This window comes from Pelobates fuscus, chromosome 10 (genome assembly GCF_036172605.1).
Source record: "Pelobates fuscus isolate aPelFus1 chromosome 10, aPelFus1.pri, whole genome shotgun sequence".
In the NCBI taxonomy this organism is placed as follows: Eukaryota; Metazoa; Chordata; class Amphibia; order Anura; family Pelobatidae; genus Pelobates; species Pelobates fuscus.
This window is the reverse complement of record NC_086326.1, coordinates 105,042,713-105,114,801: the sequence shown is the minus strand read 5'-3', so window position 1 is coordinate 105,114,801 and position 72,089 is coordinate 105,042,713. Positions and strand designations below refer to the sequence as shown.

Here is a 72,089-nt window from a genome sequence, read left to right as displayed (position 1 = left end):
GCATATTTATATGTATGTATCATACAATTATATTTAATTTGTTTATATGGTTTACGTTCTATTTATAAAAAATTGTTGTTTTGAATGTTGTATTTATTATGGCTTTATTTAATTAACTGGTTTCCTACTGTTTACAAAAAAAAGAAACCTTTTCGATCCGTTTCTATTATGGCACGTTAATGGTAATTAAAAATTTTCATTTGTCTTAATACAAATGCTTTGCGTTTTGATTTTATATATTATGTATATATTTCCATAAAAAGGCCCAGCAAAATCATCAGCACCAGGCCCATGATGCTCTTAATCCGGCCCTGCTGAAGGCATATGTATGATACCCGTGTGGAATCCTTCTGATAGACCAGAGATTATGAAATCTACTAAATGTGTAGATGGATGCTGTGACAGAAATGTCGCAAGTAGGGATATGTTTATAGACGTTAGGTATTGTTTAGGATACATTTTATTGGGACACATGATTTTAGCATGTGCCCTAAAACATTTTGAGCATATATGCAATAAACGACAACCGCTGTAATTACATGTTCCAACATTAAAGTTATTACATATCTGGGATTTGCCCAGAAACTTGATAGGCCTTCCCAGTTTGTCTTTAGATATTTTCTCCATAGGACCAGCGGAGCTAGGTACTTGCAAGTGGGTATGCTCGTTAGCAGTGGTGGGACAAAAATTTGCGGAACGAGACATGGAGGAGCAGTATGCACAAGCCGGCGTCCTTAGACCTGCAAAGTGTCTGCAGAAAATCACTGTGTCAATCTTGCTCCAGTTGGACCTTGTCCCGTACTGTGAGAAGGCGCCTGACACTTTCGCAGAAAAAGATCTATGGTAATCATAGAATGCCGATCCACCATATTTATTGCCCAGGTCCACCAGCCTGTGCATATACATGTCAAATTCCTCACGCCTGTGTGGGTAAACGGCACATATGACATCCCGGTAGATGCCAAAGGCCAACACAAATTCCGGGATGGTGAGTTTCCTATTTAGGCGTGCATCCCTGGACTTGACCACCACAGAAATATCCTCATACGCATAAGTTTTATGCTCCACTACATCCTGGGAGGCAATAAGTAGTGAAGCTAAGTTGACATCTTTACCTTCCAGGATGTCTTTCTTAAGGTGCTCAGGTATCATATGGGCAGGGTTAACCTCCTGCTCGTCAGAGGTGGTGGCTGGAGAAACTAGTGGCAACTCGACCAGTGGCGGAGGGGTCGCGGTGGCTGACCCAGCCAAGGTAAGGGCTGTGGTGACCGATTCCAGTTTCTCCAGCCTGGAGTTGACCTTGCCCATGGATGACATGAGGGATGTTAGCATGCCGTGTATATCTGTCGGGTTGGATTGGCTAGTCCCTTCCCCTGCATCAGTGTTATCGGTTGAGGCGTGCAACAATTTGTATAGTTCAGCTTTCCTGGCCGTAGCGGGGAAAGGAATATGTCGCCTCCTGAGTTCGCTGGTTATGCGAGGGATTGTCCAGGACCTGAATGATGCAGGACTAGCCATGTCCTCTTCCGGTGATGGGGTGTTTGGTCTAGCCGGAGAGCTCGGGATGGAGAAATCCTCTACCCCTTCTTGAGACATACTAGATGAGAAAATATACCGTTAGTGTTGAACCCCAGGGGATGTACTGGCGGGCTAATTATGCCGTGTAAGGCGAAAAAATTAATCTTGTTCTTTGGTGACAGGTGAGGCCCTGCTAGTTGCCAAGTGGCTATGAGAGGCTCTATCTATGCGTTGGCGCGAGGGGATATTGAGGCCACCCATCGTAGTGGCAGGAATTCGTAGGCCTCTCGGTGACAATAAAAGAAAAACAGGGGAAGGGAGTGACAGGTGACGCCCTCTCTATACTTTGCGAGGCGGCTAACTAACGTGTGGCTCGAGGGGTGTTTGCCTCCGAAACGTTGAGGCGGGGTGTTGGCCTCGCGGACCTCTAAACTATAGGCGGTATGCCAAGAGGGGAGATACCTATTTGGGCCTATACCCCTAACTTGCCAGTACTCTATGTCCTATTTAGGGAGAACGTATGTGACACGTGAGCAGGCTTACGTACCTGATAGTATGTATACGTATATGATGCGTAAGGTATAGAAAACCTGGATAAACCTAAATGGGTAGAAATAGATATGATAGTATGAGAAATGGATCCTGTGATACTAACGTAGACTAGATATGCTGTAGTTGATTTTATTAACCGTATGTGTTGAAGGGGGAAAATTTAGAATATGGTAGTACCCAGCCTGATTTGTTATGGAGTAAAAACCGTAACGCAGGGATTAGCTTGCAGTGGCTACGTATAATGTGTATACATGGTGACCAATTTAAAAATATATATATGGCCGTGCTACTGTAGTAATCATAGTGCAGGGAATATTACGTGATTTATCCGGTATGGATTATATAAGTCTGGATGCAAAACGACAGATGGTTTGGGTGAGTTATAAAATATGAAAATTGACCATATGCAGAAAAAAAAATTGACGTATGAGAGGTTAAACCAAAAATGATTCAACCCGAAAGTGTGTGATGTTGGGACCGTGTTCTTGTATACTCGATATATCGTTTGAGTACATGCAGAAAGGTCAGAAATTGTACGTGCCATGTAATCGGGTGTACATGGTTGTGACAATGTAATATACACAAATAACTTAGAGAAACCTTATCACATATATATACTATACCTATTTTCTGATTAATTATCTGAGTTCTTGTGTATGTAATTTTGAGTACATAAAGAAAAAGTCAGCATATGAAACGTGCCATGTAATGAAAGTGTACATGGTGTGTTGAAACAGGACAAAACCCGTTGTTTAAAACAAAATTCTCTAAGTGCTGGTGGGAGGTACACAAAAATAATGTAAAGTTTAATCAAGCAAGACTATGTATATGTATACCAGGATTAATATATCAAGATCTAATAATACAGAGAGCCCTAACCTAAGTATAATTAATGTGAAAGCACAAATTAGGAAGTATATGCTATGATCATTATGTGTATATAAAATACAGTCTGTGGTACTTAATGAACTATAATCTGCATATTAAAAACGGATAATCCTAATATCAGATACTAAAATCTTATAATATTGTTAATAGCAAAAAACTGAAGTGAAGGAGGGAGAAAAGCAAAGCATCCGAATGCTACATACTCAGTACATTGGTTTCCGGAAACCAGAGGGTTAAATTCACCTGAGACTTGGCCGTAAAGCGTGTGGCCGTAAAGTAAGGCTGAATAATGATTGCAACGCCGTGGGAATTGATCCGGGCGACGGACTTACGTTTTAGAAGTCCTGAGGCCTCAATCAGCGAAGAAGACCGGGTTTTTTGTGCGTGGCTGGCCGTGGAAAGACCTGTAAGGAGTTCCTGGACACAGCTAACACTGAAGAAAAACGCGGAGTTTCCGAAAGCAAGATGGCGCCGTCCGTGAACCGGAAGTGGATTCAGGATGCAACGCTGACCTCGAAGGTAAGGAGCCAGGTAAGGGGTGTCCCTTAAGTAGGGAAGGGGTGTGTCATACGCCCCTCCCACAAACAAAGGCCAAAAGGCCTTACTACATATATATATATATATATATATATATAATTTATTTTTAGACCATCTTTATTTTGTGTTTTTCAAGTTAACCGCAACATATCCAACTTTGCAAGAGAACAAACATCACACAGTCAAATACATGGTAATAGATAAGTAAGTTCAACAGATTGCATAGCCGATATTTAGTCAATTAGCTTATAGCAAACAGTATCTCAGATAGCAGAGTGCAAGGCCAAGTGTAACAAGGGTTTGTATATCCAACCTTCTCAGATTTAATCAAGGTCTAGACCAAGTGCTAAGCAGGTATATTTAATTGTAAATTCTGAAATCTGCCAAGAGTTAAGGATAGAAAAGAGGGGGAGAGAAGAAAGAGTTTTTCATATCTTCTTGACTAATTTTTCACTTGGCTGCTCAACCCATTGATTACCAATAAAAAAATATGTCAAACTTAAAACTCAAAATAAAACTCTAGGTTAATAAGTTTGTTGTGAAGCTGGAGGATGGGGAATTCAGCTGTGGTATGCAAAAGTAGTATGTGTTGCCTGGAATTGCCATCCAGTGGAGATGGGAGAATCAAAACTAGTGATGTAACAAAAACTGTAACTCTGGAGATTCATATATTTGGTTTAAATTAAGTTGACTACCATATGGTATTGTAATATATTTCTTGATAAATATAAATTAGACATTATTAGGGATGCATGCTTGCTGTATTTAACCGCGTAAGAACTGTAAACAGCTTAGGGCAAAATCAGAAGTAAACCAGAATGAGTATTTCAGATAATATCTTCTAAGGAGTCACTCTGTCCTCTGCTAAGTATTATCTGTTGCTGGTGACATCAAAATATAACTAGGCTACAGAAGGGTGTGAACCAACTATCTGTCAAGATCGTATTCTGCTCTTTCTGTATTTGCAGTTCCTGCTCCTTCCCACTCCCATGTCTGATATAGCAAGGGACCTTGTGTTACTGCTTACGGGAGATGGGATTTAAAGGAAGGAGGGGCAATTTCCCTGCCACGTGTATAATATGAAACTGTACTGCATAGATCTAGCAGCATAAATCCTAGCAACATTCCCGAGTAAACTGGAAACACAAATTATGTTAATCAAAGATGTACAAAATCATCAACATAGAATACTTTAAATGCTGTTTGATCATTTTAATGGAAATTAGAACTGGACTGAAAGATGAAAAAATGTGAATACAGCTATTGTTGAGATTTAATGATATGAATAAGTTTAACCCATTAAGGACAGAGGCAATTATACAAAGTAAAACCCGGAATTTGACTTATTGTTCAACCATGATATACCTCTTTAATATTAAGTGCACCCACACTTATTATATATCATTTTGTTCAGGAGAAATAGGGCTTTCATTTCCCATCAAATATTTATATATGAAATATAATTTAATATGAATAAAATCTAAAGACGTTAAAAAATGAAGACATTTTGTTATTTTCTTAGTTCCTCATGGCATTTTAACTGTGATTGTCATAATACTGTTAGCTGTTACTGAAATAAAGTACACATATTTGTATTCAGCAATATCTCATGAGTACAACAGTGCCCCCCATGTACAGGTTTTATGGGGTTTTGGAAAGTTACAGGGTCAAACACAGGGAAATATATTTCCCGTTTTCAGTTTATACACATTGAAATTTACCAGATTAGTTATGTAGCCAACAAATAATTTAAAAAAAAAAAATCATGAAATAGCATTTTTAAAAGTAAACAACCCAGGGTATTTAAAATGGTGTATGCCCAGTCTTTTTTATAAGTCCCTTAGTTACAAATCCTGGCTAATGTTAGCGTTCATTTTAATGTTTTGCATTTTTCCCCCAAAAACTGTCCTTTCACCAAAGATATCATCAGCATTATAGATGTTACTGCTCTATAAGCCTCACATTTGTGTTCAGCGAGTACAATAGTAATCCCCGTGTCCAGGTTTTATAGTGTTTTGAAAAGTTACAGGATCAAATAAGGTTTGCCCATCTACACATTGAAATTTGGCAGATTGATTATGTTGCCTTTGAGACCGTATGGCAGCCCAGGCATGAGTATTACCTAAATAATGGCATATCATTTGCAAAAGTAGACAATCCAGGGTATTCAAAATGGGGTATGTCCAGTCTTTTTTTACTCACCACTTAACAAACAACCATGGCCAAATTTAGCATTCATATTTGTTTTTTGCATTTTTCATACACAAACTGCACTTTCATGGATGATATCATCGTTGTGATACTTTTTACTGTTTTGAATTGCCCATATTTGTATGCAGCAAAGTCTCCCAAATACAACAGTATCCCTCTGTACAGGTGTTTTTGGAAAGTTACAGGGTTAAGTATAAGGCTTGCAAATTAAATTCTCTGAACTTTGTGCATGGATTGTCAGGCAGACCCTGAGAAGTCAGGCCTAAGGCTAGCCAGGAAAAGGGACATGTGTGAGTGAGGGGACTGTAGATTCAGGGCAGGGGAGATCTTGAGTGAGTATCAGGGGTGGCGCCCTGGGTATCATATATATAGGTGACCGTTTTCTTTAAGGGGTTCAGCCATTTTTTTTTTTGTAATTCTTTATTTTTGTAGTGCTAGGTAGAGACAAGATCGATTAATTCACAGTAACAGGAGAACGCGGTTACAAGATAAACGTCTGTGCAGGATAGATCGGTTCCACATGTCATTTTAACAGCACTGTATTTTTTATATTAAGACAAGTTAACTTACATGTAACAGTAACAAAAACCTGGGTCATAGACTGAGACTTGTATAAATGATCTAGATCAGGTTTGGGATGTATGGTATGCATGTTTAGAGTGTATGCGTGATTGTGCCTTGAGAAGCTTTAGTTAGTCAGGTGAGGGGGTGGTAGATTAGAGGTGTGTGGTGTCAGGTGTTTTTGCAAGGCGTGTGCCGTGAGGTGGCTCGGGAGTGGTGTTCCTGACCTTTGTGCCTGACTTTACCTCTCAGGATAAAAGGAGGCAAGATGTGCCCCTAACCAAGGGGGCTACGGGGGGTGGGATGGTAAATAAGTAATGTGGCTTGCCAGCGTTAAAGTAGGATGTGGTCTCTAGGCTCTTGTGGCCCTGTCAGTGTCAGTGGGGTCCCTTCTGCTCCACCACCCTTACGTGTTGGGTTGCATAGGGCGATTATCCAGCGGTTTGTGGGAGGTGTGCAATAGTAGAAGGCTGCTAGAGCCGAACACAAACTGTAACTATGTACAACTACACAAATTAATATCAGCAGTCTTAGTCAGGTGTTGAGGGAGTCCGTACCACCTGCTACCGGTACAAAGGGTGCTATGTTTGCCGGATCCCAGATGTGTTGCGACCCCTGGGGAGTTTCGTCAGGTTGAGATGCCAAAAGTCCCAATGTGGTGAGGAGTCTTGATACTTCCGATGTCGAGGTGATCTTGTGCTCAGTTCCATCGTGGGTCACTAGGAGGGATCGAGGTGTTCCCCACCTGTACTTCACACCTGCTGTGCGCAGCTGTAGTGTGGTGCTCCGGAGGGATCTGCGCCATTGCAGAGTGGCTCTCGTTAAGTCTTGGAATACTGAGAGCTGTGCGCCCTCAAAGGTGAGTGGCGTCTTACCCTGCATTGCGGCCATGAGGTGCCCCTTGTTTTGGGAGGATTTGCAGCGTATGATGACGTCCCGTGGGGTAGCCGTGGCAGACGCTGTTGTCTCAGGGAGTCGGTATAGTCCATCTGTGGTGAACTTTTTAGCTGCCTGTGGGGGTAGCACTGTTGCCACCAGCCGCCGTAGAAAGTGGGGCAATTCATCCGCTTGGATCCCTGCTGGGATGCCGCGGATTTTTATATTGTTGCGTCTCTGGCGATCTTCAAGAGCAGACAGCTGAGAGGTAAATATGAGCTGGGTAGATTGTACCTTGAGGAGTGTTTCCTTCATGCTAGTAACCTCTGCTCTGATGTCTGACGCTTCCTCCTCCGCAGCCCTCAAGCGGCCTGTCACCTGTTGTCAGGGCCGCCATCAGGGGGTGACAACCATGACGGTTGTCACGGGCCCGTCGGTCCTGGTGGGCCCGGAGTGCACAGGTAATCCTCTGCATGCCCGGGCCCCCAGCCCTTCAATCTGCATATATACATAGCGAATACCGCTATGTATATATGCCTCTGCGGGCCCTGCTGGGCTGGCTTCCAAGCAGGGCCCAGGATATACTTACCTTCCCCTCCAGCACTCTCGCGAGCCACAGCAGTAAAGCGTTGCCGCGGGTTGTCATGACAACGCTCCACGGCACGCAATGCATGCTGGGCTTGCATAGAGCAGTGGCTGGCAGGAGGGAGAACGTGGAGGGAGTCTGCTGGGCTCCTCCTTGCTGCCCCAACAAGCAGAGCCACCGGACCACCAGGGAATCCAGTGCCCCCCTCCCTGGCTACAGTTAAGAGGCAGGGAGGGGGGAATACATCTTGTTTAATTATACAAATTCTTCAACAACAAAAAAATCCCAGCAGCATTTGTCACACATCCAAAACCAACCAACACACACACACACATCAACCACTAAACAACCACACACATCATCCACTACATAAACACACAAACTGCATCCACTACACAACCACACACATCATCCACTACATAAACACACAAACTGCATCCACTACACAACCCTACACATCATCCACTACACAACCACACACATCATCCACCACATAAACACACAAACTGCATCCACTACACAACCATACACATCATCCACTACACAACCACACTAATTGCATCCACTACACAACCATACACATCATCCACTACACAACCATACACATCATCCACTACATAAACACACAAACTGCATCCACTACACAACCACACACATCATCCACTACATAAACACACAAACCGCATCCACTACACAACCACACACATCATCCACCACATAAACACACAAACTGCATCCACTACACAACCATACACATCATCCACCACATACACACACACACTGCATCCACTACACAACCACACACATCATCCACTACACAACCACACACATCATCCACTACATAAACACACAAACTGCATCCACTACACACATCATCCACTACACACACACACACACACACAGCATCCACTACACAAACACACACTGCATTCACTACACACATAATCCACTACACACACACAGCATCTACTACACAAACACACACTGCATTCACTATACACACACTACTTCCACTACACAAACACACACTCTGCATTAACTATACACACACACACACTACATCCACTATACCCACACTACTTCCACTACACAAACACACACTCTGCATTAACTATACACACACACACACACTACATCCACTATACACACACTACTTCCACTACACAAACACACACTCTGCATTAACTATACACACACACTACATCCACTACACAAACACACACTCTGCATTCACTATTCACATACTACATCCACTACACAAACACACTCTGCATTCACTATACACACACACTCTGTCCACTACACAAACATACAATCTGAATCCACTATAAACAGCGTATACACTTTACTCACGCACTTTATATCCACTACACACATTTTATAGCCACTATACACACAAAATAAAAATTCAGTACACACACACTTCATCCTTGTGGGTGGACTTAAGATGGGCCCTGTGGGTGCATTTGGGGGCGGGTCATGTGGGCGGACTTGGGGCGGGTCATGTGGACTGACTTGGGGGCGGGCCCTGGGTGGCCCAGACCGTAGGCTGTGTCAGGGGCCCCAAAATTTCTGGTGGCAGCCCTGCCTGTTGTACATCCGTTTTGATCACGGCTATGTTTGCAGCCCACAGTTTCCGTATGCAAAAGAGTAATAAGCGCTCTCTTCTCAAGGGTGAGCAGCAGTTCACCAACAAGGTGTTCCCTCTACCTTGTGATAAATGGACAGATAAAATAGAAAGGTGAACAGCGCTAAAGATCAGAAAATGTACATACGTTTAGTAGAAATACTGGCCAGCGGAGTAACTTAAAAAAAGAGAAACAAAAATACAAATAATGGTACAGTATGTATGAACGATATATTCACACTCACACTTTGAGGAGCTATATCAGCTCGGTGTTAAGAGCCTGGACGGAATAATCCCCGTCTATGGATTTCTTGAGGTTCAAGACCGTAGGTGTAACTATAGGTGTAAGTATTCGTTATATGAAAAACAAGAGTAAAATACGCCACATGGTATAGTACGTAAATAAAAATATTGTAGTAAAAGTAGATGATCCTACTTACATATACTAGAGCAACGACCTGCTCTAGTTAGGAGAAATTTAGGTGGAATAATCCCCACCTCGGGATATAGTGGACCCAGGTATAGCAGCAAAGCAGTATTAGATAGGAAGGAGGACAAGAGAAATGACTGGATAGTTTAAAAAATATATATACTTTAATACAATAAGTAAAAAGTGAATAATAAACTATAAAACCAGTCCTGTATAAAAGTCAAAAATTCTTCCTCACTTGACGCGTTTCGCTGAAGCTTTCTCAAAAGTGTCTTTCAGACGAAAATAGTTCCATGAGTTTTGGCCTTGCGGTCGGTCCTCGTTCGTGCGGTAAAAAGTCATGAAAAGCTTGCCATCCGTGGATATCTTGAGGTTCGCCAGAATTCCTATATGTTGCATAGTCTTTCTACCGAACGGCAGGGCGGTCGGTAGTTTTGGCACTAATTTACGGTGTTATGGAGGTCTCAGCGGTGTTCGCCTACTCGAGTGTCCGATTTTAGTTCCAGACACTCGACGGCAAAACACTGCTGTTCAGGAGTTAAGATGGCCGCAACCACGTGTAAAAGTCCCGAAATTGAGGCCACCCAGGAACTGAAACAAAGCGTTCGTGCGTTTCCCATAAGAGTTGGATGTACCGATCAGGGAGGTAAATTATCACATAATTAGGTAGCAGGGTGGTCCGGTGTTCGGTAGTTTGCATTCGTACGATGAATGCTGAGTCCATACCGTCTGGGTCGCATAAGTAAACCAATGCTTGAAAAGTCCCGAACTGTTATAAAGAATAATCCCCACGAAACAGGTAAGAGTAATGAAAATATACCGCAACACGCAGGATTCAACTCAACAGAAGACAACACAGAGGGGAGATACGTCTACCGGACCTTAGAACGGCCGGACTCGACGTATATGAGAGGAGTACAGAGTCAGGAGCGATCCGAGGTCAAGGGCACAAAGAGACAGCGTAAACTAGGACTAGCCGGGGTCTGGTAGACAGTAAACAGGAAGCCGGCAAACAGAACAGATAAGGATAAAGAGATAACGTAGTCAGAAACAAAGCCAAGGTCAAGTATGAAGGAACACAACTGAACACAACAAGCGCTAAAAGGAACTGTAACAGAAACCACGATAGGGCAAGGAACTAAGGGAATCAATCTATTTTGATTGGCCCCTGTCATATCCACGCCCCCAAAAGGTAAGTGTATGGGGAGTGTGGCATGACAGGGACCAATGGGAGGCCTTTGCCAATTTAGGCCTACACTGTCCCTTTAAGAGCGCGCCTGAGATCAGCGGGGCGCTCTTAGAGTCAGGCGGGACACGTGACCGCTGCAGCAGGACCGCGCGCGGCTTGAACGGAGGACCCCGGCCGGCCCCTGGAAAGGGTAAGTACCGCTACAGTAAGCATATTCAATTATATCCAGTTTGATGTGTTTTGCTGGATACACAATATGTCTTTATAATCCACGGTCTTTGTTCCTGTATATGTGCCCAGTTAGCTCTTAAAGGGCCGGTAGCAGTAAATATTCCCAGGCAAAAGGTAGGGGTTTGTTACAGTTAATTTTATTTTTATTTTTTGGTTGGCTTTGTGGATTCCCTTTATTTCGATATGTTTTACTCTGACATTCAGGCAAACATTAAATAGCCATTTACAAGATATGACACTTCTAACAACCCTCAAAAAATTTTGATACTGTTTTTTGTTCAGTATATTATGTTTCTAGTTTATACAGAAATTTGCTTCAGGCCATGCATAATACTGTTTATAGGTTTGAATGATACGTTTGCATTTGTATGTTACAGTTTATGTTCTTAATAGGGTCAAAACGTTTTGTGTACCTGGGTTCTACTTCACATTTATCTAACCTGTGCCTTTGCATGATTCAGGGCTATGCTTAAGTCTTCCCACTGCTCTGCCTTATTTCTCTTATTGTTTTAGCAATATTTAGTAAATCAGACTCTATTAAAGTGTGCAAATGAAATGGTTGCACATAACTGGTTTTTCATGCAATTAGTTATGCAAATGTATAAAAGTTTGTTGCATGATCACTTCCTGTTTTACACGCTATATAATTTGCTTTATGAAATGCAAAGCAGTATACACCTAAAGTGAATACACACTAAATATACTTATGTGTGTTGAAGCAACACACGTTCAATACATCTGAAAAGATACAGACAAATAAAAACATAGTGCTTTCTATATATAAACAGTATAAATAAAAACAAAGTGAGAGGAATCAAACTCACAAGGGTAGACCCGTACCAGGCTCTATATAATCAGCATGTAGGGTGCCTACACAGGCTAAAACGATGAGATGCCAGGACAAGATACTGGATCAGTAAAAAATATAACTATTTATTACATATAATTAAAAGGAATATAAGGACATGGATAAAAGAAAAATATAGAAGTAAGCAGTGTGTAAGAACAAAAGTCACCGCCAAAAATCCATATAAGTCCAAATTCCAAGGTGCAGTAGACAGCAGACGCGTTTCAGCTTTTGCTTTCCTCAGTGCTTGTCCATGGCTCTGCATATATATCCTGTCCCGGTTTCATTCACATTTTTCAGCTGGTGTTCATTTCCGTATTGCCGATATGACGTCATTTCCGGTATGTCACTACGTTGCGTGCAGTATTTTGCCGATATCTCATTTCCTCTATGGCACATATCTCCATTATGATTAAGGGCAAAGATGCCCTAATACGAAACATATATCAAATACATATAAAAAAGGAGGAAAAATATCAGCATATTAAAAAAACAACATTATGTGATAGAAAACCATATCAAATGTATCCTGTATTGATAAAAAGATCCTGCATTATAAAAAAGAAAATCCTGCAATATAAAACAAAGACCAGTAAAAGGATGGTGTCTCAGTATGATCAAAATAGAATTATATAATAAAAAGACAGTTCTTACATGCAAACGGTATGAATACCTACATATAAAACATAAAAATACATGGATAATACATACAAAATGCATAAAAAAAACTAAAATTCATACGTGGGGGAGAATAGGAATACTGTACTAGATACAAAAATAATTAAAGAAATGAATAAACTCAAAATCTACATTAGGTCCCCTACGGGACAGAGTATCCAGATTGAAAATTGATCGACTTTTAATTTTGTTAAGTTCCTTAAAATTATCCTCCCCCCTCCAATTGATATTCTTTTTAAAAAAGGCCACAAAACCCAAGAGAGAGGGGTCACTATTGTGTTTATCTAAAAATTGTGCTGACACACTATGTTTTGTGTACCCCCTCTGGATGTTTCCCATGTGCTCCAGTAGACAGGTTTTTAAACTCCTGGTAGTCATTCCCACATACTGGAGCCCACAGGGACACCAGAGAAGGTACACCACATTCTTAGAATGACAGGTTAAAGTGTTTTTAATATTAAAAATTTTGCCTGTTGCATATGATTTAAAAATTGTTAAAGTGTCCTTTTTACTGCTAGTTTTTTTTTTACATGCTGAACACATTTTACAGTAGTAAAAAACAGATTTCTGTTTTAAAAAGTTTTTAGCACTCGTACCTTTTTCTGGTCTAATGTAGCTATTTACCAGATTATCTTTTAAGGTCCTCAATCCTCTATATATAACATTTGGTTTGTCATCTATAATCCCTTCAAGATTGATATCTGTTTGTAGGATATACTAATGTTTATTTAAAACATGTTTTATTTGTTTAGCGTTTTCATTAAAATCTAGAGGGATATTCAAGTCGTTTTTAGGGTGTGAATTCTTAGCTGTAGTTTTATATTGTAACACATCCTTTCTATTCATAGATTTAACGTCATGCCTCTGTTGGTTTAAAATTTCCAAATCATATTTTTTATCTCTACAAAATTGGATTCAAATATTGGTCTGTGAGTCACTACTCACATGAATTGCCCTTTTGGAATATTACATAGCCAAGGTGCAAAATGACAACTAGTTGTGTCAATGTAGCTGTTTACATCAACTTAAAAAAAAAAAAAAAAAAAACATTTTCGTTTTGATGTTAAGATTTTCAATGTAAATTTGTAAATCCAAAAGATGTACCTTGGTCTAACTGTGTTCACATGGGAGAGATATGTTCCTCTCACTGTTATTTAAAAACTTAATAAATAGTTCGAGGGACCCCACATCACCCTTCCAAATGAAAAAAATGTCATTGATGTATCTGCGATTGAGGACCTAGTTCGCGTCCCAGCCATGGCCCCCCTGAAGGAAAGATTTTTCCCAGACCATAAAAAGGTTGGCATAGCTGGGTGCCAACTTCGTCCCCATCGCAATACCCACCAATTGTAGGTAGTAGGATTCCTCGAACCAAAAATAATTACTACGGTATATAAAATTAATTTGATACCCTCCAAGATAAAATCTCTTTGACTGTCGAGTATAGAGTATAGAGAGATACAAAATGTTCCACAGCCTCACAGACCAAATGGTAAGAGATGATCGTGTATAGGTGTCAGGGTACTCACCTGTGAGACAGACGGCCAGACGTGGCCGCTCCTGGAATTCCCAACAGGGGACTTGAACCGGGGAATTTATCTATCCTAGTCCTGCTCTCTGCCTCTGAGCCACAGCAGCTTTACCAGAGACTACTGATTCCGGTCTTGTTCATCCTGGCATGGCTACTACACCGGGGGCTGCACCTTGACTTGTCTGTGTCTCACCTGACTCTGATCTATCATCAGCAGGGTATTTAAACCCAGCCTCGCCCTGTACTCAGGGTCAAGTCTTTGATCTTGTGTTGCTGTGTCGTACCAGTGTTCCAGTTTATCTCCTTCGTTTATTTGACCTCGGCTTGTGACTACGTTTATTCTGACCTCTGGCATCCCTTGACTTCGGCTACTCCTTGTTGTTCCTGACCTCTGGCATCCTTTGACCTCGGCTATCCCTCGACTATCCTGCTGGTTCTGTCCTTGCCTGTCCTGCGTATTTGGTACTGCATCCTGCACAGCCCCCGTGCACAGACCCACAGGCCAGGTGAATTCTTACCTGACCACCTCGGCCTGTGGCTATCTGCAAGGGTGAGCGACATATCTGCGCTACAGACTCCCAACTCAGGTAAGACCCTGACAAAAGACTTGACCAATATGGAGTCCGCAGAAATGTGCTCACCCTCACTCCAGCAAGTGTCCAGCCTGGCCCAGACTGTTTCGGAGTTGCAGCAGGAAATTTTTTCTCTTAAAGGCGCAGTACATCCAGCTCCGGAACCCTTTGTCATCATGCCCGACAGATTTGATGGTAACTACACGTCCTTTCAGTCATTCAGGATGGATTGCGAGGTATTGTTTTCTTTAAAGCCTCGAACTTACGCCACGGATTTCATCAGGGTCAGAGCGGCTATCAACCTGTTGTCTGGACGCATTAAAGTTTGGTCTTACCAAATGTTGCAGAGGAAGAGTCCTGTCCTTGTCAGCTGGGAATCCTTTATTATTGCTTTGGACTCACAGTGCAGGACCACTAAGCCCAAGCCAGCTCCACCTACTAAAAAATCGCGGAGTCTACGTTACCAAGGAACCGAGTACTATCACCACACCCCAGTGATGCCCTCTTATGATCCAGTTCCCAGGAAAACTCCAGAGGTATCCTGTGTTCCACTTGATCCTGAGGAACCTATGCAAATTGGACGTGTCCACTGCAAAGTCACACCTAGGGAGAGGGACCGAAGGAGAAGCCATGGTCTGTGTTTTTACTGTGGAGAAGGAGGACACTTCATCACGCTTTGTCCTGTTCGCCCTCCTAGACCTCCAGCTCTCCGACTGGGTAATAATATTCTTCGTCCAGTGTACACCGCTTATCAGCCTAAAGAGCTACAAGGGAGCCGTTATTCCTGTCCAGGCTTGGCTTCCATGGAAAATGCTATACCCCCTGTTCCAGAGTCGTCTGCATCTACTACCAAAGTTGCTTCCTGTAGTACCACCACTACTTCCTGCCCACTTGAAAAGGATTTACCTATGGATTGTGTCATTGCTTCTAATGGCACTACGGTCTGTAAAAAAGACCTAGAAGTGTTCGAAAAAGCACTGCTAGCTACGAGCACTGTCCCTCCCGAAGTTGTGGAAGTTTTTGTCACCCCTACCCGGAACCTAGACCGACCGTCAGCCGTACCAGAAGCTGGTACTGGGAAATCTTGAGCTAATCAGGGATTCCATACTGAGGACTTTCACTATGGGGACTCGATGGATTCTGAGAGTGACTCTGGAGAGGCGGAGTATTTCAATGAGGAACCTACTTACGCCCAGAGGTCGTTTTTGAAGGGGGAGGTACTGTCAGGGTACTCACCTGTGAGACAGACGGTCAGACGTGGCCGCTCCTGGAATTCCCAACAGGGGACTTGAACCGGGGAATTTATCTATCCTAGTCCTGCTCTCTGCCTCTGAGCCACAGCAGCTTTACCAGAGACTACTGATTCCGGTCTTGTTCATCCTGGCATGGCTACTACACCGGGGGCTGCACCTTGACTTGTCTGTGTCTCACCTGACTCTGATCTATCATCAGCAGGGTATTTAAACCCAGCCTCGCCCTGTACTCAGGGTCAAGTCTTTGATCTTGTGTTGCTGTGTCGTACCAGTGTTCCAGTTTATCTCCTTCGTTTATTTGACCTCGGCTTGTGACTACGTTTATTCTGACCTCTGGCATCCCTTGACTTCGGCTACTCCTTGTTGTTCCTGACCTCTGGCATCCTTTGACCTCGGCTATCCCTCGACTATCCTGCTGGTTCTGTCCTTGCCTGTCCTGCGTATTTGGTACTGCATCCTGCACAGCCCCCGTGCACAGACCCACAGGCCAGGTGAATTCTTACCTGACCACCTCGGCCTGTGGCTATCTGCAAGGGTGAGCGACATATCTGCGCTACAGACTCCCAACTCAGGTAAGACCCTGACAATAGGCTACTGACATTGCATGTAGCCAATATACAGCCTTCTTCCAAAGGGATGTTCTGTAGTTCCCTAATTTGTTGGGTCGAATCTTTCAAATAAGTTGGCTGCGATACTACTAAAGGCTGTAGTAGTTTGTCAATGTATTCTGACAATCAGCTTAAAAGAGAATCTACTCCTGCTACTATCGGCCTACCGGGTGGATTAGCAGAGTTTTTATGAATCTTGGGTAGGGTATGAAAAACAGGAATCTTAAAAACCCGTACATCTAAGTATTTATATTCATCTTCGTTGAGGATATTAGGTGCTTTTCTTTTATCAATTAATGTTTTATATAAAACTCAAATATTTTGCAAAGAGCTATTCACAAGCTTTTTATATGTTATAGGGCCTTCCAATTGTCTTAAAATTTCTTTTACATAATTTTCTCTACTTTGGATGACTACCCCACCCCCATCGGCCGGTTTGATAATAATGGTTTGATCATTTTTTAATTCTATCAAAGCCTTTCTTTCAGCATAATTTATTTAAGTTATTTAAGTTATTACTATTATATTTATTTTTACTTTTATGTTTTCCAATTCTCCTAACTTCGCCCATAACTAAATTTATGGGAGGGGCTAGGGGCTAGGGGCTTTAGTGGTGAAGGACAAGGACTGTGGTGGAGGGGGCAAGGACTGTTGAAGGTTAGGAGCTCTAATTGGGGAATAGGGGTTGAAGTAGTGAGTTAGGGGCTGAAGTAGGTTGATGGTAGTAAGGGGCTGCGTGTGGGGGAATAAAGACTGTAGTGGAAGAGATGTGTAGTAGGGAGGTTAGGGGCTGTAGAAGGGGGGACAGGGCTTGTAGAGGGAGACAGGGGCTGTAGAGGGGGGCAGTATAATGGAGGCAGGGGCTGTAGAGGGGAGGAGAGGGGCAGTATAATGAAGGCATGGGCTGTCGAGGGGGGACAGGTGATGTAGAAGAGGGGACAGGGGCAGTATATGGGGACAGGGGCAGTAGAGGGGAGCAGGTGTTGTAGGGGGGACATAGGCAGCATAGTGGGGACAGGGGCTGTAGAGGGGAGACAGGGGCAGTATAATGGAGGCAGGGGCTGTAGAGGGGAGGACAGGGGCTGTATAATGGAGGCAGGGGCTGTTTCGGGGGAAAGGGACTCTAGAGGGGAGACAGGGGCATCATATTCAGATGATTATGGAGGTAGGGGCTGTGGAGGGGGGCAGGGGGTACATGGCAGCATGGTGGGGACAGGGGCTTAAGAGGGGGACAGGGGCAGTATAGTGTCAGGGGCTGCTTTAAAAAAATGGAAACAAAAGGGGGGTGTTTTGATAAAAAAAAAAAAAAAAAAAGCAATCTAAAAGGTATCTCCCCCCTCCCTAAAGCATACCTTGTGCCAGGGAGGGGGGGGGGGGGAATCTTACCCCTGGTGGTCAGGTGGGATAGGCCGGACAGGAGCTGGAGGCAGGAGATCCACTGAAGACCGCTGGGAGTCTGGGAGCAGTGACAGTCAAGCCCCCTTCTCTGACATCAGAAGAGGCAGACTAACTTCACTGCCCAGCTCCTGTTCCGTGCTGGCTGCAGGGAAAGCAACCTTGAAAAATTAGCCAGAGCAGGCGATTTGGATTTTGTGCCCCCCTGCTCTGCCTTATGGACGTGCTGGCCCTGCTCTCCACCATGGTCAAGACCAAAGAGCTTTCCAACGATGTCACGGACAAGATTGTAGACCTACACAAGGCTGGAATGGGCTATAAGACCATCACCAAACAGCTTGGTGAAAAGGTGACAACAGTTGGTGCAATTATTCGCAAATGGAAGAAACACAAAATAACGGCTAGTCTTCCTTGGTCTGGTGCTCCATGTGAGATCTCACCAAGTAAACTCTCAATGATCATGAAAACGGTGAGGCCGAGAACTACACAGGAGGATCTTGTTAATAATCTCAAAGCAGCTGGGACCATAGTCACCAAAATAGCAATTAGTAACACAAGCCGTGAAGGACTGAAATCCTGCAGCACCCGCAAGGTGTCAAGAAAGCACATGTACAGGCCCGTCTGAAGTCTTTTCTTTTTTTTTATGATATGTATGCAATACAGAAACAGTACATACGATGTTAAAACGTCAAACAATTTACAATGGTACAGTTAAGCAGATATATCCATTAGGCGTTATACAAAACATTTCCATTGGTTGCTAAGCCCTTAATATGCTCTTAAGCCTTCGAGACCCCGGGTTGGAACCCTGCATTTATAGTGTGGTTCTATGTTTCTTGTGTCTGGGTCCGTGTGTGGATCTGCTTGTTAATCAGGTACCATCTTGGTCTGTCCCTGTCCACAGGTATGGTGTATTTAGTCTGGAGCTGATAGGTATGTCGCTATCATCTGGTAATATTGTCCTCCCTTATTTTGGTTTTCCCTTTACATGTCTGTACTATGGTGAGTGATCGATTTCACTGCGGGAAATGTATAAGTTGGGGGTGCCCCTTGGGGTGACCTGGTCATAGGTTTGTCCGTTTCCCAACCCCTGCGCGTCCTTGTCCATAAACATGCTCCAGGGTTCCCAGGTTCGTTTGTAATCGGAGTATCTATGGGTGAGTGAGAAAGTGAGTTCCTCCATAACCCTTGTATCCTCTACTTTTTGTATCCATTCCCTAATTGAGGGTGCCAGGGTCTGTTTCCATTTGACAGGTATCAGTAGATTTGCTGCAGTCAGTAAATGGTGGATGCAGTCGTGGTTTGGGGATGTCCGTGGGGAGCATTAACATCAGATATGTAAAGGGGAGTGATATGTCAATGATGGATTTAATTAGGGTCGCGATTCTTTTCCAGTAAGTGTTAATTATGGGGCATGACCACCAAATGTGTGCCGATGTTGCAGGGGTATGTTCGCATCTCCAACAGGTATCTCGTGCGTCCGGGTATATTCTGTGTATTTTGTCTGGCGTGTAGTGCCATCTGGTTAACTTTTTATAGTTACTTTCTTCTATTGTGTTGTTGGTTGTGATAGAGTGGGCCTTATTTAATATTTTTGTCCAGTTAGAGTCGGGGATTGTGGTATGGAGGTCGGTTGCCCATGCTTGAGTGAAAAGTGGGAGGTTTGCATTGTTGTCTTTTTGGAGGAGTTTGTACATGGTAGAGAGGTGTTTGCTTTTGACCCCTCGTGTCTGGCATAATGTTTCGAACTCCGTAAATGGTCGGGGTGGCGCTAGTAGTGTATTGTCTGTCCGGAGAAAGTGTGTTAATTGGGCATGTTGGAAAGTATTCATCGTTGTCATCGGGGAGTTAGCCATGAAGTCCTGCAGAGGTTTAATGTTTCCCTCCTGTATCACGTCTTGTAATGTGAGTTGCTGTGTCTGCGTGTTGTGTTGTAGAAATTGGGTTTGACAGCCTGGAGGGAAGAGGGGGTTGTTTGTTATCGGATATAGTGGGGACGGGTGTGGAGAGAGTAAAGGGGATCCCCTGATTTGATTCCACGCCTTCAGTGCGGGGGTGATGGTTGGGTGCTGCGAAAAAGGTGGGGTTTGTATCATTCACCCCTTTGGGTGCCAGACAACATTGTGAGTCTGTGTTTGAAGGAACGTCTCCTCTACTGACAGCCACTGTCTGTGTGGGTGTGGTGCTGTCCATTCTTAAAGGCGGTGCAATATAACTGCCCTGTAGTAAACCTCCACGTCCGGCAATCCCAGACCTCCCCGGTTTTTCCTTTTTGTGAGAACTGTGTAGCTGATACGTGGGTGTTTTCTCGACCAAATGAACTCCGAGAACATCCTTCTCACAGTTGCAAAGAAGGTCTTTGGGAGCGTAATTGGTAGTACTTGTAGGAGATAAAGTATTTTGGGTAGAGTGGTCATTTTTAGGATGTTTATCCTACAGACCCACCCAAAGTGGGATTTCGCCCATTGTGCGAGGTTTTGTGTTATCGTTTCTAAGAGGGGTTTATAGTTGAGAGAGTATAGTGAGGACAGAATCCTCGGGAGCTGACCCCTAAGAATTTTATCGCTTTGTCTGTCCACGCAAATGGGAATTTTGATTTAAAGGAGTTGGAGGATCGGGGGTCTAATTGTAATGGTAGGATTTCACTTTTAGTGACATTTACCTTAAAGTTGGAGATGGTTTGGTACTGTTCTAGCTCTGCTACCAAGGGGCCCATGGATCTGACCGGGTCCATTATCGTGAATAGAAGGTTATCTGCAAAGGCAGAAGCCTTGTATTCCTGTTTGCCTATCTGGAATCCATGTATGTCAGAGTTGTCTCTTACTCCTTGAAGGAATGGTTCCAGGACTAAGATGAAGAGCAGTGCGGAAAGGGGTCATCCCTGTCTCGTTCCATTGTAGATCCGCACAGGTGCAGAGAGTTGACCATTTATTCGAATTTTGGCAGTAGGTTTGGAGTATATGGTTTGGATCCAACGGATCCAATTTGGGCCTAGGCCTAACGTTGTCAGTGTGGCCAGCAGAAAAGCCCAGTCCACTCGATCGAACGCCTTTTCGGCGTCAACCGAGAAGATAGTGCTCCGCCTTGAGGTGTGTTGAGAGAGGTGTATCGGGTTCAATATCTTATTTGTATTGTGTTTAGCTTCTCTGTTTGGGATGAACCCCGATTGATCCTGGTGGATAAGTAGCTGGAGAAGAGGGCAAAGTCTATTTGCTAGTATTTTCGTGAAAATTTTTAGATCTTTGTTGATGAGGGATATGGGGCGGTAGCTTCCGCACTCAGTGGGGTCTTTACCAGGTTTCGGGATTAAGGTAATGTGGGCTTCTAGGAGTGCGTCTGGTAGTGTGGCGTGTGGCGTTAGAGCATTGAATGCCATTGTGAATGGTACACTCAGTGTTGAGGTGAACAGCTGCCCGTCTAAAGTTTGCCAATGAACAACTGAATGATTCAGAGGAGAACTGGGTGAACGTGTTGTGGTCAGATGAGACCAAAATAAAGTTTTTTGGCATCAACTCAATTTGCCGTGTTTGGAGGAGGAGGAATGCTGCCTATGACCCCAAGAACACCATCCCCACCATCAAACATGGAGGTGGAAGCATGATGCTTTAGGGGTGTTTTTCTGCTAAGAGGACAACTGCACCGCATCAAAGGGACGATGTACTGAGCCATATACCGTCAAATCTTAAGTGAAAACCTCCTTCTCTCAGCCAGGGCATTGAAAATGGGTTGTGGATGGGTATTCCAGCATGACAATGACCCAAAACCCACACCCAGGGCAACAAAGGAGTTGCTCAAGAAGAAGCACTTTAACCCCTTAAGGACACATGACATGTGTGACATGTCATGATTCCCTTTTATTCCAGAAGTTTGGTCCTTAAGGGGTTAAGGTCCTTAAGTGGCCTAGCCAGTCTCCAGACCTTAATCCTATAGAAAATCTGTGGAGGGAGCTGAAGTTTCGAGTTGCCAAACGTCAGCCTCAAAACCTTAAAGGGACACTATAGTCACCTGAACAACTTTAGCTTAATGAAGCAGTTTTGGTGTATAGAACATGCAGCCTCACTGCTCAATCCTCTGCCATTTAGGAGTTCAATCCCTTTGTTTATGAACCCTAGTCACACCTCCCTGCATGTGACTTGCACAGCCTTCCATAAACACTTCCTGCAAAGAGAGCCCTATTTGGGCTTTCTTTATTGCAAGTTCTGTTTAATTAAGTTCTTATCCCCTGCTATGTTAATAGCTTGCTAGACCCTGCAAGAGTCTACTGTATGTGATTAAAGTTCAATTTAGAGATTGAAATACAATTATTTAAGGTAAATTACATTTGTTTGAAAGTGAAACCAGTTTTTTTTTTTCATGCAGGCTCTGTCAATCATAGCCAGGGGAGGTGTGGCTAGGGCTGCATAAACAGAAACAAAGTGATTTAACTCCTAAATGACAGTGAATTAAGCAGTGAAATTGCAGGGGAATGATCTACACACTAAAACTGCTTTATTTAGCTAAAGTAATTTAGGTGACTATAGTGTTCCTTTAATGACTTGGAGAGGATCTGCAAAGAGGAGTGGGACAAAATCCCTCCTGGGATGTGTGGAAAACTGGTTGCCAACTACAAGAAACGTCTGACCTCTGTGATTGCCAACAAGGGGTTTGCCATCAAATACTAAGTCGAAGGGGTCAAATACTTATTTCACTTATTGACATGCAAATCAATTTATAACTTTTTTTGAAATGCGTTTTTCTGGATTTTTTTTTGTTATTCTGTCTCTCTCTTTTTCCCTCACTGTACTTGTGAAAGGCTTCCTCCTCGGACTCCCTGTCATATAATGTTAAATTGGGGTTTGAACATTTTGCATTAACTCATGGTATTTTTTGTGTTTATTTATAACTGGTTTTAGAGGATTTGAGGAAGGCTGCATATTATTTAGTATACTGCTATAATTATATATACTGTAAGTAGAGCATTATAGACATTAACCCCTTGAGGACGCTAAACGGTTCAGGACCGTCATCGGCATTTTTCCCTTGCCGACCGATGACGGTCCTGAACCGTCCTAAATTTACAATGTACTTACCCGATCGCCGTCGTTCCCCCTGCGGCGATCGCCGGCGCTCCCGTTGTGGGGAGACTGCCTGCAGCCCAGACAGTCTCCCCATGGCGGATTAGGACCCCTGTGGCCATGTGATCGCCCAACAGGGTGACCACATGGTCACAATAGGTGTCCATGTGTCTGCCCGCAGGGGGACTGTCTGTGCTGACAGGCAGTCTCCCTGCAACTGTAAAATCCTAAAAATAAAAGAAAGTTAATGTTAATAAAAAAAAATATTATTATATAAGTGTATATATATATGATATATAGACATATATTATACCTATATAATATGTGTCTACATATCATATATATAATGTCATGCTAAGTGTATTTTTATATTAATATGTACATATATTAATATAAAAATACACTTATAATTAAATTACACACCTATATATATACTATATATATTGTATATATATATTATTATAAAATACAAATAATAAGTAATTTAAATTAAATTAAACATGTAAAAATAATAATAAAAATTTAAAAAAATTATATCTATACGAAATTTTATTCTAACTGTATTTTGATATTAATATATATATATATTTATATCAAAATACACTTAGAATGAAATTGTATATATATCTATGTATATATAAATAAATAAAAAGCATACGAACTATTCATATGTCCATATACAAAATTACATAAATAATTATATAAATATACACGTAGACTTCAAATATATAAATATGCATATATATTTCAATTCTACGTGCGTATTTATGTAATATTTTTACATAATTAAGTTATTTTATTGATTGCAATTTAAGGGACCTGCCTGCCAACTCAGGCCGAAAGTCCAGAGAATTTAATTTGCTAGCACTGTATTTTACCCTGTAACGTTCTACGACACCCTAAAACCTGTACATGGGGGGTACTGTTTTACTCGGGAGACTTTGCTGAACACAAATATTAGTGATTCAAAACAGTAAAACATATCACAGCGATGATATTGTCAGTGATAGTGACTTTTTTTGCAATTTTCACACACAAACAGCACGTTTACTGATGATATAATTGTTGTGATACATTTTCCAGTTTTGAAACACTAATATTTGTGTTCAGCAAAGTCTCCTGAGTATAACAGTACCCCCCATGCACAGGTTTTATAGCGTTTTTGAAAGTTACAGGGTCAAATATATGGGGCAAATATTTTTACATTGAAAATGGCCAGGTTGGTTACGTTGCCTTTGAGAGCGTATGGTAGCCCAGGAATGAGAATTACCCCCATGATGGCATACCATTTGCGAAAGAAGACAACCCAAGGTATTGCAAATGGGGTATGTCCAGTCTTTTTTAGTAGCCACTTAGTCACAAACACTGGCCAAAATTAGCCTTCAATTTAGTTTTTTACTTTTTTCACACACAAACAAATATGAACGCTAACTTTGGCCAGTGTTTGCGACTAAGTGGCTACTAAAAAAGTCTGGACATACCCCATATTACATACCCTGGGTTGTCTACTTTAAAAAAAATATGTACATGTGGGGTGTTATTCAGCGATTTATAACAGATAATAGTGTTACAATGTCACTATTGATACATTTTAAAAATGTATGTTTTGAAACCGCAATATCCTACTTGTACTTATAGCCCTATAACATGCAAAAAGCATGTAAACACTGGGTATTTTTAAACTCAGGACAAAATTTTGAATCTATTTAGCAGTTTTTTTCATTCGCTTTTGTAGATGAGTAAAAGATTTTTCACATAAAAGTCAAAAAACATGTATTTTTTTCAATTTTTCATCATATTTTTTCATTTTTTTAAAATTAAATTACATGAGATTATATAAATAATGGTATGTAAATAAAGCCCCTTTTGTCCTGGAAAAAACAATATATAATTTGTATGGGAACAGTAAATGAGAGAGCGGAAAATTACAGCTAAACACAAACACCACAAAAGTGTAAAAAGATGCCTGGTCGCAAATGTACAACATCGCAAAAACAGTCCGGTCCTTAAGGGGTTAAGCACGCTAGATACGATTTATTTGCTTGTCCTTCACATTGGAGCTTATTAAATGTGTATGTAAATAATATGGGATCCGTCTCCTGTGCCATAGTCTGTTGGAAGTGGATATGCAAAATCAGAAATGGGAATTACAGAAACGCATCAAGGGAAAAAGTGTGTTAGGGCTTTATTTTGTATGTTTGTATTTGTTTCTGTAGTTCACAGTCACATTACAGTGGTGCTGATGATCCTATTAGGGTCTAATAAGTATGTAGGCAGTGGCGTACATACCAGGGTCGCGGCTGCGACCGGGCCCGGCCCACCAGGGGGCCCGGCCGCCCCTGCGACCCGGTATGTACCCACAGGGCCAGCCTCTTCTGCTGGTGGGCCCAGGAGCCGGCCACCTACGGGCCCCCCGAGGCTGGCCCTGCTGTCACCCGGCTGGCGGGCGCGCGAGGGAGCACTGTCCCCTGCAACCCATGGGGCCCCGGTGCGAAAACTGATCTGTGCCCCCCCCCCCCCCCGCTTACTCTGCGCGGGCTGGGGCCGCAACACATTGCGGGCGGGCACCTGGTCGCAGGGCTGCGACCCGTGCGACCGCGGTATGTACGCCAGTGCATGCATAAACACATACACTTAAAGGACCACTACAGACACCCAGATCAAATCAGCTCAATGAAGTGGTCTGGGTGCCAGGTCTCTCTAGTTTTAACCCTGCAGCTGAAAACAGCAGTTTCAGAGAAACTGCTATGTTTCACTGAGGGTTAATCCATCTCTAGTGGCTGTCTCATTGACAGTCGCTAGAGGATTTTCTGCGATTCTCGCTGAACGTCCATAGGAAAGCATTGAGTAATGCTTTCCTATATGGGCGGTTTGAATGCGCGCGTGGCTCTTGCCACGCATGTGCATTCGGAGCTGAGAGGCGGATCGGGACGGAGAGATCCCCAGCGCCAAGGGAGCCCGGCGCTGGAGAAAGGTAAGTGCTTTAGACACACACACACACACACTCTCATGAACAGACGCACACATTTACTGACAGACACACACTCAGTGACAGACGCACACAAACATACTCAGTAACAGACACACACACTAACACTAACACACTCTAAAACTAACACACTCACTAACACAATCACTCACACTAACACTCACTCACACTCACTCACACTCACTCACTCACTCACACACACAAACTAACACAAACTAACACACTCACTAACACACACTAACACACTCACTAACACAATCACTCACACACTCACTAACACAATCACTAACACAATCACTCACACTAACACACTCACACTCACACTAACACACTCACACTAACAGACACACTCACTAACACACTCACATTAACACACTCACATTAACACACTCACATTAACACACTCACATTAACACACTCACATTAACACACTCACTAACACACTCACTAACACACTCACTAACACACTCACATTAACACACTCACTAACACACTCACATTAACACACTCACTAACACACTCACTAACACACTCACTAACACACTCACTAACACTCACTAACACTAACACACTCACTAACACTAACACACTCACATTAACACTAACACACTCACTAACACACTCACTCACTACCACTCTCACTAACACACTCACTAACACTAACACATACACACACTCACTAACACTAACACACTCTCACACACACTCACTAACACTAACACACTCTCACACACACTCACTAAACACACACACACACGTTTTTTTCTGTTTTTTTTTTTTTATTTAATCCCCCCAGCCTCCTTACCTGTGTGAGAGCTGGGGGGATTCCCTGGGGTCCAGTGGTGTTGCTGGTCACCCGGCTGGCGGGCGCGCGAGGGAGCACTGTCCCCTGGGTGCTCCCTCTTCAGCTCCCTCGCGCGCCGCGTACTGATACCGGAGCCGGAAGATGACGTCATCTTCCGGCTCCGGTTTCAGTGCGGTGCGCGAGGGAGCTGAAGAGGGAGCACCCAGGGGACAGTGCTCCCTCGCGCGCCCGCCAGCCGGGTGACAGCAGGGCCAGCCTCGGGGGGCCCGGAGGTGGCCGGCTCCTGAGCCCCCCAGCAGAAGAGGCTGGCCCTGTGGGTACATACCGGGTCGCAGGGGCGGCCGGGCCCCCTGGTGGGCCGGGCCCGGTCGCAGCCGCGACCCCTGCGACCCTGGTATGTACGCCACTGGTCCCCTGGGTGCTCCCTCTTCAGCTCCCTCGCGCACCGCACTGAAACCGGAGCCGGAAGATGACGTCATCTTCCGGCTCCGGTATCAGTACGCGGCGCGCGAGGGAGCTGAAGAGGGAGCACCCAGGGGACAGTGCTCCCTCGCGCGCCCGCCAGCCGGGTGACCAGCAACACCACTGGACCCCAGGGAATCCCCCCAGCTCTCACACAGGTAAGGAGGCTGGGGGGATTAAATAAAAAAAAAAACAGAAAAAAACGTGTGTGTGTTTAGTGAGTGTGTGTTAGTGTTAGTGAGTGTGTGTGTGTGTGTGTTAGTGTTAGTGAGTGTGTTATTGAGAGTGGTAGTGAGTGAGTGTGTTAGTGAGTGTGTTAGTGAGAGTGGTAGTGAGTGAGTGTGTTAGTGAGTGTGTTAATGTGAGTGTGTTAGTATTAGTGAGTGTGTTAGTATTAGTGAGTGTGTTAGTATTAGTGAGTGTGTTAGTGTTAGTGAGTGTGTTAGTGTGTGTGTTAGTGAGAGAGTGTGTTAGTGAGAGAGTGTGTTAGTGAGAGAGTGTGTTAGTTAGTGTTAGTGTGAGTGTGTTAGTGTGAGTGTGTTAGTGTGAGTGTGTTAGTGTGAGTGTGTTAGTGTGAGTGTGTTAGTGTGAGTGTGTTAGTGTGAGTGTGTGAGTGTGTGAGTGTGTTAGTGAGTGTGTTAGTGAGTGTGTTAGTGAGTGTGTTAGTGAGTGTGTTAGTGAGTGTGTTAGTGAGTGTGTTAGTGAGTGTGTTAGTGAGTGTGTTAGTGAGTGTGTTAGTGAGTGTGTTAGTGAGTGTGTTAATGTGAGTGTGAATGTGTTAGTGAGTGTGTTAGTGAGTGTGTTAGTGAGTGTGTTAGTGAGTGTGTTAGTGAGTGTGTTAGTGAGTGTGTTAGTGAGTGTGTTAGTGAGTGTGTTAGTGAGTGTGTTAGTGAGTGTGTTAGTGAGTGTGTTAGTGAGTGTGTTAATGTGAGTGTGAATGTGTTAGTGAGTGTGTTAGTGAGTGTGTTAGTGAGTGTGTTAGTGAGTGTGTTAGTGAGTGTGTTAGTGAGTGTGTTAGTGAGTGTGTTAGTGAGTGTGTTAGTGAGTGTGTTAGTGTTAGTTTGTGTTAGTGTGTGTTAGTGAGAGAGTGTGTTAGTTAGTGTGAGTGTGTTAGTTAGTGTGAGTGTGTTAGTTAGAGTGTGTGAGTGTGTGAGTGTGTGAGTGTGTGAGTGTGTGAGTGTGTGAGTGTGTGAGTGTGTGAGTGTGTGAGTGTGTGAGTGTGTGAGTGTGTGAGTGTGTGAGTGTGTGAGTGTGTGTGTGTGTGTGTTAGTGTGAGTGATTGTGTTAGTGAGTGTGTGAGTGATTGTGTTAGTGAGTGTGTTAGTGTGTGTTAGTGAGTGTGTTAGTGTTAGTTTGTGTTAGTTTGTGTGTGTGTTAGTGAGTGAGTGTGTTAGTGAGTGAGTGAGTGTGTGTTAGTGAGTGTTAGTGTGAGTGATTGTGTTAGTGAGTGTGTTAGTTTTAGAGTGTGTTAGTGTGTGTGTCTGTTACTGAGTATGTTTGTGTGCGTCTGTCACTGAGTGTGTGTCTGTCAGTAAATGTGTGCGTCTGTTCATGAGAGTGTGTGTGTGTCTAAAGCACTTACCTTTCTCCAGCGCCGGGCTCCCTTGGCGCTGGGGATCTCTCCGTCCCGATCCGCCTCTCAGCTCCGAATGCACATGCGTGGCAAGAGCCACGTGCGCATTCAAACCGCCCATATAGGAAAGCATTACTCAATGCTTTCCTATGGACGTTCAGCGAGAATCGCAGAAAATCCTCTAGCGGCTGTCAATGAGACAGCCACTAGAGATGGATTAACCCTCAGTGAAACATAGCAGTTTCTCTGAAACTGCTGTTTTCAGCTGCAGGGTTAAAACTAGAGAGACCTGGCACCCAGACCACTTCATTGAGCTGATTTGATCTGGGTGTCTGTAGTGGTCCTTTAAGTGTATGTGTTTATGCATGCACTGGCGTACATACCGCGGTCGCACGGGTCGCAGCCCTGCGACCAGGTGCCCGCCCGCAATGTGTTGCGGCCCCAGCCCGCGCAGAGTAAGCGGGGGGGGGGGGGGGGGGGGGCACAGATCAGTTTTCGCACCGGGGCCCCATGGGTTGTGTGTACGCCACTGTATGTAGGGGTTCATAAGAATACATTTTTCTTTTATCTGAAGACAGTAAGGTGAGCTATCACTTTAATTGCCATTGGAGTGGGACTATATTGCAAAAATGGTGATAGGAGCCTTACTCAATCCCAGCAGCCACCCGGTGTTTCGGAGTAGGACCAGCAATCCCACAACAACAAAGCAGCACAAATAAATTCTAAAGGCACTCAAGGTGTTAAAGCCGCAGGCAGATTTAATAGAACAAAAGGAGTAGCAACGTTTCGACCTGCTAAGAGACCTTTAACAGTATGTCAAACTCATACTTTGGATACACTAGGTCAGGGGTAGGCAACCTACGGCACTAGTGCCATGCACGGCACTCGAGGTGTCTTTGCACGGCACTCAAGGCTGCTAGAGCCAAACAGGGTCTGGCCTATCAGGAGTCTCAGTGAAACTTCAGATATCTGCTAATACAAAGAGGTAGTGAAGGACAATCCTCAATTTATGCATTGCAGCACTTAGAGGAAGTGTTCTCAGATCACTTCCTCCCAGCACTTGTGAATGGGAATCCACACTGTAGTAGAGCAGCCCACAGCTGATGTTGCAGCTCCTGTCCTTGACCTGTACCTGGCCAGCCTGGTCCCCACTGGAACCCAGGGAAGCCACCCACACTGCTAGATATACACAGACCTGCAGAATAAGCCTCCCCTCATACAAATAATACGAACAGCCCACACACAAACATACACACAATCCCCACAAACGCAACACCACTAACAATCTACATACATGCACACAACCCCACATGCAGCCTCTCACATGCAAAACCCCAAACAGCCCCATTCACTACCTAACACACAATGTGACATATCCATCTACACACAATTCCACTAGCAGCCCCCATACACAGCCCACATTCATATGTATCATACACGATACCATAAACTACTAATGAACATATACAATATAATAGCTCATATACGCACAAATACAACGATACAAAGCAATTACAGTATAAATAACTCAAGCAGAATACGGCAGCATACACACCTCAATTTAAAAAAATAGGATCGGCAGGGCCGTTTGAAGGAATTTGGGGGCCCCAAGCAAAATGGACATGGTGCCCTCCCCACCCCCGCACGCAAAGCCTACAAGAACCACAGCATAGTCATACAGTTTAAGTTCACCCACACTTTATATATTTAAAAAAGGTTTACAGTGCAAATACTGCTGTTGCATATAATGTGCATAAAACTTGAACATTTTCAACAATTGAAAATTCCCTGTGTTCTCCTCATCTTCCCTTCTCCTCACCCCCCTCCCTGTGTTCTCCTCACCCCCCCTCCGTGTTCTCCTCATCTCCCCTTCTCCTCACCCCCCTCCCTGTGTTCTCCTCATCTCCCCTTCTCCTCACCCCCTCCCTGTGTTCTCCTCATTTCCCCTTCTCCTCACCTCCCTCCCTGTGTTCAACTCATCTCCCCTTCTCCTCACCCCCTCCCTGTGTTCTCCTCATCTCCCCTTCTCCTCACCCCCTCCCTGTATTCTCCTCATCTCCCCTTTTCCTCACCCCCCTCCCTGTGTTCTCCTCATCTCCCCTTCTCCTTACCCCCTCCCTGTGTTCTCTTAATCTCCCCTTCTCCTCACCATCCCCCTCCCTGTGTTCTCCTAATCTCCCCTTCTCCTCACCTCCCCCCTCCCTGTGTTCTCCTAATCTCACCTCCCCCCACCCTGTGTTCTCCTCATCTCCTCAACCCCCTGTGTTCTTCTTACTCTTCCCCCCTCCGTGTTCTTCTTACTCTTTCCCCCCTCCCTATGTTCTTCTTTCTGCCCCATGTTCTTCTTACTCCTCCCCCTCCCTATGTTCTTCTTACTACTCCCCCCTATGTTCTTCTTACTACTCTCCCCCCTCCCCATGTTCTTCTTACTCCCCTCCCTATGTCCTTCTTACTCCCCTCCCACCCTCCCCGTGTCTTTCTTATTCCCCTCCCCCTGTGTCCTTCTTATTCCCCTCCCCCTGTGTCCTTCTTACTCCCCTCCCCCGTGTCCTTTTTACTCCCCTCCCAGGTGTCCTTCTTACTCCCCCGCCTATGTTCTTTTTACTCCCCCCCCCTCCCTCCCTCCCTATGTTCTTCTCACCTCCCCTTCCCTGTAGCGTGGCCGAGCTCAGGGTGCACTTCCTGTCAGTCCGGCCAGGAACAGGAAACTAAATCTCCTGTACCGCGTGGTACCCAGCCGGACTGACAGGAGGAAGAGGAGCTCGGCCACGCTACAGGGAAGGGGAGACGACGAGAGAGGCAGTGCTGCAGCCGCCTGAGGCTCTCTATAGAGCGCTCAGGCGGCTGCAGCCTTATAGAAATGGCCAGCCCTGCTTGGGGGCCCAGGCCAGCTTGGGGCCCCAAGCAATTGCTTGGTTAGCTTGCCTGGTAGCAACGGCCTGAGGATCGGCACGCTACGGGACATCACAATCCTATATCGGCACAGTGCTGCTAAAAGGTTGCCTACCCCTGCACTAGGTGTTTAGGACTATCCACACTGAGGTCTGAGTTTTGTGAGAAAAAAATGCCATACGCTTATACTTCCCCCATAGCCTGCCCTACTTTGAGCTAGAAACCTACAATCAATCTGCATCAACATTGTTTCTTGACCAGGAGCTGAAATTCTGAGAAACTTTGGGTTGCCAGGAGCTGTTTAACAGCAACCATTTTTTCAGAAGCAAGTAAAATACTGACGTGAATTATGATATTTATGCTTCAAATTTCACAAAATATATACTGGTTGGCTTGCAAAATGGTAGAAACGCAACAATAATCCTTGTTTCCTTGTGGAAGAAATTAGCAAGAATCAGGAGGAGGATAAAACCAATCTTGCACATCCCATGAGAAAATAGCCTGGGAAGAGATCACAATCTAAGCCTGGAACTATTAGGATACAGTGTCTCATTATATGTTGACTTCAAAGATATACCATTTATTGTAGTATTGTTACATATAAAGTATAAACAGAAACTAATATGTGAGTGCTCCAAATAGATATCAACACCAATCTTAATCTGCACTCCAGCGGTGAACGGAAAACACAAATTGTATAAAGTATTATGGATACACAGTAAACAAGTTATATAAAAACAATCAGATCTGTTAGCGTGTGATAATGAATCTCGTCAAATATTCTAAAACCACAATATACCATATAAGAATGTATTAAAATAGCCATTTATTCAAAATATAGAAAAATTGAGTCATATCAAAGGTGCACCTAAATATTATATCATAACTAGACATGACATATTGAACAGTGTGGGGCCCCTACACTGGTAGTAGTCCGTGTCCCAACTAAAAAACTGGAAAGTCCGTTGTCATAAATAATGAAAAAATATTTAATCGGCACAAAAAAAAAAAATTGATATCAAGGGATATACGGAGGGCAGGGAGCTCTAAAACCCACAAAATGTCTTGATCAACTAAGGGTGCTGCACCGGAACTTGCCCCAAGTCTGAAAAAACTGGGGGTAAGCCAGAGCAACTTACCCTGTCCGCTGTACTTTGCATGAGGCTGGGGGAGCATGCCAAACTGTATCCAGTACAGAAACAAGGCAAGGCTAGGAAAACCCAGAACCAGAGAAGGATAGAAAGCTAAACCCAGAACATGTACACAATACATAAGGGAAACATTAACATAACATGGGCAGGACAAGACAGGACTGTGCATGGACTGAGAATAAAAATAAAACAAGACAAGATATAATAGGCAAAAGAAGAGGAGACAAAACTAAGTACTATATATGAAAACTACGGGGATTTTGTTACATTATATGATCATACATTGCATAAGCCTGCCACAACGCCAATGTACCCCATATTCGACAGGTCCTACTCTGCCTAATGTTTGCTAAAAAAAACCATAATAAAACACATATAGCACTTACCTGCAAAAAAGGGCAGAGGACTTGAAACCACTCCTGCAGGTCCAGACTGAAACAAAAGGAATCATGGAAAAGGAACGGGTGTGGCCACATAAAACAAACATTTAAATGAATCCTGGAGACTGGGAATTCCAGGGACGGAATACAGGAATGAACCCAGAAAACCCAGCATAAAGAAAACCAGACATAGAATAAAAAATCAGAAAAACCAAGAAAAACTAAACAAGAATTGTAAAAAGAGTACTGGATACCAGAAGCCATCACCAGACTGATCCGCAGCTAAGAACAGGATGTGACACAAGCGATAAGTGTAGGTGCTTCACTTCGGCAGCTTCTGTGACCGGGAATCGCTACCGGGTCGTAAACTTCACGCTGGAGATGCAGTGAAGAGTATCAACTTTACAGACAATCTTTAAGAAACTTTACAAGGTTATTCACTAAAGTGAGAATTCAAAGGGAATTTCACATCTAAGAACAAGGTGGAAGGCGGGCGGGGCCTGGACATCATGGCGGCCGGACGCACCTCGTGTGAGCTCCGAGCTCAAATCATCCCTTAAGCCTGAATTCCGCCAACCGGCCCGCCAAAACGCCATAAAACGAATCTTACCGGCCTCTGGAACCAGCCGAGAAACCCCGGGTCTGCTGCCCGAGGGTGCAGTGCACATCCGACGGAGATTGGAGGAGTGAGGCCTAGTACGGCCGCCGGACGAGGGGAGCGGCCGATCCCCCGCTCGGTGTGACGCGGTGCTATCCCCAGCTTCTCTCTCAGCCCTGTCCCCCCCCCTCTGGACCGGCGGGGGTTATCCCGGTCCGACCAGGCTACACAAGAGTCTCCCACATCGGCCTAAATCACGGCCCAGCAAAGCAAGCAAAATGGAGACCCAACTTACCCAGCGGGAATCAGCCACTCAGCAGTCTATGACAGCACCTCTCACTCCTGCACAGCTAACACAGAGGAAGCTGGACGAAATTTTCAACCGCTTTTGGACTAAGCTAGAAGCACGCCAAGCTGCAGCAACACTTCGGCACGAGGATGACGGGGAGGCTGACGGCCGGGTGGTGAGTGGACCCCCTCCGATCAACCATGCCTCAACCGCACACAAGCCTCCTAGTAAGGGATCACCTAGGCCGAGGGCCACCAGGGGCAAAGCCCCACGGCATCACCCACGCAGACGGAGGATCACCCGCAACCGATGGCGGTTTACCACCAAGACCTCCTGTCTACCCCATGCAGGGGAGGACCGGGACCCCAGGAGCCCCCAGGTCCGTGGCAAGAAGATGCTGGCCTTTCAACCGGCCTGGGGCGGGAGAGATGCTCCACGGCGTCACTTGAGTGCTGCCACCTTCCTAGCCCTCGATGTACAGAACTTTCGCTTCCAGACTAAGTGCAGGGAAAGCTGGGTCTCTCTGCCTTTGGGCATTGGCTAGGCACTACGTTGCAGCCCACCTGTGGACTACTGGTTACTGAAATAGGCTTGTTACCAACCACACGTATATAACTGCTACCTAGCAGCTATCCTAAGCAAATAACCCCACGTCTTGAGTTATGCTTATAACCCACCTTTTGCTACCCTGCTATTACTCAATCAGTATGTATATAATAGGCCTTTTCTACCCTGGTCAACTTAAGCTTGTTTAATATAAAATCTTGTTGTATTGTATGCTCAACCCTCATGTGACCAGCACTACCTCTCACCCAGCCATGTCTACTATAACTACTAAGCTGGTATACGCCCTGTCTTAGAGTGAGAAGCACTTACTTTCTTACCTATATGACATGTCAGAAAGATTAAGCCTGTTTCATATACTTAGACTATAATCTTAAGTATGACTACATCTGTTTAAAATTTAAAATTGTGCATGTTAAACTTGGGACCCGCCTGTTTTGCGTGGAAAAACTGGAGGAATGCCTTTGGGGTACCTCTTGCCTGTTTGTGTTATATCTATGCACTACAAAAAAAAAAAAATTTAAAAAAAAAGAACAAGGTGGAAGCAGAGCCAGGTTAATATAGCCCAAGACCATAGGCATTGCAAGGCCAACATTGGGGCCCCCTCCTAGAACCATGGACACTTTTTTTAGTGTTTTGTGCAAGTGTGTGAGGGAGGCTGAGTGTTGTAAGAGAGTGAGTAGTGGCTGAATGTTGCGTGTGTGTGTGTAAGGCTGTGATAAATATATCCTGGACGAATTCTAACACACACACACACAAATATATCCTGGACGAATTCTGACACACACACAGCTTCTGTGACCAGGAATCTGATGCTGATATAAACTACTAATTTAGCCCCTACAGGTAAAAAAAGTGTCATGGACCTCTAGGCACCATAACATATTTTTGATTAAGTTGGTATGGTGCCCATACAGTTCCTTAAAAGATATCTGGTAAAATATTCTCCATAACCAGTGCTAATATTTTTATTTTTTAAATTCTTTATTTTTGTTGTGTATAATTTGGCATACTCTTCTAAGCTCTCTTAGACATTGCATCATAAAGTTGGTAACAATTTTATATGGTATTGTGAATACAAAATGGAATGTCTAGAATAACTGCACTTTTTTATATCTACAATATTGAATTAGAAAGAAAGTAAGACGCTATGGTAGCAATATAGTCAAGTTAAAGTTTGTTATAATTTTAGGAACCGACAATTTATAGGAACTGAGTTGCAGCCTATATTGTACAGATTAAAGGCAACTATAAAACTGTTAGACTACAGGCAGTGCTATTATTTTTAATCCGCATTTATTTTAAAATATAAATCATCACACTAATAATTCTCTAAAGTCCGAAGGGCCCGATATTGAATGGGGTAAAACTAGCCAAATGCCACTGGACGGGTGAAATCTGGTCCGAATGATTTAAATCTGGGCCTGTAGACTTCAAGTCCAGGCTTCTAATCAGAATGCTCTGACAGCTAAAACTGGAGAAAAGTTTCTCTCGAGACTTGGTTGTCAAAGCACTCTGGTTGGTTGGCTTACTAGCTTTCTCCGCTATCAAAGTTTAGTTTGCGGCAAACCCTTCATGGATTAAGATTAATTCATTTTATTGTGCTCTTTTCATTAATTTCCATTATTGTTTTTTTTAGTTCTTTATTTATTTTTTGCAAATTGTTTATTTTTTTATTGTTATTACTTGCATTGAGAATTATTAATATTTATTTGGGCCTTTTTGAGGCTGAAGAACAGTAGAATTAGGAGAAAGAAGATAGAAGGGACAGTGATTTTTTATGGGTGTGGCTAGGAGATTGGGGACCCCTAGCCACCTAAGGGGGGTAGGACATGTCATTATTTGCAGGGGAAATGGACTAGTGTCAATGTCTTTGCCCTCGTATTTAATTATTTTGAGAGCCCCAAACCAAGGCTCATAGGTCCTTCCCCCTGACTATTATAATAGCATCCATAGGGATGTCCGTTATTTTATGGCATAGCCCAACCCACTGGGAAAGTGATCTGTCTCCCCCATTACTTATTAAAAAAGTCACTCACATTGTTGTTTTATAGAGCTCTCACCTAGAGCACAAATTCAGGATTAAGCGTATAGGTTGGTTTGCAGACAGAGGGATTAGAGATGTAACATTTTCAGACATTTTTACTAGAATGTTTTTTTAACTTTTTGGAAAAATTGAAAGACAAAAATGCAAAGCAATGTACTTTTACTAATTAATATGCATATTGATATAATGGGAACATAAAATGCAGTGTGTAAAAGTAGTGTGAACAGATAGGGTTAGGAAACTGCGCCCTCAAACAGTGTGATACAGATAAATTGTATACGTACAACTATGTATATGCGATGGTCTATGTCCAATTGACCTCAAAATATAAGAACATAGAGAAAAAAACAATAGTGCAATATTGTAGATATAACCAGTGGGTTATGTAGATACTTTAAGGCAGTTACACTCACATTTCCCAGAGCTATCCCAGAGCTCAGCTGTTGGTGCACGTGGACAGTACAATCCCCGTCTCAGGATATACTGCGGAGTGCGTCTAGTAGTTCCGGATCGGATGCAGATAATATGTAGGGAAATATGTAATAATAAAATATATAAAAAGAAAATACAAAAGTAGCATACTCACATTTGCTAGAGCACAACCTGCTCTAGTCTGTATGGTATAGGTGGTATCATCCCCACCAAGGAATATGAAGGTAACCAGGAATTGCAGCGGAATCAGGTGTCCAAGATAAATAAAATCAATAAAATAGTATGTAAAATATAGACTATTTATTATTAACAAGGAAGCCTTTTAAGGTGAAACGCATCAAGTGGGACTTTTTTTTTTTTTTTTAACTATTTGTATGTCACTTTTTTGTTCACACTATTTCTGCCACAATGTTTGGAATCCTTGTGTTTGTTACTGCTGCCCAATACTATTAGTATACTTGTTACTATAGTGAGCACCTTATCCCTTTGTTTTTCTAGTGTGTAAAAGTATCCTGCTTAAAATTAAAGTACAGCTCATTCACTTATTTGGGAAGTAATAAAACCACTGTTTTTACAGAGAAAAGAAGCTACAGGGTCTGTATATGTTTTTTTTTTTTTTGCCAGTAATAACTATAAGAAATATTTTTTTGCCAGTACACAAGAACTGGCAACCCATTCCTTTAATCCTTCTACTTGCCAAAGAGAAAACACTTATTTCCAATATAAAAAGACTCCAGATCCCTGAAGCACTTCAGTTAACTTGAGGAGGTCCCCATTAGGTTTGTTTTTTAAAATGACTATTTCATTTCATGAGAAGGCGGTTTAATAAAACTGAATGGAAATGATCCCATGGATTTCAAGCTGAAAGCCAAGAAGGCTTCTTCTTTCAGTATGATGCAACTATAGTTCTGTAGCGGAGCCCTAGTCGCAGCAGGGACTCTCCTCCGCTGGTTACTCCAAAATATCCTCTGGATTCGGGAACAAGTATAACACTCCAATGGAATAGCCAAACACAGTAAAATAATCCAGGAATCTCCCACCTCATCCCCAGCAACTGGACGGCACTCAGCTCTGGGAGTATAACTGGTTTTAATGGAGCCACACACGGCTTTTTATGTCAATCCCCATGCAAGTGGCATTCCTCCACTTAGCCTGAGAGTAGACTGAGATAAAATACACAACATGATTATATTGACTCTCAGGTCCAGGACATATACAGTAACACCCCAAAACATATAGTTGGCAAAGAGGTACCCCCTAAAGTCTTATATCCCCGGGTAGCCTGGATCTGAGCACCCAACCCAGCGCTCAGATCCCACAAAAGCAACCAAAATGCCACCAGGGTATAGTTTAGACCTCTTTCGGGGGTATAAAACATACTAAAAATAACGAATGAACTGTTCGTGCGTATGCTCATCCCATGTATCTTGTTAGGGAGTATGCCACTCGAAAGCCACTCTGTTCTTATGAAATCTGCCGAAAATAACCGGAGGTGAAAGTCCCAGCGGTGTTCGCACTGTCAAGTATCCGATTTTAGTTCCACACACTCGATGAGCAAACACCAATGTCTCTGTTCGTGGCTAAAGATGGACGCCGCCACGTGTTTGCACATACGAATGGTGGCCACCCAGCCAACCGCTTAAAATGTTAGTGTAATTTCGGTTTATGGAGGTGTGAACAGAGGTTACTGGGGTTAACAAGCGGCACACTCCACATATGGGTGGTCTGACATTCGGTGATTTGGTTATCGAACAGAATACTATTAAGATGGGAGGTGAATGCAATTTACCGAACAACCATGTGAACACGGTGAAGAGCTGGATAATCCAGGGACAGGGGGATCTGTCCCACACACGCAATATAAGTAAAAACATACCAAATAACAGGGGGAAAGATACAGACAGTCCATAGAAGGAATAAAGTGTAATGTCCAAAGGTTCATTCCGCTACAAGTTCTCTTGTTGTACGTTTTCTCATAGGGAAGCTTTGGTAAATCTGCTTGGCTGACAGTTCTGGAATGCATGGATGTGTTTTGTCATTCTGGTAGAACTTGGAAAAGCATGAATTGCAGTATTTTTCTCAAGACAAATTGCATTGTGCAAATGCTTCCAAATGCTAGATGTTGGCCTCACCATTTTACTAAGGAGATAAAAATAAAAAGCAAAAATGTAGTAGCCAGCTTAGAGATAAGCACTATATTGTGATGGGAAAGCATATCTCTCAAGTGTCCTTATTTAGGAGGGGCAGTCCATATATTGGGCCCAAATCACTCTGTCCCTTTTTTTAGGAGCTTCATATTGTTGTTGGTGTGTCTGGGTGTGTAGCAGAGCTCTTACAGCAATAATACTCAAAGTTATATATGTTTTTAACCCCTTAAGGCAGTTGTACAAGTTCTGATCAAAACAAAACGTAAACAAAACCTGGAATTTACGCTATATATCTGTTCAACCGTAATTCACCTCTTTCATATTAAATGCACCAACACCTATTATATATCATTTGTTCAGGAGAAACAGAGCTTTCATGTCACATCAAATATTTGTATATCAAACATAAAATATAAAAAAATTGTGAGAAATTAAGAATTGTTTTAGTTTTGGGTGGCATAATACTTTTAGCCGTTACTGCAATAAAGTATGCGTATTTGTGTTCAGCAATGTCTCACATGTTAAACAGTAACCCCCATGTACAGGTTTCATGGTGTTTTGGAAAGTTACAAGGCCATATACAACACATCACATTTTTCAGCTTATGAAATTTGCCAGATTGGTTACGTTGTCTTTGAGTCCGTATGGTAGCCCAGGAATGAGAATTACCCCCATGATAGCATACCATTTGCAAAAGTAGACAACCCAAGGTATTACAAATGGGGTTTGTCCAGTTTTTTTTAGTAGCCGCTTAGTCACAAGCACTGGCCAAAGTTAGCGTTCTTATTTGTTTGTGTGTGGAAAATGCAAAAAACTAATTTGAACGCTAATTTGGGCCAGTAAAATGTTTATTTCCACTTGCAGAAAATATATATTATTCAGGTCAAAAGGGGTCATATACATCAGAGTTGTGTTGGTGTCCCTTTTACAAGCCTAGCTTGAAAGTCTCCCGTAGCACATGTTGCCACCATAGAAACTCCTAAAAAAATTCTGAGAGTTATCTTACATAAACTGACAAGAAGCAAGGACAAGGCAACACACATCTAAAAACAGATATTAAAGCACCTGCAATATATAGCGTTTAAATAGAAAGAAATAAATAAATAAGCTCATACCGGACCGATTCAAATGTTTTTAAACCCTAGGCAAAATTGTCTTACATGTATCTCACATCTCCCTTCATTCTCTTTTCCCATCGTTTTTGCCTTTCTAGTTTCTCCCTCTTCCAAGCTTTCTCAATGGGGGATATTTTTATCAATGCAAAAAACAATGCTATTCTGGAGAAAAGTGCTAAAAAGGGAGCAATCAAAACGGAAACCAAAAACATTTCTCTCAATATTTATAAATTTGAACACAAAGTAAGTTCTGTTTTTCCTTGATAAGTCTCCTTACTAGTTTCTTTTTTTAGTGCCTTAGTGCCATACAATATTTCTCTGCTAGGCTTTCTTTCTCCTCTCCATCAGTCTTTTTCATCTTCCTAGCTGACTGCTAAAACAAAAGTAAACATCAAAACAACATTTATAAGATTATGCTAGCTTTAGTGTACTAATAATCTTAATTTTAATAATGACAGGAGGCTTTGTATTTTGCATATCTCTCTTTACTAACTCCATACAGCAGTAAAGAAACACATAGAAAAAAGAACCAATCACAGGAGAGCAGGATGTACACAAGGCAATGCGACCTTATCATTTCCTCTTTCAGAAAGCGACAACAAGCAGAAGTAAATATATAGCAAACAATAAAACTAATAACAACTCCAAGTTCCCATGTACGAAAGAGCAAACTTCCAAAGAATTCTATACGAACAACGAAAAAGTGTTCAGGGTTGAGACAAATCCGAAGGATAAAATCTCCAATAGTTTCACGTGAACTGCCAATTATCTTCAGAGATGAATCATACTCAAAAGAGAATGTGTCACAGGTTTAGACATAGTCACGAACATGTAACTCCATTTAAAGTATCACCTAACATCCCACTGGAGAATATAGTAACTATAATCTGATAACTGAGTAATTGTTATGAGAACTCTAATGAGGATTCCATATTAATGGAAGTACGAACATATCATATAAGCACCAATGTGAGAGGCAAACCTACCTTAGAACCTGATATCTGCAAAGTAAACGAATAGAAAGGGTGGGAAGCGAAGCAGGGGGGGGGGAAATACTCGCCTCCTGTCATTATTAAAATTAAGATTATTAGTACACTAAAGCTAGCATAATCTTCAATTTTACCACATGACAGTAGGCTTCGTATTTTGCATTTTTAACGCTGAGAAAAGAGTATAGAACTAAATAAGAGTCCTACGGTGTGCCAAGAGACCCAGTATTCGGCGTTGTCGGGAGGTTTCCCCGTTGAGCGCCCACGTATACACCATCTAACGGGAAATTATACAAGACCAAGTCTGACTGATTGTCAGCAGGATGTTTAGTCCCATAGAGTGAAAGGAGAGCGACCTCCATGACTCATAAGCTGGAGAGGTATGACATTGGGTAGTTGGTATCCTAGAGGATCCTAGTCCCTTGGGCATCCTCAGGTAGTGATACCGGCTTCAGTTCCGTCTCCATCCTCACATAAGGGATCAAGATGCAGGACCGAACCAGACAGGCTAGGAATGTCCAGATATACGGGGAAGGGTCGTCGCATCCTTGGGTTCCCAGATTCTCAAGAGCCTGCGATCGTCCGCTGACCTGCCAAGAAACCTCCAAAGCGGGTCCAGGTCCCCAGGTAGCCGACCCTCCTGGGATAGAAGATGTGAGTACCCTACGGCTCCGTGAGGAATTGTTTGTCATGAATGTAGCAGGAGAAGATCCTCGCCTGCTCGAGAATTACTGTAGACCTTGTAAGCATGAGAAGCATAAGTCCTCCGGGGAGGTCCGGTCGGACGGAGCGCGATCACCATTGTGCCTCGACTTATACTGTGACGAGTGGTAATATCCAAATCAGTCGACCCTTATGAGATGTGTCTCCCCCGGGAGACGGGTTGATCTTCTGTGAAGAAGACGGGGATTGAAGGAGCCTACATTTTGTCTGATAAACGTGCGTTGGCCCATCGCGGTGGATGTGAAACCTGACCGCCTAATCTGTGGTTACCTGCAGTAGGGTGCAGCCGATCTAGTACTTCTTTATCAATCCATGTATTGTGAAGTATAGGACCAAGAAGTCTATGTATACAACGTACAGGGTCGCGGTGGTGCCGCGGAGAGTCGTACGAATATTCCCAAGTTGTGGAATAGTCTACGAATCCTCTGAGCAAATAGTCTTATACAAGAGGTTCCAGACGGTTCTCGGATGAACGTGGATGTTGACGAGTTTTCAGTTCACTCGAGTGATCTGAATGAGGTTCTCCCGGAACAGAGTGTCTCGTCTTCCCCGCCTGTATTCATTACTTCTTTCGGTAGTTTATCAGGGCCCACCAGGCTCTGAGCTACTGGATCGGGAAGGAGAGGATGTCCCCTGAAAACTGGGTAAGGTGGTCGAGCGATAAGCAAGACGTGTCTTTAGGTCCTGAACGCAAGTCGGTTGACTACGTGAAAGTGATCTTCCCCAGGATTGAGTGCCTTTCACTTAGATGTGGTGAAATCCCCTGGGGATGTAGTAGGAGGTATATTGACGGTATCTGAACGTACCGTGTTCTCTGTCCGCTTATCTGGAGCACCATTGGTTGACTCTCTCTCTATATGGTAATAGAGCCAGCGGTAGCGGATCTCGGGTCTAATGTCCCAAAGTGGTCGACGACCGGCTCTGTTGCAAACTGGTTCCAAAGAATCCCTTGTAAAGGTAATCGCATACCACCTCCCTCCTAGGGGTTTGGGCCCTTATGAAAGCCGTGGGACCCTTGCGTGTCTAATAAGTTCCCTTTGGAACTTTGTGCCTTGTGCCTGGGGTTCCGACTATCTTGGCGCCCAGTACCGCCAACCATCCGTCACTGCGGAGGAGTGCTGCTATGGGCACCCTATGGGAGAGGCCAACACTGGGGTTTCCTGTGAGGAGCAGAAACTGTTTTTGAGTCCATATACCCAAGTTGTATGCCTGTTCCCTGACGATGTTTGGCGGCATCCAGCATCGCCCATGGTAAGGTCGTGAATCCTGAAAGACCTCCTACGTTGGTCACTATAGTCGTCTGAGCCGTTCTGACCGGCATGGAAGGGCATGGGTATGTCCGACCGTCAGCGGATATGGACATTCTAAGCAAGAGGCTGCAAAGCCACGAGTGCATAATGTTGTCAAGTAGGTTTATCGTAGTAAGTGATACCCCTGTGTAAGGCACAAACCAGTAGTCAGGCACAGGATGCAGGGCAAACAGATCAGTCTACTATGACAGTAGGCAGTGTGCACGGAAACCCTTGCGGGTCTATTCCGAATCGTAGCCAAATAAAACAGACTGGGGCTCACCCAGTACATAGAGGTTGCCATAGCATTGCCTCCGTTCAGCAGCACCGTGCAGCGCACGTATAATGGGGGCTCACCCTGGGTGCACAGGGTATGAACCCTTAAGTGCTGGCTATCGCCCTGATAGAGAGTGTCAGTCACCTCTTCCATTATTAAATTCACCACAAGGGGAATATATATAGTTAAGTAGGCGGCTCGGAACTCCTGTTCAGTGGTTGTAACCGCATGCCTCTGTTCGGCATTTTAGTGCAGTACACGCCTAGCCGGGCCCGGTGCGTAGGGCGTGGGCCTTTAACTACAGGCCGCAGAATAGGTACAGGGCATAAACCCGTACCGTATCATGATGGAGGTATTGCTTCAGCTGTAGGTAGAGGCTGTTTCTGTAAGACTTCTTGCGGTCGGGTAGTGTGACCCCAAGAGCACCAGGTCTGAACCTGTAAGTGCCGGTCCCAGATTCGAAGTTCGGATTTTCAATCCGAGGCACTGTAAACATAAAGTAATGGAGGAGAGTAATACTCTGACCTGTCTGCTTGATGGAGCAGTAAAGAAAGAGAAAATTATAAGGTCACATTGCCTTGTGTACATCCTGCTCTCCTGTGATTGGTTCTTTTTTCTATGTGTTTCTTTACTGCTGTATGGAGTTAGTAAAGAGAGATATGCAAAATACGAAGCCTCCTGTCATGTGGTAAAATTGTTATTAACATTGCACTAGAATAACTGAAAGATTGCAGGGGTTTACAAATGTAAAACTCCTCGGACAGAGTAGTACTACTCTGATACATGTCTACTCTTATGCTGTCCTTCAGTGCATTCAACACCCATGCTGCAGGCAAACAAAACGTTAACATGGGGCACTGAACTTAACCCAAACATTGCCAGCAAAGCCTGCAAGGGCCCCCTCTTATTAAACAGATAACCTCGCTCATTTATTGAAGGTCAGCAAACCTTTTACTGAAACTTATCATTGCTGCACAGGGCCAGAAAGGTTAATTCTTCTGATGCCCAGTTTGGCCCTCCAGGGCAGTCAGATCTGTCCCATGCACTTAGATCAAACCGAAGACCTTCCTTTCCTCCTTCTCTTTACAGGCTGTCACCCCTTCGTTCCCACCCTCCTCTTATCTTGTTTCTCATCTCTGTGCCACTGTCATTGCTAGTCTGGTGGCAGCTTTAAACAGACAATTGCCTTATCCCCAGCAGGCTTCCATTTTTAAGGGCCCCATCAGGTAAGTAAAACCTGCATGTTCTTTAATATTTGATACAATCAAGAGGCAATGTCCTTCTTGTGGTTTGATATTATTGTGGCTATCAGAATGGTTTTGATACCATGTAATAAAACCACATTGTGATATTGATGGCGTTTCTACTCATAAATGTTTTGAATCCTTGGGTGAATTGGAAAGTATTTTGCAAATCCTATCAAGCACAGCGGGAAGAAGAGAGATTGGGTTTAATCACTAAACAGTACTTGTTGTGAACTGAACTCTGAATTGCAAAATGTAGGATAAGAAAGCCTAGATGGGGTCATTGTACTCTCTGAGACACTGACAAAGGCACTGCTAGCCAAATAGCTCACTGATATATTACTGCTCCTTTTGCTTCCTTACCAAGCCTACACAACTGCACATTCTCATAAACCTTTGCTTAATAATATCAAGATGTTCATATGTTCTCTTATTGCTCGATATACCCTTTCTGCTAGCAGTCTCCGAAAGAACATTATCCTTCACTTCAGACATGTCTACTACAATAATTTATTTTGGTAGATAAGATACCAAAGATCTAAGATATTACCATCTAAAGAACCATGCTGTCCATTCCTATACCTCTTATATAGCTTGACTTAACTGCTCTTTTAATCCCCTCTAAGCCCTCAACAAAACTGCATGGCATCTGTTATTGCACTACATCAAGTCTCTCTTTACAGGCACTGAGGTGACGGAGGAATTTCTCTCACAGAAAATGAAAGTCATTAAAAGCAATGAATTGTGAATCAAAGTTATTATTATTATTGGTATTTATATAGCACTAGCTTATTCCGCAGCTCTTTACAATAAGCTCTAAAACATCCTATTGGTGTACCACTTTTGAAATCTCCCCCGAAGCCCCCCCAAATGGTTCCCTGATAAACTCTGAATATAAAAACATTTGAAAAAGAGAACTACAAATATAACAAACAAAAATGCTGTACGTTAAAACATGACAATGGTAGATTAAAAAGGACTGTCTATATGCTGTATTAATATACAATTTCTTATATTAATTGCATTTTCAAGCAATATATGTAACAATGGCAATTAGAGGGATACAGATTTTACATTTTGTATTAAGAAGATATTTTAACTCTTACTATCTTTCTGTAGTATTTTCAACCTAATTGAAATGTATTCTCTTATTAGTTGCTTATTTTTTAAGTTTTTTAAATCTATGTAACCTTTTATGTAGCCAAAACTGGAAATGTGAGAGTGCCGAAATGTGTCACCAAACCCTTCTCCCTATGCTCTTGTAATTTCAAATGAAACTTAAAATATACTAAACAATCGAAATTCATAAAAACAAAACAAATGTTTTAACATGTTTCCACATTAAACTGTATGCCTTGGAACAAAGACGCAGGGGAGGCATGATTGAAACCTGGTAATAGACAAAAGAATTGTTGAACTTAGTAGAAAATACTAATTTTTTACACAAAAAGAATGGTGAGAACAAAGAGTTCTGACGTTAGGTATGAAGAAAGTTAAAAAGCAGCAGAAGCACTATTGATGTATGTCCATCATAATCACGAAAGCAGCCCACTTCAAGCTTCATAATTCAAGAATAATGATTTAAATACTTAGGGTTAGAACGACAACGGTTAGAATGTTTTGGGTTTTGAGAGTGAGGGTTAGAACTAATAGAAATATGAATAGGTGTTTATGGTGAGGGAAAATTAGAGGGGATGGAGTGTAATGTTAGGATAATAAGAGTCAAAGAGTTTAGGAGGAGAATTAGGATTATCAGGTGTATATGGTTTAACAACTGGCATTATGGAGTTTTGGGCTTCTGGACTTCTTGAGATACAAGAAGTTGGATTAGGGCTTTAGGGTTTGGTGGATTGTGGTCAAGATAATTAGTGTTAGGGGTTTAAGGACAGGAGAATTCAGGAGAATTGGAGTTATGGGTGTTAAGAATGATTGAATAGCACTACTCTCAATCTCTCTCTACTATGAGCATAGTGGGACAAAATGGCATCTACCAGACCTCTTTTTTACTCTGTTCAGACATCTCTCACACACAACCACTGGCCAAAAAGATACGCTGCCCAGAAGCAAAGCCACCTAACCAGACATCACCACTATCTTTGGTGATGTCCACTTGGTCAGCACTAGAGATAGATGTGAATTATAGTGGCCCTGCTGGGGAGATCCTTTGATGACTAATCTGGACCTGTATATACTAGAAATATTCTCCCAGTTTCTGCCTTTGTATTGCTTTTTGTTGTTGTGTCTGGAAACTATTGATGGGTAACTGTCTGAAGGGACTGTTTTATGCCACAGGAATTATTTAACAGTTAGCCACCAGTGATTAAACCCTCTTCCTTTTGTCATTTTTTCCCCTTTCCTTTATAATGTACTACTGTAACCTTAGTATATGGACTAAAAGCAATCAATCGAGTTATGTAGCAAAGCAAGGTAATTAACAGCACTCAAAACACCATACCCACTGCATATGGTAGTGGTTATAGTGCCACATGTATTTGGTGCATTACGGCACCTGCCAAGATAATGTGGAAGTCTCACTTCTCTTCTACATTGTTCCTCCAATGCTGTCTTGGATGACCATGATAGTCCTCAAATTTGGGGGAGGGATTTGCTCAATACTTTGCAGTCTATCTTTGGCATGTAAGTTGGATCCAAGGTTGGTCAAACTACTGTATTATCTGTGAAACTACAGAGGGGCTAGACTTTGGATAGCAGAAGGACCCCATTTTTTCAAAATGTTCAAATCCATATATTCCTTGCACCATAATCACCACAATAAGCCATACTTGTTATGGTGCTTAGCGTACACTAGAAAAACACATTGGTAGTGCAGCTATCTACAAACGTGCATAAATATAGTACAACAGTACATACATTTACATACAATTAATTATATATATGGGGTGCAATTAAATTAAATTGCAACATATAAACAAAATTGAGGTTTTTGCTGATGTAGATCATAGTGACGGCATCTCAAATGGATGTGAGGGATTCAAGGTTTCTCACACAAACTACGATTAGCTTAATCAATGTAAAATACACATTCCTTGTCTACTGATTTCCATTTTACTGCATAACATAGGTTTTGGTTTAAATTGTTAACAATTTTGCTTATATTTTGGATTGAAAGAGAGATTAACTCACATTAAATAATGCTACTGAAAGGCAGTCAGATAAAAAGCTAAAGCAATTGTTCACAGCTGTAGTGTTGGTGGTATTTCTGTGGCATAATTGTAGCCCAACATTACCACCATCTGTTTAAATTGCAGTACTGCAAACAAATCCAAGTAAGGTGTCCATCCACACAGTAAATGTATTGCTGCCATCTACTGGAAAATGTAAATACCTGAAACTGCTATGCATTGGAAATAAAATGTCTGTACTTGTAAATATAAGCCTACTGTCCATTTAATGTTTGGTATATAACTGTGGAAAAACTCAATAAAAATGTATGTATATTTTTAAATAATATATATATATTTTTATTGAGTTTTTCCACAGTTATATACCAAACATTAAATGGACACTAGGCTTAAAGGGACACTATAGGCACCCAGACCACTTTAGCCCATTGAAGTGGTCTGGGTGCCAACTCCCATCACCCTTAACCCTGCGAGTGTAATTATTGCAGTTTTTATGAACTGCAATAATTACCTTGCAGAGTTAAGTCCTCCTCTAGTGGCTGTCTACTATTAGTCGTCTAAACCAGTGTTCTCCAACCCAGTCCTCATGGACCACCAACAGTCCAGGATTTATGTATTTACCTGCTGTTGGTTTTTTTTTATTCAAGGTTTATTAGCTTAATCATTGCATACATCAGTAAAGGCAAATACGTCTATCAAAGATAATATGTAGCGATAGAACGTCATGGTATAGCATATTACTTAACAACATAACAAAAAATAGCATAAGCCAGCATCATAAGCTTTAGTCTAAGTATGTCTAAATATCATGTCAGTATCAAGGCGTTATATTAATTTAATAGCCATATGTGTCAAACTGTTCTGGTATTAGTGAAATTGTAAATTCCATCACAATCTGCCACTATAGGTCAAAGTCTAATTATGGTTCATTTGCTAGACAATAAGAGCATAGAGTGATAAGACAGCATATTTAGGAATAGTAACAGAAAGCCTATTTCTGCATAGGGTACAGAGGGAACCTAGCATAAGCCAGCATCCTGAAAGTTAACCTAGGTCGATATAGGCATCAATTTAATAATTAGGCATTATATAAGTTATGGTAGCCACTTGTGGTCCATCACTGCATGTACACTGATTTAATGCATAATTAAGCTTATTTGGCTAATCAGTAATAACATAGACCTGAGCAAAGCATAGTATGTTAGGTTATAAAAGAAAGTTGTTCCAGCCTTCTAAGAAGGGGAGACATAGAAAAGGGAAAAGGGCCTCAATGAAGTCCCCTATTAAGCACCAGTGGGAGTGTATCCCAGCATTCAAAAGTGCCTTGTGCCGTGTTAGCGCAGCCGGGCATTACAAGACACCCTAAATTAAGATAATAAAATAAAGAAAGTAAAAAAAGGTAATACAGATAGTAAACAGGCTCTCCCCTCCCCCATCCAGCCCATTCAGATATTGCAGTCTATGGTAATCAGATGTAAGCAAACAATGGCAGGCTGTCTGCAGTATGGTAGCTTTGGCCCTCGGAGGTTCCAGGGCCCCCTTCCAGATCCCCCTTCAGTCCCAACCCTCCAGCAGAGTATTCTGTGGCGAAGTGGGCACTCGGAAATTGAAACAGTCCGCTGGCCTCTCCCACCTAGGGTCCACAGGCCATCCATCTCCTGCACCTCCCCTGCACCTTCAGGGACTCAGTGAGGTATCGTCCCCAGAAATGTCTCTCCCAGCTCCGGCCACACACTTGGTTTTTCGCCGTGCTTCACTCGTGCCCACCGGTATACCGCTGCTCCACACTGTCTGGCTCCACAGGGCTTGCGGCGTTGGGACAGGTCCCTCCAGGCCCCCCTCAAACCTGGAGGCTCCCAGAGCTTAAGGTCAACATGTTGCAGCCCTTCACGGCACATGAGTATATCCCAATATACCGCCACCTCCAATCATAGAGTGATAGATGTTTATATCTTATGGACATGGCAAGAGGAGAGGAGATCGCCATCTTTGGCTGTGAGTCAGGTTGCGGTCAAAGCTTCAGCCGGCTCCAGCCGACTGGCTGGTATAACCCTCACCGTCCGGTGGGGCCCTAAATCACCGTCTTTAAAGAGCGGAGACTGGAGCTGAGGAAGATGGCTGCTGTTCAGCTCAGCGGCCCGGCACCCCCCCTCCCGTATTTCCCTGTTTTATTCCAATGGAGATACTGACAAAACCTGGACTGTTGGTGGTCCATGAGGACTGGGTTCGGCAACACTGGTCTAAACGACGCTGGACGTCCTCAGGCTATGCATGATCCCCATAGCAAAGCATTGAATAATGATTTCCTATGGGGAGGTCTAATACGCGCTTGTGGCCATTGCATGGGTGGAGCCTGGCCCAGTGCCGAGAGACATCGGCGGTGGATTCAAGTAAGTGGCTGAAGGAGTTTTAACCGACGTGGGATGGGGACGGGAGGCAGGGGGGCACTCCAGGACTCTACAGTGCCAGGAAAATGGGTTTGTTTTCCTGGCACTGTAGAATCCCTTTCAAATACTGTCAATTAGAGCAACCATAATCAGAAAAAGACAAAGTGATAATAAAAAGGGTAACTCTTAACATGTCATAAGACACGAGTTCTTCTCTCTCTGAATAGCGCATAACATTTATAACTCTACTGTTCGCACCAGACACACAGACAGTTATATTTTCCACAACACCTCAGCGACGGTAAACACTTACGGCAAGCAGAGCACACCTACAATTGTACGACCCTCTCCTAAATACCACGATATCCACATCTCCACTACATGTAGGTCTGCTGGACAAACGTTACTTAATTACAAAATGTGCAGTACATACAAAAGCCATGTAATTGTCTTATGCTGACTGTTATATCATGCTTGTCACAGCTATTGTGGCATTTTAAGTCGATTTGTTACACTTTGCAAATAAAAATAAAGAATTAAAAAAATAAAATAAAAAGGGTAACTCTGAAGATATTAGTTTCTGCTTTTACATCCTGTGTTAAGGGTTTGTGAGTGCATGTAATCAAACAACAAAATATTTGCAAGTTCCAAGTTGCAAATGCAAGATAGGATGAACAGAACATGGTAAGGGCCTAAATCATTATAAGAGCTTCCAGAATTCTTCAGATTCTGTTGAGAAAAGCTAATGGGTCCAGGTCTCCAAGTAAGACTGACTCTGACTCGTGACAATCATTAGATCCTCCATTTGTTTGAACCACAAACTAAGCAGGGGGAGGGGGGGGGGCTGGGGGGGAATCTTTTTTCCTGAGCAAGGGGGCTAGCTACATTTAGGATCCGTATCCTCATTGATTCTTTTTTTGTTGTGAGAAGTAAAACTCCAATAGTTACAGGTCTCAGACTTGTCCCATGAAGTTTAATTCCCTTTGTTGCATTAATGCTTCCAAGGGTCACAGCTTACCTTTCCAGAGTGCATGTCTAATTTGAGGGATTGGTTCCCAAAATAACTCCCGGAAAGCTGGATTAAAGATTATCAGTAGTAATGGGAATGGAAAAGTCAACTCCATCTTGGAGGCAACTGTATGCGAAATGTGGAGAGTAACAGACATCAACCCTAGCCCCCTCCAACTTATTTATCATGCATTTGCTTAGGGTCTTCCTAATTTAAAAGAGTAATCCAGATGTGAACCTCGTTTTCATTGTTCCTAGGGTGTAAACAGTTACACCTTACTGATGAGGCACAAATGATGCCAAAACAGGTATACCTTGCCAGCATTTCAGAACTGGACTGCCTTTATGGGTGGGATCACTCTGATATGTGAATTAAGGTGATCAAAACCTGTTTGATAACTAAGCAGTAACTAACCAAAAGGTCAGGTTTTGCTTGTTCTCCGTGCTCTCATATTCTGTTTTTCTTTAACCCCTTAAGGACACATGACATGTGACATATCATGATTCCCTTTTAATCCAGAAGTTTGGTCCTTAAGGGGTTAATGTTGTCCAATTGTGTTCAGCCCAAGCTAATCATATATACTTCCCAAATGACTTGTCTCTCCTGTCTGTCATAATGTCCAACTTTTCTATCACTAATAAAACTCCTACTAATGTATATATATCCCCTTTCTGACGTTAGGTCGTTTCGTGCTGTCCTACACAGAGTGGGCTTAAATGTCTGTATTATGGTATGGAATCAGGGGTCAAGTCCTGGGTAAAAAAGTGCAGGAACTCACCCAAGACCCACTCCCCGCCCCCTTCCCCCCGCCCCCCCCCTCACACCACAAAAAAATGATACGCTTGTATGCAGGGGCTGAGGAGGGGGACAGGAGCTGAGGCAGAGGGATAGGAGCTTAGGAGGGGTGGGGGGCATGGGCTGAGGTAAGGGATGGGGGCTGAGGAAAGGGACAGGAACTGAGGGGCTGAGGAGGGGGACAGGGGCTGAGGAAGGGGACAGGGGCTGAGGAAGGGGGACAGGGGCTGAGGAAGGGGGACAGGGGCTGAGGAAGGGGGACAGGGGCTGAGGAAGGGGGACAGGGGCTGAGGAAGGGGGACAGGGGCTGAGGAAGGGGGACAGGGGCTGAGGAAGGGGGACAGGGGCTGAGGAAGGGGGACAGGGGCTGAGGAAAAGGGACAGGGGCTGAGGAAGAGGGACAGGGGCTGAGGAAGAGGGACAGGGGCTGAGGAAGAGGGACAGGGGCTGAGGAGGGGGACAGGGGCTGAGGAGGGGGACAGGGGCTGAGGAGGACAGGGGCTGAGGAGGAGGACAGGGGCTGAGGAGGAGGACAGGGGCTGAGGAGGAGGACAGGGGCTGAGGAGGGGGCAGGGGCTGAGGAGGGGGACAGGGGCTGATGCTCATGTGCAGGGGCTGAGTAAGAGCACTGGGCTGAGTAAGGTGGACAGGGGCTGAGTAAGGTGGACAGGGGCTGAGTAAGGTGGACAGGGGCTGAGGAGGGGGACAGGGGCTGAGGAGGGGGACAGGGGCTAAGTAAGGTGACAGTGCTGTGGAAAAGGGACAGGAGCTTAGGAGGAGGGGGGGCATGGGTTGAGGAAGGGGCCATGGGCTGAGTAAGGTGGCAGGGCTGAGGAAGAGGGACAGGAGCTTAGGAGGAGGGGGGCATGGGCTGAGGAGGGGGACAGAGGATGAGGAGGGGGACAGAGGCTGAGGAGGGGGACAGAGGCTGAGGAGGGGGACAGAGGCTGAGGAGGGGGACAGAGGCTGAGGAGGGGGACAGAGGCTGAGGAGGGGGACAGAGGCTGAGGAGGGAACAGAGGCTGGTGAGGGGCGCAGGGGCTGATGAAGAAGACAGGGACTGAGGAGGGAGACAGGGACTGAGTAAGGGGACAGGGCTTGAGGAGGGGGACAGAGACTGAGGAAAGGGACAGGGACTGAGGAGGGGGGCAAGGACTGAGGAGGGAGACAGGGCTTGAGGAGGGGGGCAGGGACTGAGGAGGGAGACAGGGACTGAGTAAGGGGACAGGGCTTGAGGAGGGGGGCAGGGACTGAGGAGGGGGGCAGGGACTGAGGAGGGGGGCAGGGACTGAGTAAGGGGACATGACTTGAGGAGGGAGACAGGGACTGAGGAGGGAGACAGGGCCTTAAATAGGGGGACAGGGACTCGAGAAAGGGACTTAGGAGGGGGGACAGGGACTGAGTAGGGGGACAGGAACTGAGATGGGGGACAGGGAATGAGGAGGGGGACAGGGCCTTAAATATGGGGACAGGGACTGAGGAGGGGCGACAGGGCCTTAAATAGGGGGACAGGGACTGAGGAGGGGGACAGGGACAGGCCTGAGGAAGGGGGACAGGCCTGAGGAGGGGGACAGGGACTGAGGAGGGGGACAGGGACAGGCCTGAGGAAGGGGGACAGGCCTGAGGAGGGGGACAGGGACTGAGGAGGGGGACAGGCCTGAGGAAGGGGGACAGGGCCTTAAATAGGGGGACAGGCCTGAGGAGAGGGACATTGACTGAGGAGGGGGACAGGGACTGAGGAGGGGGACAGGGACTGGGGAAAGGGACTAAGGAGGGGGGCATGAACTGAGGAGGGAGACAGGGACTGAGGAGGGGGACAGGGCCTTAAATAGGGAGACAGGGACTGGGGAGGGGGACAGGGACTGGGGAGGGGGACAGGGACTGAGGAGGGGGGCAGGGACTGAGGAGGGGGACAGGGACTGGGGAAAGGGACTAAGGAGGGGGGCAGGAACTGAGGAGGGAGACAGGGACTGAGGAGGGGGACAGGGCCTTAAATAGGGAGACAGGGACTGGGGAGGGGGACAGGGACTGAGGAGGGGGACAGGGACTGAGGAGGGAGGACAGGGACTGAGGAGGGAGGACAGGGACTGAGGAGGGAGGACAGGGACTGAGGAGGGAGACAGGGACTGGGGAGGGAGACAGGGACTGAGGAAGGGGGGGCAGGGACTGAGGAAAGGGATAAAAAAAAAAAACCTAAAGTGCCTTCCCCCCTCCCTGAGGCTTACCTTGGGCCAGGAGGGGTGGGACAGGATCTGGAACCTGCAGCCTGCAGCCTGTGGAGTAAGCCGGCCTCTCCTGATGATGTCAGGAGGAGGGGGGTGACTTCCTCTGCTCCCCAGCGGTCCTGTGAGAAGAGCAGAGGAAGCCACGCCCCCTCCTACTGACATCATTAGGAGAGGCCGGACGACTCCACTGACTGCAGGGGGAGAGGTGAGTTTAAAAATCCGAGTCCCCAGTCAGAGGCAGGGGATTCGGATTTGTGCTCCCCCTGCTCTGGCAGCCGCTTGTGTCAGCCCTGGGTCCTGCAGGATTAGTAATGGGAACGGAGTTCCTGCTGTGGAAAAAGTGCAGGAACGCCGTTCCCACGCGTTCCTGCAGGACTCGAGCCCTGTATGGAATACCCTGCAGGGTTGGTATGAGCAGGGTTAAATCGATGGATACTTGAGGCGCCCCTCATTCAGCTGGGGCAGTTTTTTGTGGACCCAGACTTTTTAATGAGCTGACTAAAGCGCTGAAAGTCATTGCGGCAAGCAGTTCTTTAAATAAGCATATAAGTGCCTTTGAAGAGCTTGTGGTGTGAGCAGGGTTAAATCCCTGTTCACACCAGGAGCCACAGGTATCAATGGAACCCTGGGGCTCCCCTCTCTCGGCTGGAGCCATTTTGAGTGTCACTAGACTGACCAATGTGCTTTAACCCCTTAAGGACAGAGCTTCAGAAGCTTGTCTTTCACTTAATGACAACGGCATTTTTTGCATTTTTTGCTATTTGCGTTCAACTGCAATTTGCATTTTACTAATTTATTGCACCGACACATATTATATACTGTTTTTTAAAGGACAGAAAGGGCTTTAATTTGATGTAACACATATATATATAAATGCTTATTTATTATAAAAAAAATACAGAAATATGCAAAAAAATGAATTTTTGTGTGTTTTTTTACAGTTTTTGCAATAATAATGTGTACATAATTAGTGCAGGTTAAGGAAAGTAATTCAAAATAAATTCATTTAGTTGTTCTGAATTACAGAATATATAATGTGTCTGGGATTTTAAGTTTTTTTTGGTAGTTACAGGTCACAAAGCACAAGGAGTAAAATAAACTTTTTATGTGGAGCGATTTTAGAATTTGGTATGTTTGTCTTGTAAGCCTAATAGCCATAAAAGAAAACTAAATTGCCACACAAAAGTATATATTTATATAAAGTAGACACCACAGGCTATTTACCTAAGGTTGTTTTGACACTTTCTACGTAGCCATTTTACCGCCAACCTCTGCTAAATATTGGAGTAAAATTGTGTTTTTTGGGGGTTTTCGCACACAAACTTATAACAAAGAACTTCTCATGTGTATTTTGTAAAGTTGGTGTGTGCTATTCCTGTACAAAGTTTTATTATGTGTTCAGTTACTTCTGCTGAGTACAACGGTACCCCCATTGTATGTCTTTGGCACTATTTCGTGAAGCTACAGTGCCATATAGGAGACCTGTCCTTTTCAGTATTCACAGTAGAATTTTGAGAGACGGATTTAATGAGCCTATGCTTCCATTTGGGGTATTATAGTAGTTTGACTGTTCAAAAAAAAACCCACAAAGGCCTACCATTTGTAAAAGTAGACACTCCAGGGTATCTCATAAGGTGCATATTGTGCCTTAACATGCCCCCATTTTTTTACCATTACATGCCAAAGTATGTGGTAAAAAATAATTTTGTGCATTTTTTACATACGGATTGCATTTTTGCTGGGCATTTTGTATATTTCATGTGTGCCACTAAGTTCAAACCCCCCAAATTATGCTCAGCTAAGTGTTCTGAGTAAAAGGACACCCCCATTGTATGTCTATGGCACTATTTCGTGAAGCTACAGTGCCATACAGGAGACCTGTCCTTTTCAGTATTCACAGTAGAATTTTGAGAGACGGATTTAATGAGCCTATGCTTCCATTTGGGGTATTATAACAGTTTGACTGTTCAAAAACACCCCACAAAGGCCTACCATTTGTAAAAGAAGACACTCCAGGGTATCTCATAAGGTGCATATTGTGCCTTAACATGCCCCCATTTTTTTACCATTACATGCCAAAGTATGTGGTAAAAAATAATTTTGTGCATTTTTTACATACGGATTGCATTTTTGCTGGGCATTTTATATATTTCATGTGTGCCACTAAGTTCAAACCCCCCAAATTATGCTCAGCTAAGTCTTCTGAGTAAAAGGACACCCCCATTGTATGTCTATGGCACTATTTTGTGAAGCTACAGTGCCATATAGGAGACCAAGCCATATCAGTTTTGACCGAACTTTGAATTTTGACGCCGGGCCTATGTGCAATTTCCAAGCATCTTTGCAGGTTTTAAATTCAAACCACCCCACAAAGGCCTACCATTTCTTAAAGTAGACACCCCAGGGTATTTCAAAAGGCATATTTTGAACCTTAGTGTGGGATCATTTTTCCGCTAGCGTGTACCAGGTGTAGTGGTTATAAGCGTTTTTTTCTGCCTTTTTGACACACAAAGTGAATTTGCACAGTATATTTTGCAAACCATATGTGTACTACCACTGTATAATACTTCATATTTTGCTCAGCTATGTCTGCTGAGTACAAAAATACCCCAGTATGTACCTTTGCCAGGTATATGTGGACATCGGAGGGGCACATTTGGGACACAGACATTCCATTTTTTTTCACATTTTGAATTTTTACGCTGTGCCCATGTCCCATTTTAGAGTATTTTACCAGGCTATATAATCCAAATACCCCATAAAGCCATACCATTTCTTAAAGAAGACATCCCAGGGTATTTCAAAAGGCATATTTTGAACCTTAGCGTGGGATCATTTTTCCGCTAGCTTGTACCAGGTGTAGTGGTAATAAGCGTTTTTTCTGCCTTTTTGACACACAAAGTGAGTTTGCACAGTATATTTTGCAAACCTTATGTGTACTACCACTGTATAATACTTCATATGTTGCTCAGCTATGTCTGCTGAGTACAAAAATACCCCCGTATGTACCTTTGCCAGGTATATGTGGACATCGGAGGGGCACATTTGGGACACAGCCATTCCATTTTTTTCAAACTTTAAATTTTTACGCTGTGCCCATGTCCCATTTTAGAGTATTTTACCAGGCTATATAAACCAAATACCCCATAAAGCCATACCATTTCTTAAAGAAGACATCCCAGGGTATTTCAAAAGGCATATTTTGAACCTTAGCGTGGGATCATTTTTCCGCTAGCTTGTACCAGGTGTAGTGGTAATGAGCGTTATTAAATGTATTTTTTTACTTTTTAAAACTTTTTTTACTTTTTAAAACTATTTTTTCAACTTTTGTTTTGATTATTCATTTTTTTAAAGTTTCCTAAACTTTCGTAAAACTTTTTTTTTACAGATTTAACATTTTTCTAAGCTTTTTTTTTACGTTAACCCCTAACTAGCAGTAAGCAGCACTAACAGTAAATTCCCCATTTTCCCATAACTCCCACCCAGCCCAGCTAGCAAAATATTTAATTATACAATATTTAAATTAGTTAATTAAATAAATTTAACCCCTGAGGGTTAAAAAATAAATAAAAGTTAATCGTCAGGGGTTAAAAAAAAATTAAAACAGTATAATACTGTGATCTGTATTTTGATCACTGTAGGCAGTGATCGACTGGCAGGGAAGGGGTTAATTTTTATTTGGACTGGGTAAAGGGTTTATTTTTTTAAATTTTTTACTTAAACGTTATTAAAACTTTTTTTAACTTAATTTTTTAACTTTTTAAAGCTTTTTTTAAACTTTTTTTAACGTTAACCCCTAGTTAGCGTAATACTAAATCCCCCAATTCCCCACTAACTTCCACCCTCCCCAGCTAGCTAAATTTATAATTTTAAAATATTTAAATTAATTAATAAAATAAATTGAACCCCTGAGGGTTAAAAAAAAAAAGAATTAACCCTCAGGGGTTAAAAAAAAATCAGATCTTAGTAAAATGTAATCCCTGCCAATTGATCACTGTAGTCAGTGATCAATTGGCAGGGAAGGGGTTAATTTTTTATTAAAATGGGTGAAGGGGGGGTAAAGGGGGGTGGGATTTTAATTTTACTATTTTTTTTTTCCACCAGGGGGCAGGATCACTGAAGATCCGTCTCCCTGCACTTCACACAGAACCAGGAAGTGCAGGGAGGCGGAGGTGAGTATAGAGAGCACATGTGCCCGCTCAGACATGCTGTCAGAGCGGGCACATGTACTGGGGCAGCCCGATCCGGTGCTCCCGGTCTGCCTCTAATGCAGAGGCAGACCGGAGCACCATTAACCCCACGATCGCCGCGATTGCGGCGATCTGGGGTTAATTTTAACGGGTGACGGACGAGGTCCGTCACTCGTCATTAACGCATTCCCCTGAGTGACGGACCTCGTCCGTCACTCGTCGTTAAGGGGTTAAGCATCTCTGACTTTCATTGCGGATTTAGAGCCCTTTAAATCCATTCATAAACCAATCATTCAGCTTTGATTTTTCATGGTTGCTGGCTTCTTCAAGCAGACCTCCCAGGGCTGAGCACAATCACAGTGTAATTATTATTATTATTATTATTTTTGGCATTTATATAGCGCCAACAGATTCTGTAGCGCTTTACAATATTACGAGAGGGGGGATTTAACTATAAATAGGACAATTACAAGAAAACTTACAGGAACGATAGGTTGAAGAGGTCCCTGCTCAAACGAGCTCCCAGTCTATAGGAAGTGGGGTATAAAACACATTAGGACAGGAAATAGCAATAAAATAAGGTGGGAGTGAAGCAGAGCTGGAGGAGAGAACAAGAGACAGGGAGGCCATAAGATTTTTTGGGAGGCCATAAGATTTTTTGGGAGGCCATAAGCTTTCCTAAAGAGATGGGTTTTAAGGCACTTTTTAAACAATTGAAGACTAGGAGAGATGGTGGTAGGCAGACTATTCTATAGGAAGGGAGCCGCCGGTGAGAAGTCCTGCAAGCGTTAGTTGGCTGTACGGGTGCGAGCAGCGGACAGGAGAAGGTCACAGGCAGAGCGGAGAGACCGAGAAGGGGCATACCTATGGATTTGTGAAGAGATATAAGAGGGGCTAGAATTGTTCAGTGCTTTATAGGTATGGGTTAGCACTGTAAAATTGACTCCTATAGGATACAGGAAGCCATTGTAAGGACTGACAGAGGGGTGAGGTGTGAGAGGACCAATTAGAGAGGAAAATCATTCTGGTGGCAGGATTCATTACAGACTGTAGCGGGGCAACACCGCTTTTGGGAAAACCAATTAGGAGAGGGTTACAATAATCCAAGCGGCAAATTACTAGACCATAGACAAGCTCCTTGGTAGCATCTTGCGTAAGAAAGGGGCGGATGCAGGCTATGTTTTTAAGATGGAATCTTCAGGATTTGGCAACATACTGGATGTGAGGCTCGAAGGTGAGGCCAGAATCAAGTATGAAGCCAAGACAGTGCGCTTGCAAGGATGATGGATACCACTAATTTGAAGGGAGAGTAAAAGAGGAGCATCAGTATTAGGAGGAGGAAAGACAAGGAGTTCAGTTTTAGAGAGATTGAGGTTCAGAAAGCGGGAGGACATCCAGTCAGGAATGGAAGAAAGGCAAGCAGTGACACGTTGCAGGATGGCAGAGGAGAGATATATTTGGGTGTCATCAGCGTACAGGTGGTAGTGGAATCCAAAAGAGGTAATACGTTTGCCAAGAGAGGCAGTATAAAGAGAAAATAGAAGGATTTCGCTGCCGACATCCTGGAGGGTGCATCCTACAGGCCACCTACAGACACTAGACAAGTACCCCCGAAACCCGGGGACCCGGTCACTGCCGAGCAACTCAAAACCATGCTGGCGGAACTCCGCAAAGACTTGGCGGCTGACATGGCCCATTATCGAAAGGCCGTCGAAGGAGCCACGGTCAAAATTACCCAGCTAGAGGCCAGCTCAAGCTCCCAAGACACAAGGCTACAGGCACTCGAACAGACAATCACAGGCCTGGTCAAATGGCAAAACGCCACTAACAACAGGCTTGACACCATGGAGGACCAGCGAAGGCGGTGTAACCTAAAGCTGAGGGGGGTGCCGGAGTCTGTAGGCCTGGATGACTTACCTCACTATGTTAGGCGCCTGCTGGAAGTACTACTACCGCCGAAGCGGGTAAAATCAATAAAAATTGACGGCATGTTTCGGCTGCCGAAATCACCCAGGGCACCGACAGCAGCGACGGCAGACCTCATCCTGCGGTTCCAGACACTGGCTGACAAGAGCACACTTGCGACTGCATTGCGGGGCAAAACCCCCCTAAAGTTCGAAGGGGCATCGCTGACAGCGTTCCCAGACCTGACCAGGACAACAATAGCCTGGCGAAAAGACCTACAACCCCTCTTGCATCATTTACGTGCCAAGGACATACCTTATAAATGGGGCACTCCTCGTGCTGTATCCTTCACCCTCAATGGGACCATATACAAGGCGCAAGACAAGCTGGAGCTGGAAACCCATCTACAAGCAACAGGTATCTTACAAGCAGCACCGGCACCCAGACGGAGCATAGCCCACCTGAACCCCGACACTATCCGGGACTTTACCCCGCGGAACCCTCCCAGGGCCTCCCCAGGTGGATCCCCCACTTGAAGAATCACCAGCGAACCAACCTACAGGGACTTTCCCTCACTTTCCATTCCACCATCCACGTAGACGGACCGTCTCACACAGTCAGAGACTAAAAAATCAGCGGAACCACTACCTGTTGTTAATGTTTTTTTTTTATAATGTTTTTTCTAATGTTTTCTATAATTGTTCCCTTTATTACTTCCTTAGACACTTCATTTATTTCATTTGTGTTTTAAGCAATGCCCATACATAGCAACCCGACGAAGCCACCACTGTATAGCCGCAGCATCTAGTGGCTAACACACCTAGAATGGGCTAACTGCCATACTCATACCATGAATACCCAGATAGGGCTGCAGAAGCCCGTCTAGCAGCGTTACAATGTAACCCGCATTGCACTACGACACCCCTAATCCCCCCCCCCCTAGCCGAAACACTGCAAACCACTCAGTGAACAACTACTTCATACAAGGCGAAGGGGTAGCCCTATAGGGCAGTTAAATAATTAGAGAGTAGCATCGGGCACACCTCACCCTCACCAAGGGCATTACAGTTACCAACACAGACCTTCTCCTCTAGAGATAACCCTATATTATAAAACAGTGCTATGATATGACAGCCATCTATGTTATAATTGTTTGACATGTTGAATATGAGCCGTTGTGGCCATGAATGCATCAATGTTACTTTAATGCACGCAAAAATAAAGAATTTAAAAAAAAAAAAGAAAAGGAGATGCTGAATGAGGGTTGGGAGAGATAAGAGGAAAATCACGAGAGGACAGAGTCACAGAGACCAAGTGATTGAAGGAGAACATGATCAACAGTGTCAAAGGCAGCAGAGAGGTCAAGAAGAATTAGTATGGATTAGTGGTTTTTGGATTTAGCTGCGATTAGGTTGCTAGTAACTTTGATAAGAGCAGTCTCAGTAGAGTGGAGAGGGTGGAAGCTAGATTGAAGAGGGTCAAGGAGAGAGTTGGAATTGAGGAAGTGAGCCATACGGGTAAAGACAAGTCTTTCCAGAAGCTTTGAGGAGAAAGGGAGCAGGGCTATAGGACGATATTTAGATGGGGAGGACAGGTCAAGAGATGACCCGTTCATAATTACAACAAATGTAATAATGAAAACAACCAACAGATGGTAGTCTCTCCACTGTTTTAACCCATTTTCTAATATCAGAATTGAAATAATCAGATGGTTTCCTTAGGGTTGGGGTTAGTTGTGGGGTTAGGGTTAGGATTATGGTAGGGCTAGGGTTAGATTTTGTTGTAAGAGTAAGGTACAGTGTTAGGGTATGGTTAGGGTTTGCTGTAAGTTTAGTGTAGTATTAGAGTAAGGCAAGCGTTAATGCTCGGTTTGGGTTTATGCTGTTTTAGGGTTAGAGATTGAGTAGGGTTAAGGGTAAAATCAGGTATACTGTTAGAGTTAATGTAAACATTGGGTAGGGGTATAGTTGGAATAGCGTAATTTTGTGAATTCATATAGGGTTAGAAATAACTACTAAAAATGTATTTAGATCCCAGACATTTTAGGAATTGAACAATCAGGACTGATATATGGATCTATTTTGAGTTTTTTTTTTTCATTTAGTTGCACTAGATGTGTAAAAACAATTATAAGCATACATGTAAAACTAAATTCAGCATTTTTTCCCCATTTTTAACATTTTACTTCCACATAATGTTGTGTTAGGTATACATATAGGATAATAAAATACCATTCTGTCCCTTATAAAACAATATATCATTTGTATGGGGCACTTGAAGAGAAACCCTTAAATTATGATGAAACAAACCTTTAGTTTAAATTTAAGCTTTTGTTTTGGTTCAGAACTTAGACAACTGCCTCCGTTCTTAACCCCTTCATGACAGATGACGCACCGGGTCCGTTATGCTGGGGAAGCACTAAATGACGGATGACGGACCCGGTCTGTCATGCTCTAAAATGAATCCCTGTTCGACGTGGTGCCGGCGATCGCAGGGTTAACACTCCTCCACCCGATCGCGCTGACCCTGCAGCTGTGATCGCTCTGACAGGCTGTCAGAGCGAGCACATGTGCTGCAGGGACTCACGATGCTCTTCCGCATCCAGTGTGAAGTGCAGGGAGAAGGTACAGTGCTGATCTGCTGAAGTTAAAGTAAAATCCCACCCCCCTTTCCCCTGCTTTAATAAAATTTACCTATTCCCTGCCAATTGATCACTGACTAGAGTGATCAATTGGCAGGGACTACATTTTTCTGTAATCTGATTTTTTTTTTTTAACCCCTGAAGATTAACTTTTATTTTTGTTAACCCTCAGGGGTTAAATGTATTTTATTAATTAATTTTAATATTTTACCATTTTATATTTAGGTAGCTGGGGTGGGTGAAAGTTAGTGGCGAATTGGGGAATTTGGAGTTAGGCTAGCTAAGGGTTAACGTTAAAAAAAAGTTTTTAAAAAAAGCTTTAAAAAGTTTTTTTAACGCTTTTTAAAAATGTTTTAATAACGTTTAAAAAAAGTAAAAACAAATCCCAGCCCCCTTTACCCAGTCCTAATAAAAATTAACCCCTTCCCTGCCAGTTGATCACTGCCTACAGTGATCAAAATACATTATTATACTGTGATCTGTTTGTTTTGTTTAACCCCTGAGGGTTAAGTTTTTTTTTTTTGTTTTTTTTTAACCCTCAGGGGTTATGACAGTGGCACATATCAAGAGTAAGAAATACTCAGCAAAAATGCAACATGTATGTAAAAATGCTATTTTATTCCCCTCACCACAAACATTGGCATAAATTGGTGTACAAATGGTGACAAGTTAAGGCACAATAAATGCCATATAAGATACCCTGGAATGTCTGCTTTATCAAATGGGAGCCCTTTATGGGGTTATTTGAACAGTCAAACTGCTATAATACCCCAAAATGAGACAAAGGCTCGTCAAATCCATCTATGAAAATTCCAACTTAGAAACTAAAATAACCTTGTCTCTTATATGGCAATGTAGCCTCACAGCATAGTGCCAAAGGCATACAATGGGGGCATTGTTATACTCAGTAGATGTAGCTAAACACAATATGGGGTTCTGTGCAGCAATAGCACACACCAGCTTTACAAAATACACATTACAAAAACCTTGTTATATGTGTATATGCCAAAATAGAGAAAAAAGCAATTTTGCTCCAATATTTAACAGAGATTGGCGATGAAATGGCTATGTAAAAAGTGTCAAAATAACCTTAGGTAAATAACCTGTGATGTCTACTTTATATAAATATATACTTTTCTGTGGCAATTTTGTTTTCTGTGATGGCTACTAAACTTACAAGACAAACATACCAACTTCTAAAATTGTTTCACATTGAAATATTATTTTAGTTCTTGTATATTGTGTCCTGTAACTTTCAAAATAAGCTGAAATCCTACACATATTATGTAGTCTAAAAATCAAGACACATAAATGAATTTATTTTGAATTACTTTTCGTAAGCTGGACATATTATGCACACGCTGTTATTGCCAAAACTGTCAAAAAAATTAGTTGTTTTTTTTCAATGAGAATTTATCTATGTATATGTGACATCAAAATAAAGCCCTTTTTGCCCTCTAAAAAACGGTATATAATATGTGTTCGGGCAAAAGGTGCAAATTGTGTTGGAACACAAAGCAAAAAAATAAAAAAAATGGTTTGTGTCCTTAAGGATAAGACAAGCATTTGAAACTGTATCCTTAAGGAGTTGAGGGGTTAAACTGTGATGAATGTTTTTAAAAATCACCCTGTGTAAATAAGATGCATTGTTCTTGTTCTAAATTACGTTTTACTTGAAAAAAGCTATTATTAGTAAGGTAACCAAAAATTCTCAAAACAGCACCACCCCTGGCCACATCCCTCACTCACTCGGGTAAAATTAAAGTGTCCTTACTTCATTTGAAATGTAGGGAAGTTTGATTTAGTACAGACACAATGTATTCATCAGAGGTGTAATGCTCTTTCCTTCCCAGTGCCCCTTGGATGGGTTGGAGATGATGGTAATACTGTGGGGAATGGTACGTTTAGAGTAAGTATGTGAGCAGTCTGCTTATATTTTAAATGGACAAAAAGGGATGCTGCAGATTTTTGAGTGTGATTAAAACCCCTTCAGTTACTTAACTTTTTTCCAGCGCCGGACTCCCTCGGCGCTGGTGACCTCTCCTCCCCCGCCGACGTCAGCTCCCTCTGCCCAGGGCTATTTTTAAAACAACACTCTAATCACAATTACATCTGCAGCTATCTATATTGGTAATGATACATTATAAGGAGTCAACTCAGGAGGGACCTTAATTCTCTGGATCTCCAACAGTTGTCAGCTGACATTGATTCACAACTGCTGTCCATCCCTTCCCTCTCCTGTCCTTCACTGGCCATCTCCATATATAACTCTACTCTTACATCTGCCTTGAACACTGCAGCGCCACTCCAAACAAGCACCTCAAGGAGGACCCGCCCCCAACCATGGCATACTAAATCAACGCGCTACCTGCAAAGATGCTCCCGTTGTGCTGAACGCTCCTGGAGGAAGTCTCGTACCCAATCAGACTTTCTCCATTATAGATTCATATTGTGTTCATACAGTGCAGCCCTTGTCCTTGCCAAACAGTCCTATTTTTCCTCTCTCATTAGTTCATGTTCCCGCAACCCCAGGCTTCTCTTTGACACCTTTAATTCTCTTCTTCGCCCTGCTGTGGCCACCCCCAAAACTAACCTTACTTCTGATAACTTTGCATGTTACTTTACTGACAAGATTGAACAGCTAAGGAAAGAATTCTCCCCTCCTTGCCTTTCTGTTTCTCAATCACACATAGATCATGCATTTCCTACCCTTCAGACATTCTCCCCAGCTACTGACCAAGAGGTGGCTGCTCTTCTTTGCTCCTCTCGCCCCACCACTTGCCCGCTCGATCCTGTCCCATCTCACCTTATCAGATCTCTCTCCACTTGTCTCGTGCCTTCTCTAACACACATCTTCAACTGCTCACTCTCTTCTGGCATCGTCCCTGCTGACCTTAAACATGCCACTGTAGTACCTATACTAAAAAAAACATCCCTCGACTCATCCACCCTCTCTAATTACCGTCCCATATCCCTGCTCCCTTTTTCCTCAAAGCTTCTGGAAAGGCTTGTCTTTACCCGTGTGTCTCATTTCCTCAATTCCAACTCTCTCCTTGACCCCCTTCAATCTGGCTTCCGCCCTCTCCACTCTACAGAGACTGCCCTTATCAAAGTCACTAACGACCTAATCGCAGCTAAATCCAAAGGCCACTACTCCATACTAATTCTTCTTGACCTCTCAGCGGCCTTTGACACCGTTGATCATGCTCTCCTTCTTCAAACTCTTCAATCACTTGGTCTCTGTGACTCTGTCCTCTCGTGGTTTTCCTCTTATCTCTCCCAACGCTCATTCAGTGTCTCCTTTTCTAATGATACCTCCTCCCCTCGCCCTGTCTCGGTTGGAGTTCCCCAAGGCTCCGTCCTTGGTCCACTTCTATTTTCTCTTTATACTGCCTCTCTTGGCAAACTTATTACCTCTTTTGGATTCCACTACCACCTGTATGCTGATGACACCCAGCTATATCTCTCCTCCCCGGACCTCTCCCCTGCCATCCTGCAACGTGTCACTGCTTGCCTTTCTTCCATCTCTGACTGGATGTCCTCCCGCTTTCTGAAACTCAATCTCTCAAAAACTGAGCTCCTTGTCTTTCCTCCTCCTAATACTGATCCTCCTCTTTCACTCTCCCTTCAAGTTTGTGGTACCAACATCAGTCCATCCTTGCAAGCGCGCTGTCTTGGCGTCATACTTGACTCTGGTCTCACCTTTGAGCCTCACATCCAGCATGTTGCCAAATCCTGTAGATTCCATCTTAAAAACATAGCCCGCATCCGCCCCTTTCTTGCACCAGATACTACCAAGGAGCTTGTCCATGCTCTGGTAATCTCCCGCATGGATTACTGTAACCCTCTCCTGATTGGTCTTCCCAAAAGCCGTACTGCACCCCTACAGTCCGTAATGAACGCTGCTGCTAGACTGATTTTCCTCTCTAGTCGTTTCTCTCACACCTCACCTCTCTGCCAGTCCTTACATTGGCTTCCTGTATGCTATAGGAGTCAATTCAAGGTACTAACTCACACCTATAAAGCACTGAACAACTCTAGCCCCTCTTATATCTCCTCACAGATCCATAGGTATGTCCCTTCTCGGTCTCTCCGTTCTGCCCGTGACCACCTCCTGTCCGTTGTCCGCACTCGTACGGCCAACTCGCGCTTGCAGGACTTCTCGCGGGCGGCTTCCTTCCTATGGAATAGCCTGCCTACCGCCATCAGACTCTCCCCTAGTCTTGCATCTTTTAAGAAGTGCCTTAAAACTCATCTCTTTAGGAAAGCATATGGCCTCCAAGACTAACCCTTACCTCACATACCTGTCTCTTACCCTCTCCTAAAGGGCAGTCCACCTTATTTGATTGCAAATTCCTGTCCTAATGTGTTTTACACCCACCTCCTATAGAATGTAAGCTCGATCGAGCAGGGTCCTCTTCAACCTATTGTTCCTGTAAGTTTATTTGTAATTGTCCTATCTATAGTTAAATCCCTTCTCATAATATTGTAAAGCGCTACGGAATCTGTTGGCGCTATATAAATTGCAATAATAATAATAATAACAGTTTGACTTCTTACCTCGGGTCCTAAGCAGGGCTTAGCTCATTGGCAGAGAGCATACCTGGAACACTCCTTGTGCATGAATGTCTATTTTTTTTTATTTACCTAGTGACACTGGTCACAAAACTGCAGTCCTTGCTTCCCAGATCAAACTAGAAATGTATTCTATGATAAAATAAATTATTATCATGCTTAATAAGCTAATATATGTAATTTTCAGCTTCAACTTCTCATTTTTACAGGTAGAATTTCAACCCTGGATTCCAGCTAAGACTGGCTACATTTAGCTCAGGCATCATTGGGTGCTGAGGAGCAAAATTTGGGGGCCAATATGCAGAGAGAAGAGGTACAATTCAGGGGTGTGCACCCTTACCAAAAGGAGGAGCAACTGCTAGTTTGGTATGATGGGCAGTCCTGCAGGATCTTAGGATTCCAAGAGCTCCGAGATGGCCTGTCCACCCAAGGTAAGTAAATTGTTTGTTCCTGGTTAATCCTAGGGATGGACCAATGTTTATATATCAATGGAAATTTCATATTGTAGTTTAATATATTGTTATATGACCAAATATGGTAATTTATCTCCTGATGCACAGTTAAGGCAGTGACACATTGTTATATAAAACTAATACAGTGGATAGCATTATACCACCTTCGGCTTTTAACCCACTGTCTAGCTGTCCAACATTATGCCCTGGAATTTCCTGGTTAGGGCGCCAACCTCATGAAATAAATATTTAAATATTAACAAGCAGCCAGACAGGTCACATAGATGTGATCCTTCAGGTCATATCCAAAGATCCAGTAGGAATAAGTGTGAATAAGTGAGAATACCTTATTCACCTGTAAGGTCACAGAAAACAAACAGCTTGATAACATATTCATGCTTTTTCTCAAATTCAGTCTTTGGGATGTTGGAGTGATAATACAATGACCAAATTCTCTGGTTGGCTCCTGTGCCCCCTGTCAAAAGTAAATGCACCAGGATATGTCAGTCTCCTGGTCCAGGTGCACTTACACTAATGTAATGGGAAATGAATAGTCAATTACTTTATTTGGAACACATTGCTATGTATCAAAGGGTCAGGGAAAAGCTTGGGTCCTGACAATCATGTGGCAGTTACCTAGAGATTATTGCAGACCACGTACATCCCTTCATGAAAATGGTGTTCTCTGATGGCAGAGACCTGGTGTTCTTTGATGCACCCTGCCACACTACAACAATTGTTCAGGAATTGTTTAAGAAACATGACAAAGAGTTCATGGTGTTGCCTGGGTCTTCAAACTCAATTGATTGAGCCTCTGTGGTATATTCTTGAACAACAAATCTGATCCATGGAGGTCCCACCTCGCAACTTTCAGAATTTAAAGGATCTGTTGCTAATATCTTGGTGCCAAATAATACAGGGCACGTTAAAAGATTTTGTGAAGTCTTTTCCTCGCATGCATCAGAGCTGTTTTGGCAGCACAAGGTATACCTACACGAAACAGGTGGTTTCAATGTTGTGGCTAATCATTGTTGACTAGTTCAGGATGAAACATTTGGGGCAGAACCTTATTATTTTCTGGATGCAAGCATATGGCTTAGTTCACTGAAATCTGTTGTTTTTCTTTTGTAGGGTTCCAGTGCCCAGAATGTGAAAAGGAGTTTCAAGGCAAGCTGTCTTTCCTGTCTCATAATTGCTTCCTGCTCCCCAAAAGAAAGGATGGTACAACTGTCAAACTCATGAGGCGTGGCACCAATTTTCACAGCCTGGCACATGACATGGAGATTGCAGGTGATGAAGCCCTAAAATCTATACTACTGGAGAAGACAAACTGCTTGGATGAGGCATTTACTTCCAACAAGAGAGACGAAGGATTCATAGTCAGTGTGGTCTCAAGTAGCAGAAGTTCCGCAAAGAGGATCCTGAAGGCGGAACATAAGCAGAGTGCATTTTCAGAATTCCAAGGAGTAAAAAGTGTTTTAAACACAGAGAAAGATGGCAGAGATACAGCAGGAAGTGCCTTCTCACCAGTTCCCGCCAGACAAAAGATGGCCTGTAGAAGTGGTGCAGAGAGCTTCTGTGATATATTTAGTGGTGTCACAGGGATGAGAATTATGGATTTCTGCAATAGTTTTTCTTCTCCCTATGAATATTTATCATTATCCAATTCCTATTCCGGTCATCCACTTCCTGAAGTGAGGCAAAAACCTGAAGTGGTTACCCAGTCAAATTCTCCCCAGCTGCTGCCACCCACGTTCACTCCTCTGGGTGTCACAGCACAGAACTGGTGTGCAAAGTGCAGACTCTCATTTAGCATGACCTCTGATCTTGTACTTCATATGAGGTCACGCCACAAGAGGGAGGCTGGGGTAGAGACACAGCGCAAGAGGAGGAGAGAATTACAGCTGTCCTGTCCTGTCTGTTATGCTTGCTTTAGGGAACGTCATCACTTGTCTCGTCACATGACCTCACACTGCTGACAGGATGCCCTTTTGATCTCTAATCCCATCATATAATATCACATTTGTATATCAGCCAAAGTTGTTTCTTTTTCTTAACTGAAGCTCAGCAAATTGGATTGCCTCATTGTTGACTAGTGGTGTCTTGGCTAGGGGAAGAGAGGTTACTTCAATTGTATTGTGCTTGCAATTGCTCATGTTAAAAAGCGATGGCTCAGACAATTTGCAGACAAATCTCAACACAGCATGTTTTACCTAATTCCACTCTTTGCTCTATTAAGTTATTTTTTAGTAAATGCTAGTGTATTGATAAGATCTGATTAATGTGGATTGGTGGTTTTGATGTACTTCTTTCTACATCAAATATGCTTCTACTCTGTTATAATTGTAGGTACATTTTGCTGGCCGTTCCTCCACGATTAAAAGCAGTTTGCCTTCCTCTGAGATTAATGTGTAAAATACACTGTCATGTTTGTATTGTTAATGTTTTATAATGTGTTCATCTAATCACATATTATTTATGTAAAGCTTTTATTAAAAAGCAAGAAGTGTATATAAAGACCAACTTACCTCTGCCAACTGGTTTATTTTAAATAATCAATTTTCAAAGTTTCTAGCTCCTTAACCCCCTAAGGACCAAACTTCTGGAATAAGAGGGAATCATGACATGTCACACATGTCATGTGTCCTTAAGGGGTTAAATAAATTTGCTGTGTTTTCCTATGATTTTTATGTAATTTCCTTTGTTACAATTTCATCTTTTACATGATCTTACCTATTCCTGAATATTCCATTAACACATATGCTTTAAGGTCACATCCACTGAAAAGGGGAATCATTTTAAGACATAAAGGAACACAATAGCTTAGGAATACAAATTTGTATTCCTAACGCTACCGTCCAGTTGCCCTTTGTCAATTAGGCCTCTACCAACTTTGAAAATAAACAAACAAACAAAATAAATAACAAATAAACAAATTACTCATCTTTTCTCCAGGGCCAAATCTCCCTCGGCACTGCCACAATCCTCTCCTCACTGGCCAATGATGGGCCTATCCAATGTTCCTCATAGAGGAACTTTTAAAGAACGCAGGCACATGCACAGTGCTTGAAGTAAATTAGCTAATATAGCTTGAAAAGCAACATAAGCTAAAAAGATGGGATAGCACATTTAATAACAACGTACAGAATAGAGGATACAACCTGTGCAACAGGACGTGATCTTGTACAGATCTAAAGGATAATAAATAATATATGGTGAAGTATGTATGAAAGGAATAGTAATATCCAGGAGGTAGAGAACTTACAAAAGGTATTGATGGTTTGCGCTTATCTCCCTTTAAGGGTGTCTGTTTGTAGAAATGAAAATTCTCTTCAAATATGAGATCCTCAAATGGATAGAAAGAGAAATATACATAGAGTAGTACTGTTTAAAATGTTATAAATGTATTACACTGATTGCACTTACATTCAGGTCGCAATCAGCAAGCATATCTCCACTAACAAGTGGAACAAGATGACAAGATGGGTCTATGCAGAAGGTGGAACAATGGCTGATCACACCACATAAAGTGCTAAAAATATATATATAAATAAAAATACAATGGTAAAGTAAAAAAAAAAAAAAAAGTCCTTTTCAATACTCAATCCAACGTGTTTCGGCAATATATACATTTTTTTATATATACTTTATACTAAT

General features: G+C 43.3%; 1 protein-coding gene across 1 annotated transcript; it reads left to right on the top strand.

Moving 5' to 3' along the window:
• Positions 1-45,029: 45,029 nt before the first annotated feature.
• ZNF488 (zinc finger protein 488) lies at positions 45,030-70,537 on the top strand. The gene is made up of 3 exons (XM_063434189.1): positions 45,030-45,092; positions 68,190-68,411; positions 69,564-70,537. The coding sequence occupies exons 2-3, from the start codon at positions 68,279-68,281 to the stop codon at positions 70,409-70,411; spliced, it is 981 nt and encodes a 326-aa protein (XP_063290259.1). The 5' UTR covers positions 45,030-45,092; positions 68,190-68,278; the 3' UTR covers positions 70,412-70,537.
• Positions 70,538-72,089: the final 1,552 nt, after the last annotated feature.

What these genes read in the sequence shown, in the direction of transcription:
- ZNF488 (XM_063434189.1), top strand. Translation starts at nt 68,279, where the DNA reads ATGCAGAGAGAAGAGGTACAATTCAGGGGTGTGCACCCTTACCAAAAG. An exon ending in AGATGGCCTGTCCACCCAAG is followed by an intron (nt 68,412 to 69,563) that starts GTAAGTAAATTG and finishes TTTCTTTTGTAG; the next exon opens with GGTTCCAGTGCCCAGAATGT.